Below are 72,089 nucleotides of genomic sequence, written 5' to 3'. Positions count from 1 at the left end.
TTTTAAAACAAAAAAAAATGTGAAAACCATAGAATTTCTTGAAACCATTTTCAGTAATCCTCTGATTTGGTTCGATCCATACTGTCTTATAGTCCAATTAGGAGTCTTGCTTCTAGAATTCCCATAAGGTCTTTTTTTTTTTTCCCCTAACAGAAATATGACTTTTGAGGATAAATTCATTTCAACTCAGTATTAAATAACCTAGAAAGACAAAACTGTAAAACTATGTGGTACAGTAGAGCCTCTCTCAGGCTGGGCAAAACAAGAATTGATATCATGATTTCTTAAATCATTCCAATTTATTCTAAGATGTGCTTAAAAGGACTGTAGATTCAGTAAAGGTTCATTTATAATCACAGTGATTTCAAATGTTTGCATAATTCTCCACTGATGTTCATACAAATGTGTCCATGAACTGTCAACACATGCCTAGCCTTGAGGACTACAGCTGTATGTCCAAAACCGTACATGGTGAACCACCTTGGACTATTGTGCATCAAAAAGATTATATCTGATTTGTGTGGGAAAAATGACATTCCCAGTTCTTAAATAAATGATCTTACTGAATTCATTTCCAAATAGGTAAATAAATCCACCCTGGAATATTTTTAAAAGCTCACATATTATCAAATACTTCTGTTTTCCTACTCTCTTCCTTTGATATTCCTCTCTCCATGGAATTATGTTATTCCATGTTAGTCTAGCCCTAGAATGTAGACTTTCAAATACTATAAATAAATGTGGGGAACTCAAGTTTATGGTATGTGCAATCAGCTGTTGTGTGGAGGACTTTGATACCACAATCTAATCGTTTGGTAAACTTTTCAGTCTCCTTCTTATTTAGCTGAGATCAGGTCACTTTTCTTGAAAATAAAGTTCACAGGACATTTGTGACAAATTTTAATAAAAACAAATACTATCAGGAAACACCACAATTTCCTATGAGAAGATTAGTATCCTGTGTGCAAGCATACCCAGCAAAATACTTAAGTAATAATGAATGTTCTGTTTAAACTCCTGAAAAAGTTTTATCCATTGACCCACTCAATAACTTATTAAATCATTCAGGAAAGACTTTTTGAGGACTTGCTAAATGTTGGTGATAAAAGGGTTAAGAGGAGGTAGCTGCTTTGATAATTCATCTTAAAATCTAGGCTTTTTTGTTGTTGTTGTTTCAAATTGGTATTTATTTTGTCTTCATTTTCAAGGGACATGATTAGTTTTTAAATGCCCACAAATTCTTTGAAATCTAGGCTTTCTATTCCAATGAATAGTCTGAGTATATATGCGTATAAGCAAGCATTTTTGTATGTCAGAATCTAAACCATACAGATCAAGGACAGCTCTGGTCCTAAGTGCAGCTCTGTCATTATGAGCTGCATGACTTCAAGTCTTGGACAACCCCCTAAGCTCAATTTATTCATTTGTAAAGTGCATACAGTAGTAGTACTCTCAGAATCCACTAAGAGAAGCTACTTCTCATGGCTTTCTCATTTATAGATTTCAAATAAATGAAAATTTTAGAGTCAATATATAAAAAATATTTCAAAATCTATTAGTGAATGTCTGGCTGCTCCTTCAGACGTAGAAAGCAAAAAGGAGTGTTGCTCCCAACCTATTAATGGGAAAAAGATATGTAATTTTCAAAATGATAAATTTTCTTGCACTCATCATACTGGTGAGATTGCAGGACAACCAATTAGCCTGTAATCTAAAAGAAGATGACTTCTAAGGAGATATAGCTCTTAAGCACTGATTCATCAGGAGCAGAGCAGGGGAGGAAGAAGGGGTAAGTAAGGGGAACTCAGCTAAAAATTTTAATTCACTGTTGAAGTGTAGGCTAACATGAGAGAGTATAAAGGCCCTGGGAACCAAAACCATAGAAGCGTCTACAGCCACTCAAAGATTCTTCTCCATGAATCTCTACTAGGACCCATGAGAATAACTGGAAACAGGGAGACCAGAGAAAGACTTCCTCACAATGCAAATGTGAGGAGGAGAGGGCCCTGTCAAAGACCATTCTGTCCATGGAATGTGAACCTAAAGTTGTGAGAAAGCCAAGAGCCCTTACTACTCCAGAGTACAGGTATAAACCCATAGAGCTGAAGAGAGAAAGGAAAAATCCCACTGGTACTGAGAGATCATTAGTCTCCTACCGAGGGAAGGGAAGAATCCCTGAAACAAGTTCAAGCCAGGGGCAAAGAGAATAATACTCTACAAAGATAAATAGAGAATGCACCTGTCTTTCACTGATAGACTGGCAATCAGAGTAACAAGCAACAGTGGTACACCTCTGGGGGAAGGGAAAGAGCATGGAGACAGAACCTCCCTGAGTGTAGGCACACCTCATAGTAACAGAAAACACTGAAAATACCCTCTGGCAAACCAGTCTCACCCCAAGAACAAGGTCATGCTAGAGAAACCTGGAGTCAGTGGTACCCTGAAGGTAGTCACAGGGTACCTGTGATGAAGGTAACATTTTGACCAGATTGACTCATACTCGGTAACACAAGCATCCAAGGAGAAGAAAGCACATGGCTATTTCTAGGCCTAAATACTATTTACAAATCATACAAACTATGAGCTCTGCTCATAAAAAATTTTAACTAGGAACTAGTGAAAGCATATGGGGTAAAAGCAGATGGAAAAAACTCAAATATCTGGAAATTAAGCAATATACTTCTATATAACTCATGGGATAAAGAGGAAGTCTCAAGGGAATTTAGAAAATAATTTAAATTGAATGGAAATAAAAACAAAGAATATGAAAACTCTTGGAATTCAGCTAACTCAGTACTTTTAAGAAATATATAATGTTAAATGTTTTCTTTAGAAAAGACAAGAGCCTGAAATCCTGTGAATAAACTAGAAAAAGAAAAGAAAAACAAAAACAAACAGGAAGAAGAAAATAATAAAGGGTATAAAACAATGAAGCCGAAGACAAAAAAAACACAATGGAACACTATGTACAATTTTAAGCCCACACATTTTGACAACAGATGAAATGGACAAATTCCGTGAAAGACACAAACCACCAAAGCTCACTCAAGAAAAACCAACAACTTGGAGAGTCTTATGTCACACAGTAATTGAATTTGTAGTTTAGAAGCTTCCAACAAAGAAAACCTTAGATAGGTTCACTAGATGACTTCTACCAAATATTTTATAAAGAAAAAAATATCCAATTCAGTGCAAAATATTCCATAAAATGGGAAACATTGCCTCCCAACCTCTTTTATGAGGCTGGCCTTACCCTGAAAGGAAAATCACATAGTGCCATTACAGTAAAAAAAACCCTACAGCCTAATATCCTTCATGAACATAGACACAAAAATATTTGAAAAATTGAATCTAGCAATATGTAAAAATAGTAATACATCATGATAGAGCAGAGCAATTATACCACAGCAACAGATTAAAGAAGAGTAAAAACAAATGATCATCTCAGTCAATGCAGAAGAATCATTTGACAAAATACAATACCTGTTCATGATAAAAACTCTCAGTAAGCTAGAAATAGAAGAGAATGTCCTCCATCCATTAAAAAGACAGCTAAACAAAACCTTACAGCCAGCTTCCTACTTAATATTAAAAGACAACTAAGTATGAAAAGAAACACGTGGTTGGGCAGCTCATATAATCTGACTTTAGGAAGTGCTTTAAAACTACAGCAATGAAATTAATATTATATTAAAGAAAGAAGAGAAATACAAATCAACTGTAAAGAAAAGAGAGTCCAGAAATAGATGCACACATATATGGTGAGTTGATTTTTTGGCACAGCTGCAAAGGCTGTGGAGAATAGATGTTCTTTTCAACAAGTGATTCTGGAATCCAGGCATCCATACCAAAATAATTAACTTCAAATTGTATCTTATGCCCTAAACAAAGTTAATAAAAACCAATAATAGACCTAAATGTGAAAACTAAAATTAGAAATCTTCAAGATAAAGCACAGGAGAAAAATCTATGTGGACTTGTTGGGCAAATGTTTCTTTGTACTAACTATAAGCATGAACCATAAAAATTATAAAATGGACTTCCCTGAAGTTAAAAACTTCCAAATTAAAAAAAAAGACTTCACTCTTGAAAAAATAATGTTAAGAGAATGAAAAGACAAGGCACAGATGGGAGAATATATTTGTAAAATACTTATCTGACAAAGGACTCATGTCTAAATGTACAAAGAACTCTCAAAACTCAATTATAAGAAAACAAACCAATAAAAAAATAGGCAAGATATTTCAAAAGACACTTCAGTGAAGAGATAAAGCTGGCTGTAAGTATACAACCACATGTTCAACACCATTAGTCACAAGGAAGTAGAAATTAAAACCCAAGTAAGCTAGATGGTGGGAAGGATCTAACATGACCCTCCAGTGACCAATGCCCTTGTATATCCACGTCTCCATAAGTATTGGCTGGGGCTTGTAACTGTGAGGGGATATCAGGCCCATGATTACATTATACAGCCAAGTTGAAAGGCTTTTATAGGTGTGATTAAGATCTCTCATCAGTTGATTTTGAGCTCAACCTAAAGGAGATTATGTTGCTGGGCCTTTTATAAGTAGATAAGCCCTTATAGAACAGTTTAGTGGTCAGAGACAAAGGAAATCAAAGAGACATATTTCTGTTGGCTGCAAGTCAGAATGAAGCTGCCCTGTTGTGAGAGGGTCCATGACCAAGAGACCACTAGGACTGAATGTGAATGCAGACCAAGAGCCAGCAAGAAAACAGGGACCTCATTCCCACAATGTGAAAAACTAAACTTTGCCAGTGACCTGAATGAGTCTGGAAGAAGATCCGGAGCCTCAGAGAGGTGCAGCCCTATGGATACGTTGTCTGCAGTCTAGAAAGACTGTACAGAGTAGCCAGATAGCCATGCCTAGCTTTCTGACCCATAGGAACTTGAAGGTAACAAATTTGGGCAGCACTGAGGTGCTAAGTATATGGTACTCTGTCACACAGCGATAGAAACTAACACAAAGGACCACCAAACATTTATGAGAATGGCCAAATAACACTAACAACCACAATGAAACTAGAATTCATACGTTACTGATAAGAATGAAAAATTATACAGATACTTCACAGAACAACGTGACACTTTCTTATAAAGATGTACATACACTCACCTTTTGACCCAGTGAGCCCATGCCTGGGTATTTATTCAAGAGATGTGAATATGTATGTTCACAAGTAAACTTGTAGGTGAATGTTTGCCGTGGCTTTATTCATATACGTCCTAAATTGGAAACAACCCATATGCCCACCAACATTTGAAAGGTTAAACTGTGATACACCCATATAATGGGATACTCACCAAGAGGCTTCAGCACTAGATACAAGCAGGAACATGGATGGATATCAAACGTTCATGCCAAATTACTCAAAATTCTACATGCTGTACAGTGTTGTTAATTTTACATTTCAAAAAAGATAAAACTAGAGGGAAATAAAACAGATCAGTGTTTTCTAGGGATGTCAGTAATGAGAGATACAGACTACGAAGGGGCATGAGTGCTTTTCGGGGGGGGCTGAAAGAACAGTTCTAGAGCTTGACTATGTGGTAGTGTCCATATACCTTTGCCAAAATGCATAAGCTACACACAAAAAGCATTAATTTTACCATATTTAAGTATGCTTTAGTTAAAACAGTAGTAAGAAAACTAAAATACAGCTGCTGGTTTAAAATCCCAGTGACCTAGGGGTGCCTGGTTGGCTCAGCCTTAAGTGGCTACCTTCGGCTTAAGTCATGATCCCAGGGACCTGGGATCGAGCCCCACATCAGGCTACCTGCTCGGCAAGAAGCATGCTTCTCCCTCTCCCATTTCCCCCCATTGTGTTCCCTCTCTTGCTGTGTCTCTCTGTCAAATAAATAAGTAAAATCTTTTAAAAAAAAACAAAAAACAAAACAAAAACCCAGTGACCTAATTTGTGAAATTTATCTCTTGCCCAAGAAAGTTCAAAATAATTGTCTGTATTCCATAAGCACTTTTCCTGTATATGTGATTCAGGGAACCACGCTCCCTCCATTTTCCTTCTGCTTGTGTATTTGTTGATATGTGGATCACAAGTTCTCCTGGTTGGTCTGCCTCAGGCTGGCAAAAAGGAAAGATCATGGGTTGGCTCCCCTGAGAGGGCCAGGCCTGAAAGGCGCATGCATCTCATCTTCTTACATCCACTGCCCCATACTCACAGCTACTGAAGGGAGTAGTCAAATTTAGATAAGTGGTTTTTATGGGAGATATAGAAAAAGTGTCTTAAGAAAAGATAATAAGTCCATTATCTTATAATAATGCAAAAACTGAGAGACACCTAGGTGGCTCAGTTGATGCAGCACAGGTCTTGATCCCAGGGTCCTAGGATCCGGTCCTGCACTGGCTCCCTCTGCCTGCTGCTCCCCCTGCTTATGCACACTCTCTCTCTGACCAGTAAACAAATAAAATCTTTAAAAAAAAACATAAACTATTTCCCACAGATAATAAAGTCTGGCCTAACAATCCAACAAAGCAAAAAAACAAAAATAAAAGCAGAACAAAGTAAAACAATACCCACAAGGAAGGCTGTTAATTTTTGTAGACTATTAAATTCTTGTGGAATATTCCTACTTGAATAATGTATTACTTAAAAGTGAACTCATAAAAACATTCTTGCATAAAGTGTTCACCTGTGATGTCATCTTTCCAAACTCTTCCAATGAGACCTATCTCCCACAATGCCACTTTGCTGCTACAAATTCAAATCAGAGAGGTGTGCACTAGAACAAAGATTCTGTCCTGAAGAAATCTGCACAAATCGCTTTCATTTAATATGGATAGCTTTAAGTGATGTTTTAGTCTATTTGTTCAGCATTAGCATTCTAATAAGATTTTTCTAAAAAATTACACTTTCCTGATAAAAAAACACATCGGAATAAAATATAATTTTGTTCCTGGGTTCAACTTTGGGAAAAACTTGAAAATTTATGGACTTTGCAAAATAATATTTAGTGACCTAGATCATAAAATCACTTGGAGAATGAAAAATAAACTTAATTTAGCTCATTTTAATATTTTGGTTGCTAGATGATATAATCGATCATATAATTGCACGTACGCAAAATGCTATTATTTGTTTTTCTCTATGTAAATCCTTCTTCTAGGGCTAGTGAATAGCATCACTACAGTTCACAAGCTACAAAGCAATATTGTTTTTACTCATATAATTTTAATGTTTACTCTTAATTTTAACATATAAATTTAACACATAATTTTAACATCTTTTTAAACCTGGATTGAATAACTCCACGCATCATTAGTGATAAATGAGAGACATTTTGTACACTCCAAGAATTAAAGAAAATTATTTTCCCATTCCATGAATATTACCCAACTATTGTTTTAATCAATTTCTAGAAGAAAAAATGTCTCTAAAAAGGGCATGCCAGTCCCCTGAGAAAAAACAAAATGGCCCAACTGCCTGCTGCCTCATATATGTAACAAATCACATAGGACATCACAGATTCTGGTGATCTGTGTAAGAGTGTAGATAGGGTTCTTCTGTATCCCTAAATTTCCTTACTCAAATTGTTTTCTGATCTATAAGAAATTTATAAAATCTTAAAATATGATTTTAAGTTGCAATCCTATGAACTTCTATCAGTCATCATCTAGGGTTATTAATGCAAGGGATGTGGCATGTTTGTGTTAAATTGGCACAGCATGAAGCGTGAATTTTATGATATATTTTAAACTCCATGTTCATGAATTGTTTTCTTCTGAGTGGGTGGATCACAGCTATATAAAGACACGTTATGTTTCAAGGTCTGTCTCAATTTGAAATATATATATATTTATTTACAGAGTATAAATAAGAAACAAAATGAAGAAAATTAAATTTGAAGAGCTCAATATTTCAAAAGCTTTGAGCATTATTTAAAAATTCGTTTTGAGAGAGGCTAATCAGTGGAACAAAGATTAGAGAAAACTACCAGCCTGATTCTAACGAAAAGTAACAGTGCCAAGGAAAAGTGTGGCCACACCAAGAGAAAACCAGGCAGTGTCAGGGAGATGGTGTGGCGTGGTCTTCTGTGTTCCCAGGGATGTCAGTTCTTCATAGGTTTTATGCTCCATGATATGCCTGGTTTTAAAAAGATTAGCTACTAATCAATTATTAACCAAGTGACTAATTTGCTGTTTGAATGGATTAATCTAATAATTCATCACATTTAGTCAAAAGAACCCAGAAATTTATTAATGCTCTATATTAATAATAAATTCTTACTCTGGCATGTATGAAATGTCATACAGCACAAAACTGGAAATAATATATACTAAGTAGGTTGAGAAAAACACATTTGATGTACAAATATGGCAAGCTTTCAAAATTTACTATCTGCCTTTGGTTTTCTCTGCTACGGTCATATTAAAGAAACACAAGGTTAGTTCTCCACTGAAGTCCTAGCCTAGTAGTAGCATACTCATTAAAACTGACAGTTGAGTCCTGTCTAGTTCATACACTTGTTCACAAATAGTTATTGTGAACCTACCACAGCCAGGCATTATGACAAACTGGTGAGAAAAAACACTCCATGGTGCCCACAGGGAAGAGACTGGAGATGTGCATTCTAATACTCCTACAAAAAGGTCTTGGTATTGTGATTAGGATACATGCAACGAAGCAGAGTTTTATAGCGAGATGTCAACATATATGAGGAGATCATAAAAGCACTGGAAGAACATCGGATTGAGCAGCTATCATCTGAGCGATGAATGTGCCTTAATCATCTACAGTATCCCTAGAAGAGGAAACAGGACGTGGAAACAGGTTATAGAAAAAGAGCGCACAGAGAGGGAGGGAGTTGAAGTGGCCAGACAGAAAGAGCAAGAAGAGTAGGAAGCAGCCGGGTGGAGAGGTATGCCCTGGCTGGACCTTGCAGGGCCTGGGAGGTACTGAAGAGGTCATCTACCATTTATCTGAGATCACTGAGAAGGTCTCAAAGTATTGTGTGTTTGTGTGTTGGGGGCGAGGGTGGGAGGTGGCAGTGGAATGAACAGATTTGCATTTGGGAAAGATTTTTCTGACTTGCAATGGGGTGAAGAGACTCGGGGTCAAGAAGACCAGTAAGGAAGCCACCAGTGTTGTCTGGTTGAGAAAGATGTGTAGCCAGCCCAGTGCCCTAAACAGAAAAGATTTTCTAAGACTTTGAGACCTATCCTACTAAGAAGGAAGATTGTTTTATGGTCCTTTTAGTAACCTATTCTTAATTACAGCGATAATCAAAATCTAGCTGCTTGTAAGAAATCAGAAATCTTCACCAAGCAGTCCTGGCCATTTAGGAGACAGAAGTGAAGGGAGGTGAAGCTAAAGTGAAAGACCTCTTATGAGAGGTTAAAAGGAGCTCTTGGATAAAATGAGGGCAAATGACGAGATATTAGGTCCACACAGCAACTGATAAATCCAGTCTTTTCCAAGCTGTATTTGTTATCTATTGCTGTTGAACAAATTATCCCAAGTGGCTCCAAAAAAAAAAAAGCAGCATTAATTATCTCACAATTTCTGTGGATCAAGAATCTGACTGTTGGCAGATTCAGTTGCTTCTGTGCTATTGGACACAACGCTTCAGTTTCTGGCTGACAGCTGGCTGAAAAGTGACCCTCAGTTTCTGGCCTTACAGGTCGTACTGTCGAGCCGCTCTCCACCTGGCACATCGCTTCACCAGAGCAAGGACACAAGACAAGCCCCAGAGAGAATGTGGAAGGTACTGCTGCCATGTTCTACTTGTTATAAGCAAGCCACTCAATCCAGTCCACACACTAGGGGAGGAGACTGTCCAAGAGCATGACTGACTACCCAGAGGCAGGGACAACTGGAAGCTATTTTAGGAGTAGCCTACCACAGAGGGAAGGCTTTAAAATGTACAACTAACATGAACTGGGAGACAAAATGAAGTCATGACTTAGAGGTTGCCTCTTCAAAAGGACAGACATTCTGGTACATTCCAGGAAACAAGCCTGCAAAATAGAATAGAAAGAGGGGAAGGGGAAAAGGAATAGATTTAAACCCCTAGAGATAATGGTGACACGGAAGTTAACAGGCTCCAGGCAAAATGGGGATAGAGATGGTACTTGACAGAACCGCCTCTTCACTCTTCTGCATTTCCCACTAGACTATGAGCTCCGAGAGGACAAGGGTTGCGTCATCACTTACCCTTAAAACCTCAAAACCTACTACACTATAAGAACTTTTTAGGTTCTCAATAAGTATTACATGAAGGACAAAGAACTTTGACCTCTTTACCTTGTTTTAGGAAGCTTTGCCTGCACAAGGGTGAGCAGTTATTCTCACAGTTCAGACATGAGAGGCCAATGCCTTCTAGTTTAGGAATATCTGTTTATCATTATGGTTTAGGAAAAATGGTTTAAGTTTAAAAATCTACTTGTACATTACCAGAGTAAGTTATATTTCTGATCTTTTAAATGGCACACAGTTGTGAGAAATTGGACAAGGGACAGGAGGAAGTGGGAGTCGGATAGCTACAGTTCTTAGGAGCTATCTTCTCTGTTCTTCAGAAGTTTATAAGTAGAATGTCTTGATACAAAATGGAATAACCAAAAATTCAAGACAATTTGTAACAAGTATCAACTAAATTATCACAGATTAAGAGCTATGGATATTTAAAGGAGAGCAAAGTTACCAGAATGACGGTGGTCAGGAAACCTTCGTGGATGGCTTAGGAATTTAAATGATGGAATTCTGGAAAGAAGAGAGGAAGGGACAGAAAAGCTACATAAACAAGAATACTCAGGGAATTGCTACAGTGAAAACAACCACAGTGTAATGACTGCTGGTATTCTTTTGACCAGTGTTAGCACTCACATGTGGCTTGTGGCCAATTTATAAAACTTAAAGTAAGAAGTTGGTTTTAAAAAATGCTTTGCACCTTGTTTTCAGCTTTAGTTCACCTACCTGAATATCAGTTTCTTCATTTATAAAATTGAGAACCTTAGTAGTCCAACGTCCTGGGATTTGTATGAGGATGAAGAGATTCCTGTGTTTAGGGGACATTATCATTGGTATGCTTACTTGGCAACCATTACTAATCATGTTCTCTATTTTCTCTCCTATCACTCGGGCTGGAGACACAGATTTTCTATTGTCTTAGCCATTTGCAGCCAGAGGAACCCCCCTTTCTAAACCTGAGATGTCAAAAAGTTGTCTGGAAAGGGCTTCTCTTTTCATAATTAAAAGAAAATCTTCTGAATGTCTAATATCTCTTCAAAACCTTAGCTAAGGCTGCAACACACACAGAGATGTTAGGTGGTAGTTTGTGGGTATGGAAAAAATGGAGCATAGAGATAATAGCACGGTAGGATGATGAAATGATCCATAAAGTGAAATAATAGAGCAGAAGTTTGGAGTTAGTGATTATAAATCCCTTAGAAATTCAAATTCCCTGGGGGCTCCTTGGTGGCTCAGGGGGTTAAGCCTCTGGCTTCGGCTCAGGTCATGATCTCAGGGGCCTGGGATTGACCCCTGCATCGGGCTCGCTGCTCAGCAGAGAGCCTGCTTCTCTTTCTCCTTCTGCTTGCTTCTCTGCCTACTTGTGATCTCTCTGTGTCAAATAAATACATAAAATCTTAAAAAAAAAATTAAAAAAATAAAAATCCATTAAAAAAAAAAGGAAATTCAAATTCCCTGGAAACACACTGCATCTTCTGTAGACACACAGTAGGGGCAGGCTCAGTGGGAGCACTAGGAGCATAGTAATGGGGACTGATACTGAAGTTATAGGCATAAATAAAAGACACTTCTCCTGGCTAGTGATCAGTTGCATAGAAATAGCTGTAATATGAAACTCCTTAATGTTTGTGTGACTTATACAAAGTTTCTCATATATTTACTAGTATCCAGTAAGAGTTTATCAATTCTTTAATAACTCTCAACTCCTAATCTAAAACATTAGAGGGCTACCTTAATTAGGGTCATATAATTAATTAGAAAAACACAGAGGACATTAGGGGAGGTTTTTGCAGACAACATTTTAGAGGAGAGGATCTGAGAGAAAAACTGGGATGACCAAGTGAGTGTTCCAGAAAATTGATCAAGGGAGGCTGTTTTGTGACCATATTTCTTAGGTTTATTGCAGATATTCCATTGGATGCACATGCACAAGTGCGTGCCTTTCAAGAGATTGTTTAGCATCTGATGCAGATGGCCATGCTATTAGATTTTTCTGATCTTCTTTTGCCTTTCCAGTTTCTTTTAAGAAGTTTTCTTCCTCTTTAAACTTTTTTTTTTTTTTTCCTAAAGGTCTCTCCCTGGCTTGCTCTTTCCTTTCCACACCCTACATTTCTCTGTCCACCCAACACACTTCCATACCTCTGACCCAAACTACTCCCCTAAGCTTTTCCTGGATCTTCAAGTCAGCAATTCCAAGGCACATCCATCATTACTGTCCCCCTCCAAATCTATACCCTCTCCTAAGCTCAATCTGGTGAATGATACTACCAATGTCAGACTTCCAACCAATTACCAAATCCACCTACACAAATCATCTGTTATCTATACCTCTCTAGCAAAATGTCCACAGCTCTCTGGGTCCTTAATATTGCTTACCTGAAGTCATGTTCTAAAAATCACCCTGCTTCTCATCTTAAGACACCACACCTGTCTTCTGCATTGTCACAAAAGTCATCTTTCTAAAATGCAAAGCTGTTTATTACTCCTCAGATTAAGAGCTTCTTTAACACATATACAGTAATGTATACATTAGATAGCACTGGGGCATTCAATGACTGTTTCTTCACTGGGCCGTCATGTTGCCTCACACACTGGGCTTGCCCTCCCAAAATGTTCGGAGGTGTGTTAGAGTTCTGTGCCTTTTCTCAGGCTGTCAGCCGACTGAAATACCCCTTTTCTACCTGGCAACAATCTCTGTAAAGACTTTTTTGATCCCTCATAATCAGAAACTAAATACATATATTTACACACACACACACATATGCATTCATTCTCAGTGTTGGTATATTATCTGAAGTATTCAATGACTATGTGTTAAATTAATACGTATATTAACGCATACATGGTGAAACCAAGAAATATTACAATGAGTGGATATTCTTGGACCTTTCACTTAATTCCGATTAGAAATCCACTCCGTTTTCTTTAGCCGCCATCTTGTCAGTTCCCATTGCCGGCTTCTACACACTAAGTGTTGCATAAGTCAGACGACTTTTAAAATCCATGAACCAATCCTTACTGGTGCTGACATTTTCATCCTTTGATCCTTCACCACTTTGCTATTTCTGCATCCAAGAGCTTCAAAGCTTTGAATGAGTGGTGGCTGAACTCAAAGTTAGTCAGTGTCCTCAAGGCCCAAAGCTCGCCCCCCACTGCAGGGCATACTCCACGCTCAGCTCACAAGAGCCCACACTCTCCAGTGTAGTCAGTACCACTTTTTTCATTCCTTTGCTTTTATTAGTCATTTTAAAAATGCTTTATGGATTGTTTATCACATATGTCTAAAACTACTGAGACCGTTTTAATAATTTATACCAAATATATATAAACTATTCTGTTTACAAATGCATTCTAACAGCTATGCCAACTTTTAAATAATTACTACGTGCCAGTTTAAAGCTCTACTTGTATAAACTCAATTACTTATTGAACAACTCCAAGGCAGATTCTATAAATATTTCCATTTAACAGATGTGAACCAGGCAGGACAGAGAAATCAAGGATTTTGACCAAAGTCAGAGGGGAAGTATGTGGCAGAGCCTTACTTTGAACTCTGAGAAATGGACTCCAAAGCCAGTGCTCTAATCACTTCTCTCTTCTAAACAAAGGCACCAAAAATAAGTTTTACTTTTCAGAGTAGTCCCCTAAGGAGGTAACACTTGTTCCAATGATTCTATATTCTTCCATAACATTAAGTGGACTTTTCTTGAGGAGTCATCTTGCAGAGGTGGTTTGTTGTTCTCAGAGGCATTATAATCTGTAGACTACTGTAACACCATTCTCCTCCTTTCCAATTCTTTCTTTCAGCTTGGCTCTGCCTCCTTTCCTCAATTCTGATATGTTGCCAACAGCCAATGGGTATGCCAAGAGTGTGAATGGGCTGTAACATGGCGCCAGTAAGCTCTCTCCCTCCCATCCCCCACAAAGGAAGTGAGGAAGGGCTACTCTGAGAGTATAATTTGGGATGCTTGAGCAGATCCCTCAGGAAGCAAGCCCAGAAAGCAAGGGTACATACTGCTTTGTCTCTTTCTATGTGTGACAAATTGGTAACACAGCAGCAATGGTCTCCAAGTCATTAAATCAAGCCACCTTAAATCAAAACACTCTTTTCTATAGTGTTGATAATAGTGGATGAGTGTCTATGGCATTAGCTGATCAGTATCTTCATTACAGTAATAACATATTAATTTTCTTTTGGAGAACAAATTTCACCCTCATTTTGCAATTTCATGTTGTGATGGCTTGACCTGCATAGTTCAGGGTTGCCCACGTGACCCCCAAAAAGCCCGTGAGTGTGAGGCCTGGAACTTGGAGTACAATTGTTGGGGAAAGAGCCTGCCAGAGAACAAAGCCAAACAGTGTCTAGAGAGAGAAAGAAACAGATTACTTGTATTATCATGTGAGCTCCTAGATCCGTATGTGCCTAAAGTCAATTAATTTCCCTGGATTTTTCAGTTAAATGTACTGACATATCTGTAATGCACAGTAAAACAATCTTTGCAAGCCAAAATAGTTATGACTAATATAAATAATTGATAGCACACATATGCCAATCAGGTAATGCTCATTCAAACTGATTATCAACTTGGATGGATAAACCTTAACTAACACACTTTCCCTGAACTATCTGCCAAGCACATATTAAGCCGCGTATACTCACGCATCATAAGGTCACTGGTCTTCCAGTTTTCAGAGGAAGTGACAAATTTCTCATTCATTTATTACAGATACTGATTATGCATCTACTAGGAGCCTGCCACTGAATTTGGCAGGAGGATGTAATAATAAACATAATAAAACCCATTTTCTGGCTTGAGGCCAAATACTTGTAGCAAGGTAGACATCAAGTACGTAATCACACAAACATGTGTACTATCAGAACAGCTCAGGGATTGCCACATAATGATCCGAGGGCCTATACAAACAACAGAGGCATTTGACCTTTCAGGAAGATTAGGAAAGACTTTCCCTGGTAAATGACCAGAGGCCTGTTCCTTTTATGGGCCAGACGTAAGTCCTATGAAAGCCCCTGGGAAGCCAGCCGCCACTCTTGTTTCCAACCCCAGACCACCATCTTCATGAACAGTTGACACAACCTTCACCTCCTTCTCTCCCTCTGGGAAAGCACACCGGTGTCCTCAGGAGAAGGAACCAGGAACATACTTCAGCACACGCCCTGAGGGTGATCTCGGGAATATTTGGACAGAAAATCTGGGGGTCCTCAGTACCTGAATGTTATCTAGTTGGGTGGGTTTTGGGCTCCTCCCTGGCCTGTCCCTCAAGCCAGCCTGGTGGATTCTGTCAAACTTAGGAATGGCCCAGTGCAGGGAGGGTCATAGTGGAGGGTCCTCCAAAGCACAGGGCTCAGAACCAAGAACCATGCCTGCTATGTGCAAAGCAGAACACAGGACACTTACATGAGCTCTGAAAGCAAAGCGTGTGAGACAGAAACACTGAGGAGGTAGGCAGGTGCAAGTGAGGAGAAAATGGCATGAGCTATCATTTTTGTGAGAGAACACAGTCTTCATCATTAGAAAGCCTCAAGTTACTTGTTTATGCTTTTAAATGTCTTAAATATGAATACGAACAATGCAAATAATAATAATAATAGCAAATAGCCACAGAATGTAGGTGGGCTAAAATTGCTGCACAGTGTAATTTTCGCACCAAGCTATTGTCTCAAAATAACCAAACCACACAATTATCCACAGAGAGATGTAAAACAAATAAAATACCTTCCCCTCCCCCCTCCAAAAAAAAGTCCTGCTGTGTTTCTCAAAGAAATGATATATTCTGTATAGCTTGCAGCTACCTAATCACTCTGAGACTAGTTTAGCTGAGTGACAGTCACTGAATGTGTCCAGAGCCTTTATAGTGACAAGAGCAATTTACCTGTACTTTCTTGTTTAATTAAATAGCAATCAGTGAGTGGTAATTTAGACCACCATATATATGGGTATATAAGAAAGTATGACAGCATGATTTGCTAAACTCTCGAGTGTTAATCATATTTAAGGCATTGGCTAAATTTCGAGGTTTCAGGACACTTAGTTAGGTCTGCTGTTGAACTTGAAAGAATTGATGGCTTTAAGGCATGCATAGATTTATTAAAGGGACACATTAAACCCACAGACATACAACTGATTTAGTATATAAAATACTTTCTAAGTACTGGGACATGATCTTTCCACAGTATTTTCTATTTTGGCTCTGAATGCTACAATAGTGGCAAGTTGGCTATGAAATGGTTTGCTGCTCTTAACCAATTTTATCGGTTACTATTATTAAGAATAAACATCTTTCTTTAAAAAAATGATTGAGAGTTCACAGTCTGCAGAACACTTTAAAAATAGCACCTTAAAATAAGTCCTTTTTTCACTATAAACTAGATAGAGCTTTAACTGGATGAGATTTTATCTGATTTTCTTTAGAAAATGTGTATATTCATCAGACATTATCATAGCATCAAGTTTAGCGAATTTTGTCATTTAAATAATTTCAGTTATAAATTCCAGTTTCCTTCTCTTATGTAAATAGCCTCAAAATTGCTTTGGAGCAGAAGCTCTCCAAATATGGTCTCAGCCTAGAGGTGATTTTTTTTTTTTTAACAGAAAGATTTTTTTTTCTTTAGTTATATTAACTCTCCAATGTAAAAATCCATGAAACCCAGTGAAAAAAGAATCTGAGAAATTCTTTCACTTTGATAAATCCGAAATGTTGGAACTTTCAAGTTTAAAATTTTCCCTGGGGCACTGTAAGAAAACTGACAGGAGATAAGTTTCAAAAGAATGTTATAACATTTAGAAGTTATAAATAAATTAAACAACATAGGTCATTGCATAAATGAGCATTAACTATTTCTATCAGGCTTGAAATTTTCATGACCTACATTTCTTTGTATCCTATTATGAGGTCTATATATTCATTCCCAGAGCTTTTTTTTTTTTTTTTCTTTCTCTTTTTTGAGAGCTATGAGAGCTGTGTGGAAAAGAGGTGCTACCTCTCATTTACGACCCATTTCATGGAAGGGCCTTCTCCTTCCAGGACTGACAGTCAGGCACCTTGCATCACTCAAAAATGAAGCCACGCTCAATTAAAGCAAGAATGAGACATTTCAGACATGGCAAAAGCAGGCCAAAGTCTTTGAGGTATAAAATACACTTCTCCATCCTAAGTAATGGTAACAGGGATGAGGCAGTTTTCAGCTACCAACTCACCAAGAACCACCCTTTTCCATCTCTTCTATCTCTTTTATATAACCTACTTAAAAAAAAAAAAAAAGCCTCTGCTCTGCAAAATTGGTCCTGGGCACTCTCCTTCAGATTGATCCTGAATTGATTTTTGTAAAAATTTCAAATGAAGAGCCAGGTAGCATCCAAATATCTCAAATTGCCACGTGTCTTAAACTTAACTACAACGTTCCAGGCAAAGTGTGTCTTTAAACCAGAAAGGCTACAAAAATAATGATCATCTTTATTTTATTCTCCAGGTCCTTCCTTGAGTGGAAAAGGGCTAGAACATTTTGGTACATATTTGTTGAGTGGATAAAGGAATAATTGCTGGCTAATTTCAAGGACCACAACTAATAAATCCTACGGCAAAGAACAAAGCCAGGCCAATGCATGCAGAGTATAAATGTTCAAAGTTGCAGAATGTCAACTTACTCAAACTTAAGTAAGTCATCTACTAACACTCACAGTCTGTCTTCCCCTCTGTTCCTGACAACTCCCAAGTTCATATCATTTGCAAATTCAATTAGCCTGCTCTTTACTCCTGTCACATAACCCATCTGACCTCCTCTGTCTTTCTGCTCCATTTCACCCTTCTATCCCCACAGACTCTCGCAGAAACAGAGGAATACATTTTTTAAGTCCTATCCATCTCTGCTTCCTATTTTCTCTGCTGTGCTCAAAGGAGAAGAATTATGAGAACTAACAGTTATGTACATTTTGGTAACTGAATAGAAAGTCTCCGGAATGATTATTCATCCTACTCATTTTTATCTAATCTATGCAATAATTCAATAAGTTCATACATGATTAATAATTTTTATGCAACATTTCTGTATGCATTTATTATCTACAAATGCCCTACCATTCATAATTGCCATGTGGAGAATTTGATGTTACATGCCTGTGACATCAAATTCATATTGTGTATCTCAGTGTGCACAGCAAAGATAAATTTACCTTGGATACTGAGCTAACTGTGTGGTTATAGGTACAAATATTAGCATTAAATTTTAAAAAGTATTTATGTGTCGGCATTGACCTTTTAATTAAATGGAAATGGCCAGAGTCAATCATCTATTGACAGGTATTTACATAGCAAGTAATTATAGGGTAAAGAGATTATTTCGGTTATGAAAATCAAAGGCAAGTCATACAAACTTTAGAAATAAAGTCGCCAAGTAATCTGTAAGAACATGTAATTGCTATGTTTTTAACTGCCATTTACCAAGCAAAACTAAATTCTTACAGTAAGCAATGTAATGAAGTGACTTATAATTGGGGGCATTAGTATGGTTTTATTTTCTTAGTGATTAGGAGTCTGAAATCTCTAATATTTATATACTTACTAATATGTGAAAGAATTTCAGAGCATCTCAGCATGGAATTTTTTGCACAACTACTCAGCTCTATTGTTAGGAAGCCAGGCATTTCCAAGTTGTCTGGGAGATCATCTCAGTTCACCCTGATTGTTGCCCCAGGGACAGTTCTTCATACCTTTAAATGCCCTAGAAATAATGTTTCTTGAGAAATATTTCTACGTCCGCTATTGACAAAGGACATGGAGAATCATCAGAACAGAATTTCTGATAATTTGAAGATTTGATGGATTTTTTTTTTAATACCATACTTTAGCATAAAGGTATCTGGATTCTGGCTCTAGAGATTAGATCAGAACTTGGAGGAGATTACTACCCCTTTTCCTCCCCTCTCTTCTTTTCTCCAGATTTCCTTTAACAGGTTACCAATCCCTACTCAGGGGGAACCTGGGTGGCTCAGTCAGCTAAGCACTGGACTCTGGATTTTTGCTCAGGTTGTGGTCTCAGCACTGTGAGATTGAGTCATGCATCTGGGTTGCCTCTGTGTTCAGCATGGGGTCTGCTTGTCCGTCTCCCTCTGCTCCTCCCTCTCTTCTGTCTTTCTATCTCTAAAACGAATAAATACAATTAAAAAAAAAAATCACTACTCAGTTTTCTTACTCTCTAAATTTGGAATCTCTTATGCTATAGAAGGTACAAATTAGGACCTATTGTGATGAATATGACAAATAAGCATTTTTCACATTATGCGTTCACTGAAATTATTTACCCAAGTCACCCCTCAGTTATTTATGTAATAATGGATGGCTGTTTCCAATGTCCTATTGTTAACTCACAGTATCAGTGGGCTGTGAATTCAGGCCACTGCGAGTCCACAATACAGATGGTTTATGTTTCTCACATGAAGACAAATGCTCCAGATGAACTCCCTGCTCCAGCACAGTAGTTTGTATGTCATTTTGGGGTGGGTATTGTTGAAATTTAAGGGGGAGCATCAGTGGGTCTGGGCATCAGATGAAGAAGTCCCACCCAACTGTATGAGTTGAATAAACCAGGAGACTGGACAGACGAGAACAGTAAGACAGAAATAAAAGGAGCCTTCAAACTCAAAACACACCTTTTTAAGCTATCACTAAACAATCGTTAAAGTAAGTGTATATGTAATTGTCTCAGCAACTTTTACTGGTCATCAGAGAAAGACAAGAAAAGTCTTTAGTTAACATAAGTAAAACAAATTCAAATAATTTTAGCTCCAGACAGAAGCATGGGCAATGAAAATTCTACGGAGAAAACTTCACAACGATCAGATTTCCTGTCTACTTGCACTTCCCAGGACTAAACAATAGCAGGCACGAGAGATGGAGCAAATCCTTTGGAGCCCCTGCTATGTGATAGGCAAATCCAGAGTGCTCAGTATCATCTGTTAACTCATTAACCACTGTATGCAAATGAAGACACTAAAGCATGGAGACCGGATTTGCAGTTCTGGGGACTTTTATCCTTATGCTAAACTTCAGCGTGTTCCTGTTTCTAGCTTCACAGAGACCAGGGACTTTGGCTCTTGCTGCATCTGTTTCTTTTTTCATTATGTATACTCTCTGAAGCCAATTTGCAGAAAATAAAATTGGGTATTAATCTGGCTTCATCCACTGAGGAAAGGCAGAGAGAAAATATGCATTTAGCTATAAAAATACACACACACACAATACATTGTTAAAAGTAACATTGCCCTCCCTTTTTTTCCATCTTCTTTGCTTAAGCACTCCTCATAAAAACGGTATTTCTTGGCAAGAGAAACCATTTTTCCTTTATGTCAGAGTCACTGTTAAGTTCACATTTGTGTTTGCAAGTTCTGTTTCCAACTTTCCACTCCAGTTCTATCCCCCACAGCAAGAGGAAAATCACGAAATTTGCATATTGTGCTTATAAAGTAGAGTAGCTGTCTCGGAGAGAAGCACCAAGGGGTTAGGAAGCATGAACACACACACACACACACACACACACACACGCGCACGCGCGCACACACATGCACACAATGCGCGCGCGCACGTTTTTGAAGAATCTTAATGTAACATATTTGTCCTCTACTTTTATATATTTCTCTGCTTTCAATTAAGACGCCTTATTAAATAGCATTCAAACATGTGAAAGCAAAGACAGAGCCTGACAGAATTTCAACAGGTTCTGTGCATTCATACTGTATGTCACCTCTTAATTAGCAACCAAAATGCAGTGAACAGATTGTACAGTTTACCATCCCAGCCCAGCTCCTACACTTGCTATTTGTGCGTCGGCAGCATATTTAAAAAGACCCCCATCCAGTGGGATTTTCATACTTGCTCCATCCCTTGGAACAGAACTACCATCAACTAAATGCCACTTCATGGATGCCTTAGCCTGCAGCAGCAGCTGGCATTACCAAGCAGTTGAAAGGACATTTTAATCTCCTGTTTAATGCATTTTTCTCCACCTGGGATAAGAAGCCAAAATTGCTGTTAGCAAAAAATGCCTTAGTCATTAACTGAAAGTGCCTTTTTTAAAAGTGTTCCATTACTCCCCTACTGGGAAATTTCAGACTTTATTAGCATTTTTTGAATTTGTATTAGTAGTACCTGAATGGTAAAATGCTAACGGATGAACACTTAGCTATTTTCCACAGGTTTCTCTTTTGGGCTCTCCTTGTACGGAGCGCACACACACACACACACACACACACACACACAAAAAGCGAGAGAAAAAGAGAAAGGGGTCAATATATTGCACTCCTCATCCAGCTCTCCAAAAGTGAGGTCCATAGTCAGAAGAATCATATTAATTGTCTATTACTCGATTCCAGCAGAAGCACAAAAGAATGGATTTAGGGATTCTCTTACCTAAGGGCAACTAAGAGGATATTAAATGTTCTTTAAATGGAAGTCTGTGTATTTAAATCACATGCATGCTGGGCTGGTATTACCTTGCTTTGGTGAACTCACTGCATTGCACTTAGGTTGTAAGGAAATAGAAATTCTCCCACTGAAACCCGCACAGTGAGTGAAAGGGCTGCTCTGTCATTTCGGCACAAGAGACCTAAGAATCATCCAAGCAAGGATTTGAATCAAACATAATTTAGATTGAGGGGGTCCTATTTTTAACCGTTTTATTCTGCGTCTGCTAAACAGACACCTCAATTTTAGAAATCTTCTGAAATAGCAGGTAAGCCTGATGCAGTTCTGGTTTGGTTTGGTTTGGTTTGGTTTCTATAAGGATGACACTCATCGGTTATGCGCTGAAATAAATAAAAGAAATGTAATACAGCCACTTAGGGGCCAGATTGCAGATACATTGAAATCTTCTACCAAAATACCTGTCTGTCTAGTAAGAACTGAGGAGGAAAAACAGAAGGTCGGACCATTTTTGAAAGTAATGTAGCCAGTATTTATTCCCTCCTTTATTATCATATTCAACCAACTGAGTAATAGATTGTCATCCTTATGACTGCCATAGAGACCCTCTTTGTGCCTGAAATTTTACTTCTGCTATTTCCCGGTTTGCTTATAGAGTAAGGAAGCCTCCTTTGAGATGCAGAAACTATGGTTTCCTTAAGGTATAAGTGAAATTGCAGTACTTTTCTAGTAAATGGTGGAGGCAGCAGGGATAAAGAAAGACTACTGGTTTTAACAGGGATTAAGGCTAACAAGGCACAAGTCCCCAGGGATGTGTTTTCTGGAAAAGTGTGAGACAGTAGGCTACGGGGTCGGAGTTAGAAAATATGTAGGTAATATAATAGGGAGAGAAATGATTAAGCACTTTCTAAAACTGTTCTTAATTATCTGAATATTCAGAAATCATAATTAAAATAACACTGAGAGTCACAAAATAGTGGCCTTCCCATGGCTTGGCATACATATTCCTTACCAATTAGCTGTATCTTTATTATATCCTGGCCTCTAAGTCCCACCAAAAATGCAAGCAAAAATGTAAGCAATTGCAAATGGCTAGTTTGGCTCAGTAATTAGAACACATAAGTATGCATGTGGATGGATGGATGGATGGATGGATGGATGGATTGCTGGGGGAGGAGAGACGGAGGAAGGTAGGTATTCAGATCTCACTGAGGAGGTGATCTTCCCAAAGCAGGATTTAATGACTGAATCATTAAAAAATTGGGACTGCATCTGTAATGCAATATGCATTGGGCATTACACAAAAATTTAATAGAGATGTTTAGAGCATCCGATTATGACTTTTTAAAAATAATCTAATTTAAAAGCCTCTATAGTTAGAAGATCATAAACACATCATGCTCTTGGACAAAGTCAATGGAATACTTTCGCATAGAATCCAAATGCACCCTCAAATTCTATACCCAACTATGTGGGTGTTTTCCAAGGTTTTAACTCATAAATTCCTTTCCCGGAAGCACATAATTTTGAGGAGCCCTCATACTATTTTTAAAAATTCCTTTATAATTTTAATATATGCATGGAATGGAATAAAAATATTGAGATCTTTTAAATTTGTATTACCATTTTAGAAAAGATAGTATTATAAAATTGGTTTTCATATTTTGATAAATTTTATAGCATGTAACGACAAAAGTCAACATTTCCCACTCGGGAAGTCATTCATAGTATTTAATTTCCTTTAACTTAAATGTTTATAAAAATCTTGATTTTGAACAAATTTATGAAAATGACATACCACATTTGGATTGGGATACTAATGTCCACTACCAAGGAGACGGAAAGAGAGCAGTCTTAACCAAAAAAGACAAAAATTCTTAGCTCAACTAATATTTTGAATTTTCGTATTTTTTCATTAGAACTTTTTAAAATACGAGTTTTGTGTTCTTTTTCTTCTAAATGATAATTTAAAAAGAGTTCAGGCTATTTACAAGCACATACACACAAAGGACCCATAATGGATATAGACTATCTTCATCTCAGTGGATAAAAATATAAATTAGATATATTCATCACAATACATTTTTTCTTTTAACAATGGCTTTTGCAGTAGTATAAACATGATGATTCTGGTCAAGATGAAAGCAATTTAGGACTATGACCATATGAAAGCTGCTTAGGTCTTCTTCAGACAATTCTGTAGAGTTAAATTTTCTTCACTCATCTTTGTATCATATGTTTGTTATGTTTGTCTTTTATCAACATTACATTACAGATTTAAAAAAAAATGAGAAAAAAATGTGAAATTGTATAATGGTCAACCATCATAGTCCCCAGGAATTTTCGCATTGTTGTCAAATTGAATAACTCTGTTGTGACATTACCCACCACTCAGTCGATATACCCTAATATTTGCTCAGACTACTTCATTTCAAAGAAAATATTTAAGTAAAAGTATTATCAACTTAAATGGAAACAGGTATTATTATCATTTTTAAAAATGTGACCCCTTATTTGTATCATGCTAACATTCCTAAAAATTTTGAGATCCTAAGTAAGGGATAATAGAACACGGCTAAGTGATAATAGAGACCACCATGCTCTATCATCACAGTTCAGGCAGAATCCAAGCCCAGGTGAACCACGGAATTGTCTCACAGAAGCACTATCTAAGTCATCAATTCAACATGCCCCTTTTGAGTTCTACTAGTATTAAACCAGGCAGGTGCTTGGGTTTGAGGACAGGAGATACAGAAAACAGAATCTTTGTTGCTGGGCAACTTACTAGCTCAACAGGGCATCAAACCCTAAGAAAGAGCATTGCCGTTCTGTTCCGTGCTATCACAAGTATAACTATTGGATAAAAGGGATAGCGGCAAAAGGTATTAAAAAATGATCAAGAGTGCAGCGTACAATTAAGGAAGTCTTCACAAAAGTTACCACTGAACTCTATCTTCAAGTATGAATGGAAGTTTGTTGGGCAACATCAGCTGAGAAAGGACATTGCAGCCTAGAGAATGACACACACAAGACCTGGGAAAGGGGATGGAAAATGTGGCCTACCAGGCAAAGAATTGGGATTTTATATACAGATATTTATATAGAGGTATGATACGGTAAGATATTGAAGGAATCTCAACCCTGGAATAAAACGACCAGAGGTGTTTTAGAAAGATGATTTTTGCCAACCAGGACTCCTGCTACCCTTGCCGTTCTCTTTGCCTCTGATCCTCCTGTCACCAACATGTGATGCGAGAAGAGGAAAACTACAGTATACTGATAAATTGATCTAGCTGTTTGGTGATTTGGAGAAAAAAAGAAGTTTAAATGAATTTGAAGGCACTAGTTTTTTGTTTGTTTTGTTTTGTTAACTTCTATGGGCATACATAGGACAAGTCGGAGTATTGCTGCTGATTATTTTGTGAAATCCTTAGCCAGTACTCTTTTCTACAAATTTATTTGCTTCTCATCTAATCACAGCTCGCATCTAGCCCCTAAATCTCAAGGAGAGTTTAACATTTGTTTAACATTTATAATGTTAAGGAATACTTGCCATTTTGAAGTTTTCTAAGAACTTGTTGACTTGAAATTATAGCCTAAGAAATAAATTTCTCTTATGAATTGACAACATCATAGATCTAACTTTACAAATAAAAAAGATATAGTGCATATATTCATTTATATATTTATATGTATGCATACACATACCATTTTTAAATTTTTAATCCATTCACATAAGCAAACATTGACATTTGCATCTACACATGCATGGGGACATGGGGAGCGATGACACACGAATGACTGTTTGCCCATACTCAGCAGAACACTTTAATGTTTGAGGAATACTGTTTCATGGAAAATCTTCAATTCCTGAGTCAAGGTCATAAGTCAATATTTAAAATACCAAAGTTTCCTTCTCTTGCAGTGGCCATTTACTGGGTGATAGCAGTATGTCGGGAACACTTAGATGCATTCCATGCAGTACGTCTAAACCTCTCAACTGAAGGAATCATACCTATATCTGAGAATGCAAAAGCTAAGGATCAGGCAAATTATACAACTTTTTCAAGAGCTCCCTCTCCCCTGCTATACCTTCTGGCGAGATCTGGACCTATAATACTGGCCCTTGTCTTGTTGTTTGTTACCCCTGGTTTTACTGATCTAGATTGCAACCTGACTCTGTCCTTCTAGGTCCCTGATTTTGACATGAGAGTCTGATTGATATTTTACATTCCCTTCTGGATCACACAACCTGATTCTCATCTCCCAAATCCTGATCTCAATGTCATCTTTGCTATTAGCAGAGCCTTAATCTCTCTGTTCAGCATAACAGAATAAATTGACTGCACTCTGAATCTCCTAACTCATAGAAGCTGATGTCTACTGAAGGTCACAGTGTAGTGAGAAGATGTGAGTCAAACATTCAACTTACAGTAGCGACACATTTTTTAGGGAGCCCAATACAGAGATTATTTAACATTGTTTTCAATTAAAATATGATTTAAAAATTAGAGAAAGAAATGGAAATACTTTCAAATCCATAGCATGATAGGAAAAGATGGAAGAGAAAGAGACAGAGATTGGGGGGGCGGTCAGAGAAAGAAAAAGAGGGAGAGAGAAGGGTAGAAGCAGAAAGAGAAGGAAGAGAAAGAGAGTTTTTATAGCAGAGGAAAGAGCAAAGGCATAGAATGACATAGACTTGGTTTGAGATTTGTTTCTTTCCTAATCACTGTGTGACTTTGGGAAAGTTACCCAACCTCTCAAAAACACAGTTTCCCATAAGACAAGATTAAAAATTATATGGTTGTTTTGAGGGTTAAATGAGCTAATGTCTAAAAAGTTCCTGGCCAAACTTAAGAGTCCAGTTAAAGTAAGGACATAAGGAATATAGTCAATAATACTGTAAAAATGTTGCATGGTGACAGATGGCAATTACAGTTATTGTGGAAAGAGGTAAGTTGGGGAACCTGGGTGGCTCAGATGGTTAAGCATCTGCCTTTGGCTCAGATGTCTCAAGGTCCTGGGATCAAGCCCTGCGTTGGGCTCCCGGCTCACTTGAGAGTCTGCTTCTCCCTGTCCCTCTCTCTCCCTTTCCCCCTTCTTGTGCACTCATTCTCTCCTTCTCTCTCTCTCTCTCTCTCTCTCTCAAATGAATACATAAAATCTTTTTTAAAAAGTGAGTAATGTATAGAAGTGTCAAATCGATATGATGTAAACCTGAAACTAATATAACACTGTATGTCAATTATACTTCAATAATAAGAAAAAGTAAAGGAACAGAGGAAGACAAAATAGGTTCTGAAGAATAAAGTAAGCTACTCTTGATTTCATGCTTTAGGTTTTTCATTTTAGAGTAACACTTCTCATCAGTAGAAATTCCAGTAAGTGCATCACTGTTCTTCTCCGCTCTTCATCCACCTTTTAGATTTAAACCTAAAACCTTTTAACAATCATAGACATAAGAGACCACCAAGGGAAAAAAAATTCTAATTTGAAGACAATGGCTAGAGCTGTGCAAAAGGAAGAAGTTGATTACATCTTCGAAACAAGTTTCCTACCAAGCGCTACATAGTAAGTAATAAGTCATTGTTGGAAACAAAAAACAAGATACCAGTCTGAAATGCCTGAAAGAACATTAGAGAAATAGCAAAATCATCCCCAAAGTGGCTCTGTAGAATTTCGTTACTGGAATCTGAACTCATAGAAAGCCAAATATTCTAGCAGTGAGATGGGAAAGTGGAGAATTGTGTAGCAGAATTTCAAGTGGCATAGATGTGCTTACTGAACATAGCATGAATACCACACGTAATCACTAGGCTTCACTTACTGTGCAAAAATGTTTACAAAATTAATTCATTTAACTTCATAAAACCTTGTAGATTATAACAACCAAGAAATTATTATTCCTTTGTTCCAGATAAAGAACCTGACACTTACGCAAGCAACTCGTCTACAGGCATACACAGCTAGTACGCAGGGGGAGTTCCTGACCCAACCGAGTCTGAACCCAAACATGCCATCGAACATCCTGCCTGTGACATTACGTTTCTTCAGCCAATTGGGCCAAGTAACTGCCATGCTTTTCTAAGATAAGCTTATTAGAAAAAAGTCTCAAATAAAATTTCCATCAGAAATATGTGATTTGAACATTAAGGCAATTTCTGTAGTCTTCTTTCTTTGGAAAAATAATCCTTTTCTATCCTATTAGCCTTTCAGCACTGATACGTGTTTCATCTATAGACAAATCAGAAATTGTTTCCACTGTAGGTTCTCCAAATGAGATTCATCCCAATGCCCTGTTGCAGGCTGCGGAATTTTAGATACACAAATGTAAGATGTATTTTTTGAAAAACAAATAATGATGGCTTTTTCATTAGTAAATTCTGTGAGAAAACACTTAATAGAAAAAATGCTGGTAACAAAAATCATCTGTACCAACATTAACAGATTTCCTATTCAATTTTATGTTCTTAAATTTCCAACCTTTTGAAAAGTTGGATGTTTTCTATTTAATTCTAATTAGAGATAAATTTAAAAAATGAAAAATTGGCTTAAATTCTTAAATTTAAGTTTACTTATCTAGTTTTATCTACTTAATCAAAATAAGCAAAATACTGATTTGAGAGAAAATAGCTACTCTTGGATAAACTTCCGTATACTCATAAAAGGTTAAAAAGAAATCAAAATTTAGATCAAAGTCTAATATAAATTGCTAGGTAAAACTGTGTAACAGCTACATTCTGGCACTAGAAATCATGGCTAATGTAAATACACAAACTTCAAAAATGTAAAGGGATAAACAAAAATCTTGTTTTTCTTTTACTCTCAGTAGAGAGAACATTGTTAAATTATATATGAAGCTGTTCCTTCTCATTTTCTATACACTTTTATTACAGCAGAAGTGTTTTGATTCACCATTCTAAATACTGCTTTCAGGGTAATAGTATGATTCGGGAGTTCTTCTCACTAGAGATTGCTTTGTTTTTGAAGATATCCCCTTTAAAGCTCCAGTCACAGAATTAAAAGGGACGGGAAATAGCCCAGTTAAATGAAGGGTTCAAAACAATGCCCCTGTACAGCCTCACAGAACCCATTACCACTACCCAAGATGACAGAGTATTTTTGCAGGTAGAGTAGGGAAGGACAAGTCCTGGCTGTCCTGCCTGTTGACAGAGAAAATAAATCACCCAACACACTGGAGGATACCTTTCCAGACTGCACGCTGGGAACTTCATTACACAAACTGTGCCACATATTACTATGCATATTGTGGCTGATTGGACATAGATGCATATCCACAGCCTATTTCTGTCATTGTCTTATGGGGAAGATATCCATTTTTCCTCCAGACAGATAGAGGCTTGAACAGGACATGAAGAAAATGATAATACGTGCCCCAAAAGATCTCAATCTTTAGCAAAATATACTCTTGACTAATGATTTGTCTAACTTGCCCTAAGCCTATCTCTTGGTGCATAAAATGTGATATTTATGACTTCAGATTCACACGATCTCATTTGATATGAATATTATTCTTATCAAACAAAAGTCTTGTTGCCTCTGGTCTCAGCCTCATTAAGAAGAAGGCAAAGTATTTTCACAGAGAAGAATGATCTGTACCTTGAATTTTGTTGTTGTTGTTGTTAATTGGTTATCTTTTTGGTTCATTCATAAAAGACTAACTTTGTTCAGGTTTGTGCATATGCCATGAAGGTAGTTTCATCTGATTTGGACCAGAGTGATCATGAAAAAGACTGCACAGGAAGACTTAGAATCTTCAGGGTGGAAACAATGTCATTTTTGCAGTCAACAACATAAAATTAATGAACCAAAGGAGATAAAATTAATGAACATAACTATTAGCAAGTTTCCTGTAGTTTCAGAAAACTAATGTAATTTTCGTTGTAGATGCCTCATAATTTAGCTTCTTCTTGCAGAATTTTCTATATCAAATACTTTGGCCACTTCTGTTTGGGTTGATAGTACGACCTACCAAAACACACAGTGTGGATATTGTTGCTATGTATGACAACTTAAGCATTGTAAAAGTATAAGGAAACAAATACTTCCTTCAAACTTAAGTCAAATTTGTTTTCTGAGTTAAACAAAATTATAGTCTCAATGCTTAAAACCCACCAATGGTTTGTTTTTATAAGAAACAAAAACAAGGGCTTGACACATCAACTGTCATTTCTTAAATGCTGTTTGTGGCAAGAGGTAAATAATTTAGAATCTACATTCCTTGGCTACTAGAATGGCCTAATGTGCCATTTTTGGTTGTATTTATGGCCTTAAGAGAGATGGTTATCTTTAAGATAGTGTTTCTACTTTGATTGGTATCAACACCTCACTCATCAAAGAAATGCTTCCAAATCTCTGTGAGACTACCGAGATTAGTATCTGAGGGGCAGCTGCTGTGTGATACACTCCCACAATCAAGAAACTCCTACTAGACTCAACGTTTTGAGTTAGAAATATATTTTTAATATCAGCATTATTTTCTGCTGATTGACATTTGAAGTCTGAATTTACTAGTTTTGGTCTGCTTTTAGTTATCAATTTGCCTTAATCCCCATAAGTAAGAAAACAGAATTCAATATGCCTTTCTTATTTTACCTCCAATGATTACCACAATAAGGTTAGTTAACACCCCTATCACCTTACATAATTATGATTTATTTTTTGTGATATGAACATTTTAGATCTACTCTCTTAGCAGTTTTCAAGTATATAATATTCTTAACCATAGTCACCATGCTGAATATTAAATTCCCAGAATTTCTTTGTCTTATAACTGGATGTTTGAACTCTTTGGCCATGGAATCTATAGATGGTTTTGGGCAGTGTGGATATTTTAATAAGATTAATTCTCCCAACTCATGAACATGGGATATCTTTTCATTTATGTGTGTCTTCTTCAATTGTTTTCATCAATATGTTACAGTTTTCAGTGTAAAGATCTTTCACCAGTTTGGTTAAAAATATTCCTAAGTACTTTATTGTCTTCTATTGCAAATGGGATTGTTTCCTTTTTTCTCTTTCAGCAGTCTTGTTAGTGTAGAAATGATTTCTACATGTTGATTTTATATCCTGCAGCTTTACAGAAATTGTTTATTAGTTCTAACATTTCCTTTTGGGGGAGGTGAAATCATTAGGGTTTTCTATGTATAAGATCATGTCACAAACTCCTACCTACATCCCAAAGTTTCCATGAAGGCACTTTAGCCCATAAAGTGGATGGATGCTAAATTATTGCTGTTGAAGGGAGCTACATGAAGAGGATTTTCTTTTTAGCCTTCTTGCTCATGTTATTGTTTCTTTCACTATCTTTCTTATTTCTTTTTTGGGATATAAAGGAGTGTTCTTAAATCACAATTATCATCAAGTCAACACTTTTAAGACACAGATATAAATAATATTATAATGTCTAGAACCCATGGATTTGAGCTCACCTTGTAATCCCAAATGTATTATCAAAAACCTTATTTTAGCTGAAGATGATTTTTCAGAGTTTAGTGTATAGGAGCAGAGTAAGAACAGACTAGAGAGGGTGAGGCAGAATGGAGAGGATATATTGCATCAAGACAAAGAATTTGGCCTTTTTGGGCCAGAGCAATATGGCAAGCATTATGGACTGAGAAGGTTAATCGGACAATACTGTTAAGGATAACTGGTTGATTAGAGAGACTGAATTAGATAGACTATTGCTGTGAAAAGAAAAGCATTAGAGATCTGACTAGAGTGGTGCCAATGGGAACAACAATTGTAACAACAAGAATAATTACAGCTATCATGTGCTGAGGTCTTCCAGAACAGGGCACTGCATCAAGCCTCCATGTATACTATAATATTCACATTTACAATTACTTATTGAGATCTATATTTTATCTTCATTTTGCAAATGAGGAACTGATCCAATAACAAATGGCAGAATTGGGGTTTATACACAGATCATTTAGAATACCACAATATATAGGAATATACAGAAATATCTTATTTTAGAGCTATTATAATGTCAAAGTGAGATGACTAATGACTTACTGGATACGATGGTCAAGGAAGAAATCAAGAATATCACTCAAAATCTGAGTATAGGCAACTGAGCTAACAGTGAAAAAATGGGAAAATTAAGAAAAGGGCAGTATTGGCAGGATACCCCACCCAGGAAGTGACATAAAAGATACAATGAAAATGCTATACAATTTGGAGAGAAATCAAAATATCAGCTACAGCAAATCTGACTGGTACCCTGACTAACTTCTGAGAATATGATTAAAGGTTGTTCTAAAGTTTTCTCTATTCTGTGCATCAAATAGCTGGAAAGGGAGAATAAAGTTTCATTAATATTTTTCAACTTTAACTTTAAGCACGTTTCTTCAAAAAGAAATGTTCTTCTATTTTATCCTTTAGGAAGAATTCCATTTCTGTTATTAGTAGGTTCACTGCTTTTTGTAACATTCTTTATACTTTACAATAGCAATTATACACTCTAGTCCCCTGCTTACCTTAATTAATGTCTAGTTTGTTAAAGAAAGAAGTGCCTTCAGCTTTACTCTAGGGGAAGGAACAGACTAGCTACAAACTACTGATGATGGATCAGCCTGGGGACTAATCATTAGGTGTATCTCAGCAGTGTGTAAGATTAATTTGTCTTAGATTATTTAAATGAAAATCATGTTTGTTCTTCTGTCTCTCTTTTAGTTCAAATTTAGTTCTAAATTTCCCTCGTATGCAGTCAAAAAATCATCCAGTTGAGAGTAAAGATGATGGTTACAGGTAGAGGAAGAGGGTTCAGCTTCAGGCTACTGGGGTGCTAATAAAAGCTAACATCTTCAATGTGCAAGGCAATGTTCTATGTACACTGTATACTTAATGTCTCTAATCCTTCCAAATGTTTGAAGCAAATTATTATTAACTGCATTATATACCTATGGAAAATCTGAAGCACCAGATCATTGTCCAGCCTGGAAGTGGTGTAGCTAAGTTTCAAATCAGTCATTATGATTGCAAGCCCCATGCTCTTTTACTGTCTCTTAGATTCAGTTCTGTTTAATAGCAGCACCCCACCTTAAAAAATATAAGCTTATTTACACAAAACAAATGGGAAAAAGGTGTAGTTATTTATAGAATTCAGGCTTAATGAGTAGGAAACTCCTACAGAAGGAAAATTATGATGAAAACTTATATACTAACAAATTGGACAACGTAGAAGAAATGGATAAATTCCTAGACCCATATAAACTACCAAATCTGAAATGGGAAGAAATGGAAAACTTGAACAAACCAATAACCAACAAAGAAATTGAATCAGTAATCAAAAAACTCCCAACATACAGAAGTCAGGGCCAGATGGCTTCATAAAGGAATTCTACCAAACATTTAAAGAAAAGTTACTACCTATTCTCAAACTATTCCAAAAAATACAAAAGAAAGAAAAACTTCCAAATTCATTCTATGAGGCCAGAATTACCCTCATACCAAAACCAGATAAAGATTCCACTAAAAAAGAGAACTACAGGCCCATGTGCCTGATGAACATGGATGCAAAAATTCTCAGCAAAATACTAACAAACAAAATCCAACACTACATTAAAAAAAAAAAAAAAAAGAAGAAGAAGATGTGGGGTGTGTGTGTGTGTGTGTGTGTGTGTGTCTACACACACACAAAATGGACTATTCCTTGGCCATAAAAAAAAAAAAAATGAAATCTTGCTATTTTCAACAACATGGATAGAGCCAGAGAGCATAAGGCTAAGCGAAATAAGTCAGTCAGAGAAAGACAGATACCATATGATTTCACTCATATGTGGAATTTAAACAAAACAGACAAACAAAGGGGGAAAAGTGAGAGAGGGAAGCAAACCAAGAAACATACTCTTAACTACAGAGAACAAAAAGGTGGTTACCAGAGAAAGTAACGGGGTAATAGGTAAAACAGGTGATGGGGATTAGGGAGCACGCTTGTCCTGATGAGCACTGGTGATTAAAATAAAGTTTAAAAATACAAAGTAAAATTTGCACATATTTGTTTTCATTCTTGTGATGTGGAAAGTTCAGGTGGCAATCAACAGCAACCACTAACTCACTAATTTTCATAACATTAATAACAGACAACCTTGATCTATAGCCTTGAGAAATGAGTTTTGATAACCAGTTATTTCCCTCCCAGACTTTGATGGTCTGTGTTGAGCTTGGCTGGAAGGGAGAGGCAGCTGGCACCACACATCAGGAGTCATTCAACATCTCTAGAAATCCACTATATATTTAAGTATTCTTATCTCCTGAGTGGTAAGTTTCTACCTGTTGAAACCCTAAGATGACGCCTTTCACTGATAGAAGCAGGTACAAAAGCTGTTCTGAGAAAAAAAAGAAAAAAAAAGATGCGCTCCTTACCTCTCTCATCCTTCAGGAAGTGTGCTCTGTGTATTTTGGTTCCAGGGAACTATATTTCTTCCTTCTCTTATAATCTTCTCTGACTTTCATCTGCTTCATCTTAACTTTGAACAGCTAAACATCAAAGAATATGTCCTGAGATAAAAAGAAAACAAGGTTGATGCAAACAAATGCACATTTTCAATGAATCTCAAAGAATTCTGTCCTTCTTAAAGTTAGACTGTGATCCCAAAGCTACTAGCCCTTACCACCGCTTTCCACCTACCCTCAATGTAATAACCATACCAAAAAATGTTTTGGTGGACTGAAAAATGGACAACTCCAATGGAAGACTATTTAGCTTATGAATGGCATTGCCCTAACCAGGAGGACAAAATATGTCATTAGCAGCTGTTGAAATAAGGTTCTTGTCCACCTAGGACATAAAGAAGGCTAGGAAGACCTCTTCAAAAGGTTTAAAGTAATTCTTACAGTGTTCAATCTCTAAACTTTCATTTGGCTGACTGTTTTGCCCGAGTTTATTGCTTGTCTTCTGTGTTGACAGCATGCAGTCTGACCTGAACATTATATCTCTTTTGGCTATTAGCTACTCTTTGGACTAGATGAAATTTCACATGGCATAATGTGTATGTTTGTACTTTTACCACTTTCACTTCCTAACTGGGACAGGCGTATTAAATTGCCATGTGTTATTAAGTAGATTTTTATCCTTGATTTCCTGTGCTTCAGTAATGGATGAAAGCTTGGGAAATTGGAGAAGGTTTTGACAATTGTTAATTTGACAATGAGAAGATTTGTATTAACAAATATATTACAATTACACAAAGACAGCTACTGGTTACTTCTCAGAAGTTTCATAAATAACATGGATTGGTGTATGTACACTCTGGAATTTTCCAGATATATTATTAAACTAATGATACTTTCAAGGTGAGTTTTTTGTTCTCAGAAAAGAAGAAAAAGCTCAGTATCATTCAAACTGAATTCAATATATCAAATAGTCATTTCCAATCTTTTTTTTTTTTTTAAAGATCCACTTAAACACCTTAAGTACTGCTGTGAAGTGTAGAATAGAATCTCAAAAAAAGGGGTGCCTGGTGGCTCAGTCAGTTAAGTGTCTGTCTTCAGCTTGGGTCATGATTCCAGAATCTTGAGATCATGCCCTGAGCCCTGCGTTGGGCTCCCTGGTCAGCAGGGAGAGTCTGCATCTCTCCCTCTCTCTCCTTCCCACCCCCAACTTGCTCTCTCTCTCTCCCTCTTACTTGCTCTCTCTCAAAATAATTAAACAAAGTCTTAAGAAAACAAAAAAGAATCTCAAAAGAAAATAAAATCAATTTAACTCAACTTAATTTTACAATAAATTTTTGTACAGAGAATGAAGCAATAAAACAATTGGCAATGGAAATTCTGAGAGATGAGTAAACTTTTCAAAGTCTGATCTACCCAGATGGTAAATAAATGTTCTCTTACATCTTCCTATTGTTTGTTTTGCATTCATTACTTAAAAAATATTTTTCACATATTGCATTGAGCACTGGGTGTGGTGCATAAACAATGAATCTTAGAACACTGGAAAAATAAAATTAAATTTAAAAAATAAAATATTTTTTAAGTAATCTCTACAGTCAGCTTAGTGTTTGAACTCACAGCCCTGAGATCATAAATTGCATGCTTTACCAACTAAGCTGGCCAGGTTCCCCTGTATTCATTATTTTTATGAAATGTTGATATTAATGAATACATATGGAAATTAAGTCCATATTACCAAACCCAAAATAAAGCCAAGAGTTACGCTAACAAAAGCAACTAACCATAAGACTCTGTGGCGAGGTGAATTTTGTCCCTTCAAAATTTGTATGCTGAAGCTCTATCTCCTAGTACCTCAGAATGGGACTGTATTTAAAGATAGGGTCTTTCAAGAGGTAATTAAGTTAGAATGTGGTCCTTATCATTAAGACCTCACCCAATCTGACTGTTGTCCTTATAAGAAGAGGTAATAAAGGCACATACACAGCCAGAGGAAAGGCCATGTGAGGACACATGGAGAAGGTAGCAAGCCAAGGAGAGGAATCTCAGAAGAAACTCAACTCGCCGACACCTTGATCTCAAACTTCATCTTCAGAACTGTGAGAAAATAAATTTCTGTTGTTTAAATCATGCCATTCTGTGGTATTTTGTTATGGCAGCCCTAGCATACTAATGCAGCCATCAATTAGCAGCACCAAGTCCTTTCAATCTGGAACCATATCCAAAATAACTATATTTTAGATTTCCATTCAACTGTTATTTTACTTCACTGTAAACTAATCAGTTAGCTGGTTAGCAATCTGAGTAATGGCTTGATGACAGATATTTTATATAGTCTCTCACCAAACTCCAACCAAAAATGTCAGTGCACTGGAATGATTCTGAACATACATCTTTGTCATAAAACACCACTTAATCCAAAACAAATAACTGAGATTCTAAAATGACCTTTCATAAATGCTGGTGACTCATTCTTATATACAGACATCATCCCACGAGTTAAAGCAACAATTGCTAGCACCCTTGTAGTATCATTGTGAAAATACAGCAAAGATAAACAATATTCAATGGAAATAGATGCTCTTTTTTTCCCTCCTTGTTAACAAGTACGTTCTTTGTTCCAAAATTTGTTTGCTCAGATTATTCATATGAGAAGAAGAGAAGTCATTGGGGGAAAAAAACGTTTTGTCACCGTTTGCAAGGCAGATGGAAAAGTAGGGAGTAGCAATGCCAGCAAATCTCACATTTGTTACAACTAACTTGAAAAGTAGCAGTTAGGGGGTTTACAATAGTCTTAATCATCCTGTTTGCATCATCAACATATCAGGGCTTCTTTTACATTGAAATTGCTCTTGCTTAAGCATCCTACCCAAGTGAAAGTGTTCAAAGACGACAGCAATAAACGCAATCTTATCATCAATATCGGCCCTTCTTATGACTAGCAATGACTTTTTATGGAAACTTGTCAAAATAATTGTGTGTTGGACTGTGATGGCTCTTCATTTTTAAGGGAGGCTTAGTGCATATATTTCTTGCATTATTATCATTTCCCCGACATAATCAATTTGGTGGACATTGGCTACCAGAGCTTGTTACTTTAGACAGAGTTGCTGAAGTTGTTATGACTCATACTACAATGGAGCAGGAGGTGGCTCACCCTGCATGTGAAATAACAGTTAGACACTTTTATTACAAACAACTTAAACACACATATAGATGCACCACATTTCTAACTGTGGAAAGGTACAAAACTCCATGTCTCTAGAGGAAGAGTTACAGAGCGAATCCCGTAAGAGTCATGCTTAATTTGGGGTTGTACAGCAGGCTTTGCCCCATGCAATTTCTGTGTAGCCTATCAGAGCTAAGTCCTTATTTCTAGTTCTCTATCTCTGTATAAGTTCATTTTTTTTAAGAGTTTTTATTTATCTGAGAGAACACAAGCTGGGTAGGAAGGGGAGAAGGTGAGAGAGAAAGGGAGAAGAAGGCTTCCTGCTGAACAGGGAGCCCAGCAGAGAGTCCAGTGACTCAGGGCTTGGCTTGAGGCTCTATCTCAGGACTCCAGGATCACAACCTCCAAGCCAAAGGCAGATGCTTAACTGACTGAGCCACATAAGCAGCCCTGTAAAAGTTAACTATTTATTTTCATCTTCTTACCATGTTAGAATAGTAGCCTAAAATCACACTTCTCTACTTGGAATAAAAGGAAAAAAATCTTACATTAACGATAAGCTAAAATTACTTGAACTGTAAACTGTATATAAAGATGGACTAGCAGATTCATTTTTTAGATAATGATGCTCAGTCAGTATTAAATGTACCATAGTAACTAGCCCAAACTGATCGTCTCATTGTATAAAGCTATTTTTTCTTTCAGACAAATATTTCAGGTATATTTATAGATATCAATATATATCAATATATGTCTATATCTATATCTATATATAAAGCATATCAATACAGTACTATTGTATATCAATACAGTATTACCTTTCCAAAAACATCTATGAAAATAATTACTGATACCACTATTTGTTCTAAATGTGGAAGACACACTGTATTACCCTCATTTAAAAATACCTGCAGTATCTTCTTGGAAAATACTCTACATACTGTCAAGAATAAGCAGCAAATATCTATGTTCAAGGAAAGAAAAAAAAATGATGATGACTGGAATCTATTTGAGTGAAGCAAAAGTTGTCCTCCAAGTATGAATAATTAATCTACTTGATTATTCCCCAAACACCAGGGAGTATCATTCCAAGGCCCAGAGAAGAGTATCTGCTTTGAATCTCCCTCTTATTTTGCTCATTTATCTGGGCATCCTGCTTAAACATCAAGAAGGATTTGGGAAGTTGAGGAGCAGAACAAATAAAAAGCAAAAGATTCTCAAAATGACACGTTGCAAAGAACTGGAATAAAGTGCTCCATGGCACGCACTTACTTGTTTATGTCTGACACACTAGTCTTTTGCATTCCAGGGGCTGTGTTAGCTCTGTGGGGTACGTGTGTGTGCCTGCATGGGTGCACACATACACGTTTATTAGCGTACACTAAAGAAAGGACAAGTAGAGGAAGACAATCTTACAACTGGTGAGTACAGCATCCAGGCCTGTGGGTTTGTAACATCACATATGTCTGTGAAATTGAAATTTTCCACACGTAAGTACACTTGCCCTATATAAAATGCTGGTACATAAGAGTAAGCTCGCAGGTTTGCCTTTTGATGCAAGGGAAAGGCAAACACTGAATATTCTGGCAAGACTGAGGCAAACCAGCCCCCTTACTTTGTCTTCAAAGATCTTTCTTTAGATCCCCCTTTGATGGTTAAAGGGTTGTTCAGCATTTTACAATTAACCATTTGGCAGTGCTAGTCCAGGTGTACAGGGAATATCTGTTAGCCAATTAGAGTTAAGCTGAGGCACATACTTCAGAGACTTATAGATTTCAGGAACTAGGTCCTTCACCAATGTTCTCTTGCCTTTCCATTCTCCAAGCTGTTTTTGCTTTTGGGTGGCTTTGATGGGCACAGAGAGCCAAAATCATATAACGGGTAGATAAATGAAAGCATTCTGGTTATAATCTGAGGAGTTCTCTGATCTGGAAAAGAATCTTGACTATTTTCAGGAGAAAATAGAGATAAAGATTTAGACTAAAAACTACAAAAAGAAGATTATTGCTCTATGCTGATAATCAAGGATTGCTAATTCATCCCCTTGGCCATATTAGTTTTAGTGACAGATGGCTACTCGTCAGCCAGTGTGACACAGGTAGTCAAGACTGAAGGTGGTGTCGGTAGGAATAAATGAGCGGATGAGGCAATTATTGATTGGATAGTGTGGGCTGAGTGGTATGTACCTCACAGCATGCTGAGATTCAGTATGGAGTCAGAGGTATAGGACACAGACCTCTTGCCTCCTGTGCATAACCTCTAAACAATATAGATTTTTTTTTTTTTTTTTTTTTGCCTCTTTTGGATACTGTGGTATTTCTGGCTTCTCTCTGTATGTGTCTCTCTTGCCAAGTCTCAAGGACACTGAGATCAGGGAAGTCTGTGTCCTTTTACTATTTAGTTGTGTGAGATGAAAAATCATGGCCATGTGCTTCACTAGCAAGCACCATTCTTCCTTCTGTTGCTCATGAGAAGGGCCCATCCCAGATGCGGTTGAGAGGAGGAGGGCCCTTGCATTCATTCAGAAATTCAGTAAAAATGGTGAACAGTTAGTAGTTTCTGGTACCATGAAACCAGAAGAAAAAGTTGTGGCTCTTACCCAGGAAACTGGTTTGGCCAGACAGAGTATTTATTAGTGTTACCGCTGAAGACAGGGAGTGTCTACTTCTGACTCCCTTTCCTACTCTCATTACCTTAGGCTTTCCACCATATGGGTGCCTGTCGGTCTGCCTCCAGTACAGGAATAAAAGTCTCTTCTTTTTTTCCCAATTCATTGGAATACTGAGGAATACTGCACTGAAGGGCTTACTATTTTTGTCCTCCTAATAGTTTCCCTGGTAAAACCTGACTGTTTTCCCATGGAGAGAGGCCATGAACCCAATGTTAGTATACAAAAAAGCATTTCAGGTTGGACCTAAGGGATCTGAGACTGAATCCAGACCTCAGGCTTCCACGGATTTAGGAAACCTATGATACTTTCATTATATAACTCCACTACCAAGTAAAATAGAGCCCATCACCCGGGAAATTCTAGGCCGATCCATTCTTCACTGAATATTAGAATACTCTGTACATACTTCGATCATTGCTTTTGCAGTGTTGGATTGTAACTGTCCTTTACCTGTTATTCCTCTTTAATCTCCCTGAAAACAGGAACTGAGACTTTTTATACCTTTGTAGCTGCATGCAAACAGTCAATATTCCTTAGTTGAAAAATTGGGAGGTAGAAAGCAGACGTTGGCCTGGGGCATTGTTGTGCTGGTAATGCAAAATACCTCCTAAATGATGGGTTAAACCATTCTAATAAAATTTCTATTGACCTTCTATTTCTACTTTGTTCTGAACAGATCATTCATAAATGATATATTTTAATCATTGAGTAGGATCCCTGCATCTTACTATCCTTCATTTTTGCTTTCCACTTAATTCATAAAAATAATAATTAAAAAAGAAACAGTAACAGCCAATATTTATGCAATACTTGTGATATCCCAGGTGATGTTTTAAGTGTTTTACACATATAAATTTCTTTAAGTCATACAAGAAACACTATGGAGTAAATTCATATATTTTTGTTTTATATAATGAAAATTAAGTCTTGGGAGGGATCTCCCTGCATTGACAATTTTGGTATTTTTTGAATAATACAGTGGCATTAGAGTTGCCTTCAACTTGATTAAACCTTATCTTCCTGATTATAGGCCCCTGACCTCCGTTTTCCTAGAAAACTTACAATTGTTAATTCTTTCTCTGTCCCCCTAAGATGTAAATCTTCTACCAGCCTCTTGCCAGTTTTATATCCCGAGTGTTTTTTTTCAGGACCTGGATCTATTCTTCAAAGATGTAATCATCAAGAGAGATAGCACCCCATCTCCAAGTCTCTGTGAGAAGACAGCGGCCTACCTTCATAAGCAACAATTCGCCAAGACAATGTGCCTAATCACACTGACCAACATCCTTCCTCCCCATCCTTCCCCCAACATCCTTCAGTATTTCTACTACTAGCTCACCCCAACCTTTAAAAACCTCTCACATTTTATTTCAGCAGAGTTGAGCCCAATCTCTCTCTCCTATTGCAAAAGGGGAGAGTCTTCCTGCATGGTGTTGAATAAAGTCTTCCTTGCCTGTTGAGCTCTGTACAGAGCAATTTTTATTCGACACTTTCAAATTTATTTTCAGCTTCCCACAAACATTTTACACAATCTTTCTTTTCCTCTTTGATTCTCATACCCAAGTATTTGCCTTACTGTCAGCTATATCTTTCTAGAAATTATATATTCTTACCATCTTCTTTTCTGTCCATTCCAAGAAGGCAGTCCTAACGGTCCTTGATTTATTCTTATGTCCCCAGCGGTCTTTTCTGCATTTTCTTTACAAAATCACTTCGATCAACTTCACAGAATGTAATTTTGCTCACTGTACTGTTCTTCGGTCTGCTTTTTTTTTCCTTCTAGCATTTTCCTCCCACCATGACCACTTAATCTTTCCCCACCCTCCATAAATGTATCTCCCATATTCTCAGCCACAGGAACCCAGTTTTTGTTCTGAAATTATCAAAGTGAAATAGACGAAAGGAACAGAAAAGAGACTATTTCAAAGCAGAAGTTTCCTAAAGCTTTAGATTGCACAAAAATCCAAGCTCTAGACTGCATTTATTTTTACCATTTTTGAGAATAATTTTTGAGGAGAAAATCTTCAGAAATGTTCACAGAGAAAGGAAATAAAGAGAATTAATCTGTGTTCAACAAGTGGGAGAGAGGGACGGGCAAAGGTTCACGCAGCTGCCCTACTGCTCCAACAGAAGCAGCCTTTCTTACAATAACATGGGGTAGACAGGCTGCTTACCCTTTTCTCCTGTGACGGATGTATCCTGTAAACACCTTGTATTCCTAAGAGGATTCTTGGTATTCACGACATTGTTAATAATCATAATAGATTTAAGAAACCGACGAGTCCCCTGCCTCTTCCACATGAGAACAAAGCAGTCCTAATTATCTACCACTAGGAAGTCAGTGCCAGGGTGGATTTATTTCCTTTCCAAACTAGCATATAGCATCACAATTGATTTTCTTTTTCCAATTCTAATTTTCCAGACCTATTAAAATGACTCTAAACCAAACTGCTTTGAAAGAAATAATATTGGCTTTCTCCCATTATTCCTTTCTTTTCTCCCTTGTCTCCTTTCTACTAAAGCATATTAATCTGCTTTAAAAATAGAAAAGATAAGTGATTATATAATCTTCCAAGGGAGGCAGGAAGCTGTGGGACATAAGGCACAAATGAAATGCTCACACATCGGGCATATTTAGACAATACGCATGTCAATCCAAGCCTTTTGTGGCCCAGTACTGTGGGGATGCAGCAAATGGAGGTGGGAAGACCCTCCCCATCGGAGGCCCTCGGTGATGGAAAGTGCCTTCCGAGGGAAAAGAAATGCTTGCACAAGCCCAGAGAAAATGTTACGATGCACTCTGAGCTCATGTCGTTCAGAATTACAGCCTGGAGGCAGTAAGAGCCCCTGTGACTTAGTCCTGACACAGGAGAGAAAAAGGGACTTTTTATCAGCCCAGCTGGCACTGTCACCATGGCTTTAAAAATCTTATTTGAGTCTGGCTTTTCATTTACATGGGGCGGGGGTGGGGGTGGGGGGAACAAATACAACTCAATGAGAAAGCAATAGAATCACTTCAGGTAAACAGTGAAGCTTTACTGTAATGGAAACAGCGGCCACTCAGCCCCTAAGTCCATTCCCGAAAACCCAGGCTACACTCCTGCCCATCCTGAAAGGACCACGCTTTGCCCGAAGAAAAGTCAGTTGAGGGGAAGGATGATATTCTGGGTGAACAGAGTTATTTTAAGAAGCTACTAGCATTTGCATTTCTAAACTATTAGGAGATAAAATGAAGGGAAATTTTTAAAATGCATATACATATATACATGTTTTAAAATCTAATTTGGGGTCACAGCTGTAATTGCAAAAGCTTCGGGTTGTGTGTCATGCTGGAATAATGTCGTGTTAGTGAATGTAAAGCATTCAGCATTACTTTATGCCTCATTGCATCCTAAGTGCGATGCTATTTCAATACAACACCTACCACTTTTAGGTCTTTATGCTTAAGTGTGTCTTGCTGGATGAAATCAAGCTACAAATTGGATGAAATTGGGTCCTCCCAGTTGATTCTACTGCTACAAGCTCCAAAACCCAATTGTTTTCTAAGTTCAATTCCATGAATTCAGAATTCAAATTATCATGTTTTCTTGCACTGAAAAATAAATACAAAAGCTCAACTTGCTACAGAGATGAAAAGCAGTTTTTTTGGCCACAAAAATAAAGTTAACTTTTGTTCACATGGGCTCAGAAATGGAGCAAGAAATGCTGGAAAATAATATAACTCACTGAAATCTGAGACAGAGTGTATCCATCACTTAGGCAAAGAGGTCTTTCGTTCAAACAATTTCATCCAAAATACTTCACAGAAAAACTGCTCTGTGTTCAGTTTCCTTTCATCCTTGCATGATAGATCAAGTCATTTCACTGCCACCTACACTTCTGGTTGCAACAAACTTACTGTTTTTTAAAGATCACAATGTCCGTCCACTTGGCAGGTGAAGATGCATTTGGGAAGATGACCATGTCTGTTAGGTCTGTCCACTCCACACTCAGGGGATTCATGTTTCACTAAATTGTACAGAGCATGGTGAAATGGGAAAATACAGATTTTTAGTGCAGCAGAGAAAATTAAAATTAAACCTAACGGGATCTGGGTCTAGCTTTCAAACAGCAATTATTACTACTGCTGATTTTGAAGATCCTTAAATTAATTCTCATGAATCCGTTTCACTGTAGAAACAAAAGCATCTTCAAAACAGTAGTGTTTTGGCTGGCAATCCTTGTGGGGTAACTCCAATAAAACGAATTGCTAAAAACCGTCAGAAGTTTTTATTCTACATACACATTTTAATTATGCTAAGTGATGGCTATATTTTTAAGAGAAAAAAACAGCTAACTAAAGAAAACTAGTGTACTATCCGTGAGTGAATATTTTAATAACTTATACAAACTCATGCTTGATCTTAGTTATCAAAAATAATTAAACTTGCCAATAGCTACCGTAAGGGAAAAAAACAGACTAAAATATGGAATTATAAGTGGATGCATTTGTTTTCCTTTTTTTTTTTTAAAGATTTTATTTACTTATTTCAGAGAAGAGAGAAGGAGCAGGGGCAGGGGAGGGTGGAGAGGAGCAGAGGGGAGGGGAGAAGGGGGAATGAATCTCAAGTGGACTCTGCGCGCAGCCCCACTGGGGGCTCTAACCCACAACCCTGAGATCAAGACATTAGCCAAAATCAAGAGTCAGACAGTCAACCAAATGAGAGGTCCAGGGTCTGCATCTGCTTTTTTCTTTTCAATGAAAGAGAGAGTGTACTGATAATGTAGTAGGTAAAGGCATTCTGGTGAATGACAGGAGCATTATGTAAATATTATCCCATCTCAGATCACACATTAGGGTTCTCTGACATAGGCCTCAACCCCCTCAGGAGAACCTAATAGTTCAGACCATGGGATCTTGGGAAAACTAGATTGACAAACTAGAGGAAGACACAATGTCATCAACACCAGATAAAATAACTTATAAACAATAATACCATCCATCATTCTGAAGCACTGAAGAGGTAAAATGGTAAGGAAAGTCACAGGCACAAATATTTCAGATGGCTGGAAGGAGGCACTTACAAGATTCAGTTCTCCCCCCAACCACACCCCAAAAACAATCCCAGTTGGTGTTTGGGATCATGGGGGTAGTTTATGATTCTTCCTTTATGTGGTTCTGATTTTTGTTCACAGACTATGACTACCTGTTTAGCTTTTGTCCTTGATGATCTCTAGTCAGTAATCTAGAGTCTAGTTGTAGACCTATCTTCCCTGTCTTCTACTTAACCTATCTCAGTCAATGCTGCCAAGCCCTTTACCTAGGATCCTCCACACCTAAATATGATCATTGGTCTTGATGACTTTCTTTACAGATATAATTTACTCGTCCAGACAACTAACATGGTCTGGTGACCTCTCACACCCAACTCTCAAACACCCAAAAAATAACTTTGGAAAATTAGAGGTGTGAAAGGGAATCACAATTCTGAGAGTCAGGGGAAAGAGAAATGTATATATTTCTATATACACTTCATACATACAGTCAGTGCTCATTATTAATTCATGGACTCTGTATTTGCAAATTTCCTGACTTGTTAAATTTATTTGTAATCTCCCAAATCAATTCTTGCAGCATGTTCACAGTGATTTGTGGTCATGGATAGAGCGGTAAAAAATGTGAGTCCCCAGTGGGCTGAAGTCCAGCAAGGCAAAACTCCGCCTTCCTGTTTGGGTTCTCGTGCTGCAAACAAGTGTCCCTTCTGTGGACTTTTAGTGTCATCATTTCCATATTTTTCACCTTTGTTGGTGATTTTGCTGTTTAATATGGCCACTGAGTGTAGTGCTCAAACACTGGCTGCCCAGGGTTCCTAAATGTGGGCGGCCGGTAAGCTGCCTTACAGGGGTAAGCTTGATTCAGGCATGATGTACAGCACTATTCATAATTAAATGTGATGAAAACCATGCATGCCAAACTTCATGAAGTACAACCAAAAGGAAAAAAGAACACTGATTAAAAGGTATAGCTTTAAATATATACATCTAGAAATTAGATTGAAATTAGTATTCCATAACTATAACGAAGGGAACTATAAAACCAACAACAAAAATGTGGTCTGAATAAATGGAAAGGAATTTTATTTTTTGAATAGGACAACTTAATATTATAAAAAGGTCAGTTCTCCTAATACATAAATTCAGTGCACTCCCACTCACTTTCAGCTAGATGGTTTGATAAATATTTTTAAATTTACACAGAAAATAAAGACCATGAATCTGTTAGATAAATACCAAAAAAAAAAAAAAAAAGAAGGGACACTTTTCTAACAAGATATGGCATTAGCACAAGAACAGACAAATGGATTAAGAGAGAGTACACAGAGATAAATGTGTATCTGGGAACTTAATATATAATGTAACTCAAAACAGAAAGGACAGTTTGTTCTTAAATGGTATGAACATGATGGTGGCTCATTTTGTGGAGTACAATAAAACCGGCTCACAGCATTGCATACAAAGTTGAACTCTAAGTCAATTAAAAACCTATCAGTTTAATGGGAAAAACACAGAAAAATATCATTGTGAATGAGACAGATAAAGAGGTACATCTTAAACACAATATTAAAAATATAAATCATAAGCCAAATAATTATGAATGGGCAAAAGTAAAAGACATACAATAGACTGAGGGAAGATATTTGCAATGTTTAAAAAACAGTACATATTTAATTTTTTAAAAAATTCCTTTGAGCCAACAAGAAAAAGATAGGAAACACCAATGGAAAAACACAAAGGAAATGAATAAGTAGTCTAGAGAAGAGGAAATTAAAAGCAAAAAGCACTAACAAACATAGAAAAATGCTTGAATTAATTAGTAACTAGAAAACGAAAATTAAAACAAGCCACATCTCTAAACTGATAGAAATTAGAAACATAGAAAACACCAAATGTTGGTGAGAATGTGAAGGTGGAGTCATTCTGAAGAGCATTCTGGCATAATTTGTCAAATTCAGTATATTCACACCCCCGGGTACAGAAATCTCCAAATTCTTATCCAGGCTTGAGGAAGTTCCTCACACTATAATTTGCTATGTCACGGCTTTGGAGACAGTCAGCATATGCATCACTGGGAGAGCAGATAGCTTAATATGGATAAATGCACGCCCCAGAGTTCCATGTGGCAGTTAGGAGCAACAGACTAAATATCCACTTAACTGCGTAGATCTCTTAAAGAACAGTACTGAGCAAGGTGAAAACAAAACAAAACCAAAAAACGCATACAGGATACCACACCCCTACATTAAAAATGCATGCAGGACAAAACAATACACACTTGGAAAGGCCAATGATGACAAAGTCCTATGACCTGGAGGACATAATTCATTTGATATTCTCCAACTGATTTATACATAATTAAATAATTTAAAAATTATATTAGAAACAATGATATCATGATAGACCTCTGTCTGCCAAAGATGTGGCATTTGAGTGAGCCAGATAGATAGTTCTTGATAAAAAGAACATCTGGTCAGAGAAAATCCCTCATTATGTTTCCCACAGATTAGACTCCAAGGGAAGTACTTAGTCCAGATTTGAGGCTCTCCATTTATGCAGAACCCTGATGAATGGAAACACATCTTGTTTAAAGAGCTTGGTGGCTGAGAGGACTGCAAATTACCCAAGATGAAGAACAGGGAGGTAAAGCAGAACCATTTTACCTTGAAGTACAGAGCATATATGTATTTCTTTTCAATTAATTTATGAGCTCTCATGTAGAAGAGACACAAGACATTGCCTATTGCTTGAGTGTGGGGGTGGTAGGTGTTCCCTACAAACAAGCAGATTTAGGGGAAGAATAAAAAGGACACGTCTGCCAGTGAGCCAAGTCCAAAATGGGCATTGTGACAGAATAAGTTCCTTGCCTGGTATTTTTCAAGCAAAAGGTAGAGATCATTTGTCGGCAATGCCGTTTCCTGGCTTTGAAGGAGTGCAAAAGAGCCTGTAACTGCCCCTTCTACCTTTTAAAATTTTGCAAATCTGAAGACCTTTTTAAAAGGCTCAAATTTGGAACAAGCAATGACTGTCAGCTAAATGCGCTACTTAATTTTTAAAACCGGAGAATAACTGGAAGTTTTCTTTTTCCCTGGACTATTTGTAATGACGGTGTGTCATCCTTCTTCAACAGTTCCCAATGAAGCTAGTAAAGAGACGCTTTGACGGCTCCCAGTATTTACTCATAGAGGGATCTGTTTTCATACCTATGATTAGAAGGTCTCCACAGCCATGACCATGTACCACAGGCATCTGTTTTTCACCACTGGGTTGGGAAGAACAAACCTACGGTGTGAAATATTCACAGGTGGAAACTCCCCATATTATCATATGATTCAGGTTTCCATAAAATTAACCACCAAGCTTGCAGCAAGAGTTCCCTCAGGAACTCGATCACTGCTTGCATCCCTGGCATTTGAACTACTCCAATGGTGCCTGAAAGACAAGATACGCTCATTTTTTTTCCTCCTTTGTAAGTCTTACTCCTATTTTCTTTTCCCTTCCCTCAATCAAACTCAAACTGTACCTTCAGGTATTGAAGGCACTGTTGGAAGTAATTACAACAGGACTGAAATGGCTAAAGTTTAAAATTTGATTTTCTAAATGAAGTAAGTAATGGTGAACTTCGTGTCTCCATCCCGTACACTCCCTAGAAAGTATACACATCAGTTCTTATTTAGTATTAATGTGATTCCATAGTGAAAACAACTCAAGACTGGAGATACTGTTCTTTCTTCATTTACAGTCATTCAAAAACACTGCATTACACTTAGTTCCTTTTCACTGCAAGTATAACATTCTTACTCACACAACACCACTTCTCAGTTTCCAAACTTAATGAAAGGATCAGAAACCTATCTGCTAAGGATTATGAGAGTAAGAAAATGATGATATCACTAAAACTAGATTTATGACATTAGATGCCTAAGCTATGTATACATTCACGAACTCTGAGCTGTTCTAGCAAGTAACCAGCACAAAACTTTGCTGAGGGTCAATGGTCAGAGGTCAGCAAACAATAGATCTCAAGCCAAAACCAACCTACCACCTATTTTACTAAATATTATGGGAACATATCATGCCCCTTTGTTTACATATTTTCTAAGGCTGTTTTTGCACTACAAAGTTGTTGACTAGCTATGCCTGTGACCATACGGCCTATAATCTGGCCCTTGCAGAAAAACACTGTCAACTTCTGAGTTCTAGATCCTCCAAAGTTCTCAGAAGCGGGACTTTGAGATCCTGAGTTAATCCTCAAATAATAAGCCTGAGTAAACACAGGTAAATAAAAGGTGCTACAAAGCTTGATGGAGAGAAAAGATACCACAGCAGAACAGGGAACTCATTCAGAGGAAATGTCTTAATTGGGATTTTATGAATTTAGTCATTAAACATACATATTTCAAACGTCTACTCTATGCTAGTCACCTTGCCAGGCCCTGGGATACAAAAAAGAAAAAAAGAAGATGTAATTCCTATCCTCCTAGAAGGTAGAACAGAATTTCCATATTAAATCAACTTTGAAACACATCTAAGACTGCAAACTATAATGAGTGCCATTGCTTACCACAGGGTGTTGTGAGAAATAAAAGCTAACAAGTTTAAAGTGGACATCTGCTTTATTTTTCCTGAATTTATTTCTCCCTTCTGGTAATGGTAATCCTCTCTCTTTGGGGACTATGTCTCCTCAGTTTAATGTGGGATTTCAGGAGAGGCTTGCAAGACCACCCTTCCCCTACGCACAGGGTTGGAAACACAATACCAGCTTGATTAAATGGAGTAGCCCATGTTTCCAGTTACTATGACTGGTGAGGAATAGTTCCATGACTCAAGTCTAGCCAATCACAAGCCCTCCTCAGCATTTATTTTTAACAGAAAAGTGAAGTTATCCTTCTTCTTTCCTTTTGGGTCATAAAGCAGTAAAGATGTCAGCCCAAAGCTGCCAAAGGCCTTATCCTCCTTCATGTGAACTTGTTAAGAGACATGGATGACAGAAAATATAATATATATATATATAGATAGATAGATAGATAGATAGAGAGAGAGAGACTGAGACAAAGAGGCAGACAGAAGGTAAACTCATAGCATTTGAGATCCTGGATTCAATTGACCCCGAAACCAAAGATAAACTTCAAATTATCAGAAAAGTGGATTTTCCATGTAAGATCTCAGGATAAGCTTCTCTAGATGGTCATAAAAAGGGAATAGTTGTTCTGAGATTGATGATATTTTGAAAGCAGAAAAAGGACAAAGAACTGTTGGTGGTATTTGCCAAGTGTGACTAAAAACAAGGACAGTGCGTATGTGTTTGTGTAAAAATTCAAATAGTAGGTAAGTGGAGCTGCCTTCTGACAGGACAATGTCAGATATCACTTAGAAACTAACGATTACATGAATACAAATGTAAACATGGGCATTTTTATTGCTGTGTACCCTTGGATTCTGGGATCTCTCACTGTTCTTGTTTTCCTTAAACTTTTTCAATACTTCTCCCAACTTCTTTGTAGACTAAGTCCCTTAATGTCAGAGTTTCTCAGACTGACTTCCAAGTCCAGTTGCTCCCACTCAGTAAACATGCCCCTATCTACAATGTTAATAACATTCAGTATATGAAGAACTCAAAAATTCCTAACTTTTTTTCAGAGTACTCTTCCAAATACCAGGCACATATCCATCACCCTATTGACATTTTTCTCTTGTGGGTCTAGAATGAATTTCAAGCTCATCAGATCAATCAAGGACTCACAAATGCCTCTTTTAAAATCTCAGTTCCTCGTAGCCTAGTAAAGGACACCAACATGGTTCAAGCCAGAAATCTAGAAATCAGATTTTTTTTTTCTTTTTACTATTTTCTCCTTCATTCCCAACAATCAAGCTACTAGAAATCCCATGAATTTAAAACAGTGGTTCCTGACATATAAACCCCTGAACAGTAGTATAAACATCACCTTGAAACTTGTCAGAAATGTAAATTTTCAGGGTTCACTCTAGACTTTCTACATCAGAAACTGACTTTAAGGCCCAGCAATACATAAGTCATGCTGCAGTTTAAGAATTCCTTAATTAACCTTGTAAATAACTCTGGAATTCCTTAACTTTTCTTCATCTCATTACCATCTACCTAGTCAAAATGTCACTATCCTGTCAGGGACAGACTTTGGAGTCAGGACTTCAGAGTAGAGTACTAACTGATGTCTATAAACATTACTTCTTCTGCCTTTTGTTTTTTCACAGAGAAAATTATCTATGCTGCCTCCATTTTAATTAATGACCTGATCCATCCTCTGTCATCTGGCGTATATGAAGTTCCATTCGAAAATGCTGTGCCCTACTCAGCCTGAAGCTCTCCACAATGTTCAGAATCCCCTCCAAACACTAGCACAAGTTTATCAAGACCATTCTCTGGCTTGCTTAGTCTGTTTTAGCTGTTACTGGTTAGGTTAGAAGGCAGCACAACTTCATCCATTCATTCATTCAATAAATATTTAGCACATACTACATGGCACACGTGCTGTTCAGTTCTTGGAGTCCAGAGGTAATAGATATGAGACTTGCCTACCCTAAGTTTCTGGTCTCATTGAAGGAGATGGAAAACTGATGCTAAGAGCTAAGTGGATCAGTGATATGTGAATAAGTCTTCTGAGGGAAACAAACCATCAACGGTATAACATAGAGCAATGAGGAAAGGCCTCAAAAAGATGGGACCAACTATGAGAACTGCAAGGGAAGAAAGGTAGGAAAATAGGTCAAATGTCCTGAGGCACTTTAAAACCTGAGGCAATGAACCACTCAAGGCCAGTGAGGCTGGTAAGAAACAAAGCAGGAGAAAGAGAAGAGATGAGGCTGGAGAGTGTGGTAGGGCCAGGTCATGAGGGCCTCCTCAAAAGGTACAGGCAGTTCAGATTTTATTCTAAAAGCAATAGCTACATTACACTAAGTGTTCTTCAAGAGAACAGGCACGAAGGAGGCAAGGTGGTAATGGATAACCCGACTGAAATTCACGATCAGAAGTCAGAGAACACAGCTTTGTTTTATCGAGTCAGTACATCAGTGCAGGCATATTAACAATCCAGGAGGCTTTTGTGAGTTAACCTGCTGAAGTTATCACAGTTTCTCATCTTCTTTCTAGAGGAGAACACATTCCAAAATTTTAAAAAATTCAGAAAAAAACTTCAGAAACACAATGCATAAAGTTGGGGACCATCCCGGCAATTCTAAGCATATTTACATTTAAGTTACTTGGTATCAGTACGTTACTGCTGAAGTTAAAAGTTAAACATTTAAGTGTTTTTTAAGCCTGTGATGATCTATCATTCAAAGAATCAGTTGCTCATGGTTTTCAATCCCACTGTTGGTTACAGCATGTCAGCCACATATTGTTTTTATTTCTCTTTTATTATAAGCTTTATTTAGCTCTTCTCTTGTTCTCTTTATTTAAATGTGAATATGCTCAGTAGGCAGGTGGTCGTATTTGTCAAGCCTTCCCCTGGTTTGCTAGAAATAAATAAATAAAATAGCTCTTACGTGATGGAAAAATAAATTGTATAAATTATTTAATGCAGTATTTTCTTTCTACAAAAGCGTCCTTTCCCCGATTTTCTACCTACTTGTTGGGTACTTTTTTTGTTGCCTGGAAGGGGAACCGAGAGGTATAAACGATATGGACACCTGGTGACTGGTCCAATTTACAGGTCACTAGGTTAATCTGCAGCACAGGGTTCCATTTCCTTTTCCCCTGTACGGACTAACGGAACCAGAGAAGATGCTTCACGATCTGTCTGTACATGGGCAGAGGTCCGGCTTCAACTTGCTGCAAGTCACTGGCTAGGCCATGATAGAGTACCAAACTCCACAAAGAAGCATGTTCAATAGGCATTTTCTAACTCACTCACAGCTATTTCAGTTGTTCCATTGTTTCCAATTCAGGAAATGTTTTCCAATGCAAGAGAAGGAAAAAAAAAAAAAAAAGATATTTTTAACAACTCTGCAGAGAGAAAACCTTCCTTTTAAACTCTGTTCTGCTCCTGATGGCAAAGCAGATTGCCCAACTAATGAGGGCCCTAAATTCTCAGTTCAGAGCCCTAAGCTTTCCTGAAGACTTTGGCTTGACCTTCTTCACAATCAGCTCAGTCTACGAAGATCTTCTAATTATCGGCTAGGGTAATTCTCAGTTAAATTTCTTCACTCTGGCCCAAATAGTCAGTCTCTTTTTAAAATCATATGTAATCAGCAAATCACAGAGCTTAAGATTTGGGTCTCTGTGGGTCATGCACAGGGTTTGAAACCTGGCTTCGGTGTCATTTTAGGTAAGTTACTTAGCCTCTCTGGGCTGCATTGACATATAACATACAGCATGTCCAGTTAAGTGAATTTCAAATAAACAGTTAACATTTTTAGTCTAAGTATATTCTGTGCCACATTTGGCAAAGCTCAGTGTGGCAACCCTACTTGAGGCCTCAGTTTTCCCAAGTGTACAATTAATATAATAATGGGGGAGTTGTGATTACATAAATTAATCCAGTTAAAGCATTTATTATGGTTCCTGGCACACGGTAAGTCCGCACTAATCCCTTAGCTGCTGTGTTGCTGTTGTTATCTCGTTCTCGAGGAAATAAACGAAAGCAACACTATAATGTCTAGATAGAATTTCCTACATTCTGGGCAAAGAGGGACCTAAATATGAGGAGGATACAAACTCACCCAACAGAGACCTTATTAGATGCAAACATGGGCCAGGGATTACATGTTCTCATTTAGCGATACAATCTTATGTGCTCTAGCTGCTCCCATACCCGTTTGCAGATAAAGAAACTGGGCTCTGAGAAGTCCCATAATTTGCAATCAGATACATGTGTAGTTGCTGGACTTTGTTTTCTGAGACTCCAATACACAGGCTCTTTTCTCTTTTGTGACCATTGTCCCAGAATAAAATAAAAGTCTTATTACAAAAAAAAAAAAAAAGAGAAACTCAAAAAAATCTTTGAATTTAAATCTAAAACATCAGACCAATTTCTATTTAGCAAACATCATTATGAGAAAGGTAAGTAGAAGTTAAGTATGTAACTCTTTAAGAGGGTACAATGCACCATCACATAATTTGTGACCTTACAATGACCGCTTAGGGTGGTACATTTAGTCACCTTCTTTTCACAAATTAGGCAGTGAAATTCAGAAAGCAGAAGTCTCCCATCTCAGCACGCAGCTTTAAGTGTTAAAATCAGGACTAAAACCCAGGTCTACCAGGGCGGCCACAACATACCAGACTGGAGGCTTCAACAACAGAAACTTATTTTCCTACTGTTCTTGAGACTAAAACTCAAGATCCGAGTGACAGCTGGTTAGGTTTCTTCTGAGGCCTCTACTTGGGGTGCAGGTGGCTGCCCTTTAGCTGTGTTTTCACAGCCTTTTCTCCGTGTGTACAGCCCTAGTGTCTCTTCCTCTTAAGGACATCAGTCACATTCAATTAAGACCTCCCCCTTGCGACCTAATTTAACCTATATTACTTCTTTGAAGACCCCCGTTCCCAAATACACTCACGGTGTGGATATGAATTCGACATAAGAATTCAGTTCACTGATACTAGGTTTTCTCGGTATTGTCAGTCATGCTGCTCTCCTGGGAGTACTTTAACAATTCTGTTATTTTTGATGGTGGAAGAAATATGCAAAGTGTGATAACAGATACACTGAAAAAGATCAATAACGAATCTTTGAATAAGTGTAAGAATTTTCAAAATTCAGTAACTTTCACATAGACACTTGGGATTTGGCCCACTCTAATACTCTATCAGGATTATGGACTCAGAGAAAAACTATCTGAGGGGAAAATCCGATCACAGCAGACGTAATAACTAACCTCAAGTGTTAGTCGGTATCAGGAATTTAAAATCCCTTCTATACATGTACAAAGAAAGAGAAGACGATAGGGGTACTCTCTTATCCTAATACTTTAAATTTGAAATTTTTAAAAGCGTGGGAATACTCTATGGGTTAAAGCAACGTGTTCCTGCAAATACCAGGTTAGATTAATAGCTGCTTATGCTGAATGACTCAATGAATGAGTCACTGGACTACCGCTTACTCCTGGAATCAGGTGGAGTCTGTGACAGTCCGATTTGTTTGCATTTAGCAATAGTGTGAACCAAGTAAAGGAAGCGATTATGGTAGCAGCTGGAGAAAAAATCTGTAGAAGAGACGCCAAAAAAAAAAAAAAAATCCTTCAACACTTAGTGAACGTAGGTAGAGAGCATTTAATATGGACATCACTATAAATGATCTGAGCTTCAATATTGGTTTTTAAAAACACAGTCTGCACAGTGGTATTTTTATAGTCAGTGTCAAGCACAGTCGTTTTTAGTTACAGCTTGCATAACAGTTCGAGATAAATCAAAGTGAACTGTTTTGAAGAAAAAAAAAATAGCACAGATTTGCTAATACTGTAATCAGTGCTCTGGCCAAAGGCTACTTTGCACTGTGTCTACATAACACTCATTCAACAAATATTTATTAAGTGTTGGTTATTTGCCAAATACTGTCCTAGGTGCTGGGAATATATCAATGAATAAAACACAGTCCCAACACTCAATATGCCTATAGCAACTCCTCGGGAGAAAAGCAATGGCAATGCAGGGTGTGAAGAGCTCCATGACATCAGAACTGCAGGCTCCATGTTCCAGAGAAGAGGGCAGCATCTACACTCCTCTTGGCTAAGGAATTAAGGGTAAGTTTCCTGGAGGAGGGGATACTTAAAGCTCAAATCAAGGGCCAAGAAAGAGACAAGGAGTTGGCAGAAGGAGCCTTCTGAGACAAGGGCTAAGTGTGTTCAGTGTACTGAAGGGCAAAGGAAGCACAGCATGGGAAACCATTTAGCATGACTGGGGCGGGGGGGGGAGAGAAAGAGTGGAAAGCAGGGAGTGTTAAGAGATGAAGCCGAAAAAACTCTCCAGAGGACGCACACACAAGGAAGAGGAGTTTGGATTTCACTCCGACTCACTCCGGGTGTACTATGCAAAAATGGATGTAGTGGGAAGACCAGATGGGGCTGATGCAGTAATGGAAACATAAGACTATGGGAGCCTTAGCAAAAATAGAAAGTGGACCAATTTCATGTGTTTGAAAGAAGTAATCCTGACAAAACCAGTGACTGGAAGTGGAAAGTGAGAAAGAGAACTAAATATGCTCCCAGGTGACTAGATTAGGCAATTTGAGAATCAGAGTGTCATTATTTAAGAGCAAGGAACAAGTGGGAAGACAAATGGTCAGTGGTATGTGGGAACTATTCTTTCCTTTGTTTTTCTTCTTTACTGGGCACCCACTCTGTGCTTGGCATTGTGAACACTGTAGTAGTCAACAATACAAGGGAAACCCTATAGATCATGTTCTAATAATTTCCTTAACTAGGTAGAAAGATCTAGGAGGCAAGAGGCTCACTACAGAGGTTTGGTGGGTTTTAGTACACGGGTGGTATCCATAAAAGAGGACAGATCACCCACAGAAAATGTTGAGCGAAAGAAGAGGAGATTAAAAATTTTTGAGGGATACCACGTGTGATGGACAAACAGATGATATGCAGCCTTGAGGAAAAACTGAGAAGCAGTCAGGGATATATGAAGAAGAACAGAACAGAATATTGGTTACATGGCAGACTAGTCTTTACCTGATCTCTGTAGAGAGTCAATCCAGGTTACTATGGCACAAAAGCATATTGTTTCTCCCTAAATTATTTGATGCCTATCCTCTTTTGATACCTATCCTAAGTAAAGCTACTTTATAATACTAAGAGGCAGGAGGGAGATATGGACAGATAATGCAAGAGAGATAAAGAGAAACCTGAAAGGAATGATTTCTTCTTCTTATGGTATAAAAAGAATGTTTCCCCTCCCCCCCCGAAGGAAACTAAATTCTAGTTTTAAATGTGATAACTGAATAAATGAATAATTGCAAGAATAAATTCTTGGAACTAATAGTTCCTTTAAAATGTTATTATATTTTAGGTTTTTTCTTTTGTTTCTGCCTCAAATGTTTCTGAATAGAAATTTTTCACCTACTTATAATATTTATAAGATAAAATTTTATTAGTGCTATATGTCAAACACTAAGTGCCCCACATGCATTTATTTAATTCAATCATCACAACAATCTTTTGAGATTATAGTTTAAGAAACTAAGGTCCAGAAAAGTGGAGTTACTTGCCTAAGGTGCAATGACAATTATTTAAGTGGCAGCTGGGTTTGAACCAAGATATGCCTGACTCCAAATATGTATTACAAGTAGATTTGTTCTGTGGCAATACCTTCATGGAGATAAAAAAGCTTTGGGGTTTGCTTTTCAATGGGGAAGGGCTGTATTATGTTCAAAATCAATTTTAATCTTGTTATAAAACCAAAGAATATATTATTACATTCCATTCATTAAAATTACATAATGCCCTCATCCCGATAAACAGATAACCTCCATAAATGTGAAAACAACTTCATATGGCATTTTTCTCCTATGAATTTTTTAAAGAGCTAATTTATTCATGAGCAAAAATGAATAAAAGCACCTCCTCACCAGTAATGTCGTGTTGTTAACATGAATCATTGTTTGCCTGACGGAGCTAGATAGTGTCCACTGGGATGATGTTTTATTTCATACGCAAGTGCCAATCATGGAGGAAAAGTTACATGTTTTAAAAAAATGGTCATTGATCACTGGGTGTCAATTCTATTTAGGAGCAATACCAGGACTTTCTATGCTTCCCTTAAATCATTTAGATTTCTCCCTCAGAATCTTTATTATCCTATTCTTCTCTGTATAGCAAGGAGCCCTAATAAAGATTTCTCCTAGAGATATTTGTGTCTCTCCCCACCAACCTCTTCCAGGTCCCTGTCAAAAATATGAAGTCCTAATCCTACTACCTCAAAATGTGACCTTACTTGGAAACAAGGTAATTGCAGGTGTAAATAGTGAAGTTACAATAAGGTCATACTGGAGTAGGGCGAGCCCCTGATCCAATATGCCTGGTGTACTTATAAGAAGAGAGCCATGTAAGAAGGCATGGGGAACTATGCCAACTGTAAGCCAAGCAATGCTGAAAACTGCCAGCCCACTATCAGAAGCTAAGAGAAAGGCATGGATCCGCTTCCTCCCTAGATCCTTCAGAGGTAGCACTGTCACGGTGCACCTTGATTTTAGAATTTTATCCTCCAGAATTCTAAGATAATACATTTCCATGGTTTTAACCCAACTAATTTGTGGTACTTGGTTACGACGGTTCCAGGAAACCAAAACATCATTTTTTCTCCAGTGGGTTTGCCATCACTGTCAACTTTGCAGAGTGGAATACTTTTGCAACATTTACAATTAATATCGTCATTAAAAAAACCCCAAAAACCTGCTGAGAGATTGAAGGGGAACTTCAGGTCATGTAGTCTAATCTCCTATACCTAAAGCATTCCTTGCGGAAGCCTTCTTGACAGATGATTATATGGTCCCTGCTTAAACTACTGATAGCCCAATATGCCAGGATAGACACAGTAAGAGATACAGGAGATATAAACCATTCCCTGTACTCACAGAATTCATAATTTATCTGGAGAAAATATTTGTAAGCAAATACTTATTAAACATCCAAATAAGTAGTGACAGGATTTGAGGGTATGTATGTATCAGAAAACCCCACTGTGACTGGTTTAAGTAAAGGGGAAAGTAATTAACTCACATAACACAAGAGTCCATGAATGGGGCCAATTTTGGAAGTAACTGGATAAAGAAATCAAAATACATTACTAAAATGAATCTCTCATCTCTCCTTCCTCAATATGGGCTCTAACCACCATAGGCTTGATCCTCTCATGGTAGAACATACAGATAAAGCAATATCAGGCATTATGGCACCAACCAAGTAAGAAAAAAAAATTTTTTTGCCTTGGCAAAATATCTGAATTTAAAGAAGAGTAGATTATCTTGAATTACATACTCACTTTTTAAATAATCACGGTGATTTCAAGGAACAAAAAACCCACTCCAGGAGCACATGAAAATGTTAATGCCCCTAAACTGAGACAAGAGGGAGAACATGCAAGAAAGATCTGGGTGCTCCTGACATGTTAAGGGGGACATCACTGGGAAGGTAGCCAACCGATATCTACTAGATAAAAATAAAGTCAAATTATATAGATACATATATGTTGGAGAACAATCTTTATTCCTCCTGGGCTACTTGAGAAAGCTTCACAGGCATGTTTTTTCCTAGGTCTGAAATGATAGAGAAGGCAGAAAGAATTTATACAGCTATACAAAATGACTGGGGTATCATAGGTAAGTGTCAAGAAACCTAAATGAGGTGATAGTTTTAAGGTATAGTAAGTAGGAATTAGTAGGAAGCAAGGATGGAAAGAGAGGTAGGCATCAAGTTGGAAAGGGCCAGAAATGCCATTGGAAGCAGTGCTGTCTTTATACTGAGAACCATTAAGGTTCAACCCAAGACTGCTAAGATTGGTTCTCTAAGAGCAACTTAAGGATCAACTGAAGAAGAAACCCACTGAAGATTACAACAATCATTTAAAGTAAAATATGAAGACCTGGATTAGGACTAAGGAGGTGCCAATGGAGCATGAACTTGGCACTCTACAGGATTTGTTGGCAGGTGAGGGAGAAGAATAGTGAGATACCTCTGAAATGTCTTGAATAATCAATGGGATAAGACAGTGCCTTCAACCACAGCAAGAGCTGACTTACAGAACAAGGAAACAGTGAGAAGAAGATAATGAGTTCATTTTTGGATACATTGATTTTATGGTATTTAAATATACTCATGTTTAAGTATATAAAAAAATGCAGTTATAGAAATATAGGTCTGAAATTCCTGAGAAATCAAGAGATTCAAATGTTGGCGTTCTTTCCCAGGGCAGCACGTAACTTGTAGGGAGAGCAGTCCAAAAGGCAAACTCTATGGATCTTTAATTCCTCCTTTGCCACAAACCATAAAAATCCTTCACTGAATTCGTTTCACTGAAAATTTCCCCCAACTCAGGGTGTTCTACATTTTTGTCTTTTGTGTCATTCTTTGTTTTTAGACCCCCAAGCTCCTTGGGGTAAGGACTTTGTCATTAATTTAGCACAGCTGAATATATTACATGGTGCCATGTGTATTTATAGAAGTTTGCTAAGTAATGATGATTCAGATTTGGTAATCAGCACTTGAGATGATCATATGGTTATGCAGATCAACACTTACTATGCAAAAATCATTTCCTATAGGGGCAGATGTGCTGGTCTCCCTCTTGGTAAATTTTTAGATCTGTAAATTTCTTGCACTCTGAAAGTCAATTTAGGATTAAGCCTTTGATTGTCCTCTTGTTGCCTAAGAGAACCAGGAGCGCAGTATCTTTCTATGACGCTAAGCTGCCGAAGGTAAATAATGCTGATGGATTTAGCAGCAGTTAATTCTAATAATTTAAATGATATAAAGTGCCTTTATTGATCTAACAGCACAGTGATTTCACTTCTCCAAGTCAAAGAAAGTGGTTGAAACACTTTAAAATATTTAGTATAGAGCCATACAAATGCAGTTCCTATGTTAAGGCATATTGCGATTCCATTCGGAATTGGAAAAAAGAATTTTTGTTACATTTTTTGGAAGATGACAAATGCTTCCAGATTTCAGATTTTAACTTCTCTCTAAAAATAAGAGGGGGAGTGTTTCATAATCTCTTTGATTTCTTTTAAAATTCCAGAAACATCTGAACTGTTATTTTAAAAATATTGGTAAAGACTATGCATTATTTTACTCATACTCTATGAAGCAGTGATTCTATCAACCTAAGATAGGTGAAAACCAATCCAAATTAGTAAAAATGCAATAGTGGGATATGGTAGTAAAGGCAGGGGAGGGAAAAAAGGAAGAGAGAGAGAGAGAAGTTTGGAGAATTGGAATTTTTATTCTAGAATATTGGAATGCAATTGTGACCAAGTATGTTAAAAGGCTCGTGTTGTAGGGCAACTGTCGTGCTTAAATCTTTCAATATGCTTTGAAGTGAAAGTTCACTGTAATTTCCTACCTGACCTCTCAGTTCCTCACCATCCCTCCTTATTATCATAAACATCAGTACCTGCTAGCTGAAATCTTAGTGATAGCTACTGATTTGAAGTTGATAGACAACTCAAAGCCTGATTTTTAAAATCTAGTTATTACATGACATTATATCACTCATCCCCCCAAAACAACCTCAATAACAACAAAAATATGTTCAAGTATCCAGTTATATTCTGGGGTGAATATAAAAATAAACACAATAGATAGTGAGCAGCAATGAGGATGGTTGAGGGCAACAGCTGTCACAGGTACCAAACACAATGAAATCTGAACTTTAATGGTCCTCCTCCTCCCGCTCCAATATGGCAAATGGCTGGTGGGGAGGAAATCAGTAAAACACATTTTTTGCTTGTGTATGTGTTTATTTAAGTTTCTCTTTTTAATGTTTATCTTTGGAATCAACTAGAGTAAAAACTGTAAAAAAAAAAAAATCCCTTAATACTAGAGTGGTTTTCTTCTTTCCTTTGTTGTTGTTGATATTGTTTTTTACAGATTCATGTGAGGGAACAGCTTGCTATTTATGTGTTTTTGGAGAGCTTAGTTGAAAAATGTGGGTCTACCCATTCTTGATGGGGATAAGTGACTAAAAAGCAATATGAAAATTCAGAGTACCTGCTCCTGTGTGCCAAGGTGATAGAGACTATACAGACAGATACTCAGAAAATGAAGTCTGCTGGCACTCAGTGCCTTTCTTCTCAACTTCCCCCAAATGGATCAGATGGAAGATTATAAAAAAGGGACACATTTGAGATCAAAAGACAAAATCAGGCAACTTGTCCGTGGGTGGCCCCACAGGGTAGAGTGAAATAATAGAGGTAGACCACACAACACCAGAAAAGCTAGATTATGATGCCAGAGCAAAGAGAAGAAATCTGGCAACTTTCTGATTCTCTCTCCTGAGTATTCCATTCTGTTCATGAAACTATTTCTACAGTATGGGTGAGGGGAGAGTAGGACACATTTCTCATGTGTGTGAGTGTTTTTCTGAAGACAACTATGTAGGCAGCATCCATTGTGTCTGAGTGCATTTATATGTGTCATGGCATGGAACATTTTTTTTTTTAAATTTCAAAAGCATTATATAAATAAAAGCAGGAAAATCCCAGTCTATTCCTTCTAGTGGCTAGAATGTTGGCATGGGAAAGAAGACCTCTGAGGGCTTTAGAAGTAAAAATTTTGAAACACAGTGAGAAAGCATTAATGACTTATTCAAGCTCTTAGATGAACAGTTTCAGGGAATTGTTCAAAAGTCTTATAATAATAGTTGTAAATTTACACACATCAAGGTCATTCATTACCTTCCTTGTTTAAAAAAATATGATCCAAGACTCTGTAACAGACTTACTTTGGAGTACTCTAAAGTATTATTATATGAAAATGTACTTATTTTCTCAGATTGTCAGAAATGTGAATCTGCAATAGTCATTTGTATCGGTTGGCCTGCTGGGAATTAGATAATCTCAGATTTTATACATCATATTCTTTGCTTGTTATCACAGAGAAAAGATAAGAAGAGGTGAAACTATTCTAATTCAAAAATATCTTTGTATTTATTCTGGTACCCCCCACTCAAGTTCCATTCATGGATTACAATTGTTGGGTAAAATGCCCTTGAATTCCTAAGCACACTAAAGCCAGATCTGGTTGTTTACTAGCAACTTGCCTTCTATGCTACAGGTTTCATTAAATAAACATGTGTCATTCCTCCTTTACAACTATGAAGCTAATTAATTAATAAATAAGTAGAGAATCATGTCCACTTATATAATCTCTGCTTATTCATTTATTATTATTATCCCATATATATATACACATATATGTATATACATATGTGTATGTGTATATATATATACACATTATATATACATACACATACATTATATGTGTATATATATATACATACATATGGGAGATGTAAGAAATGAGGCAAACGATAAGGGAGATCCTGTTTCTAAAACGGCCAAGTAACCTGTAGCCCTCAGTATTTGCTGCTGCCTCCATGCAGGCTCAGGATTGCTAAGTGTATTGACTTTCAGAGGAGTCATTTTTTGGACTGTTTTGATTAACTCGCAGAGTATCTCAGCAAAATACATATCTGGTTCAAACTTCTACTTGTTATCTCTTGTACACAGGTTCATTAGCAAACAGCAGCTTATCAAGTTTACAGACCTGGACTGAATGATCACACTTAAATGCCATGTGAGGAAAAGACAGTTCTCTTTATGTATTAAAGAGATTATAATTAATGTTATCTTCGGCTCTTGGTTCATCTAGTCTCACCTTATAACTTCTTCCCTCCCTATCTCTTGCCATACCTTTCCTTCTGCTTTTCTTGGTTTCTCTACCTATCACTCAATCTTTCTCCTCTGCTTTCTGACATTGCTTTCTTGCTTACAAATTGATACCACACTTCTATTCCAGTCCATAACCCATTACACACCCTTCTCTTACAACTTTTTCATCAATTACTCTCTTTTTCCTGCATTCTCAGTATTTTCCCAATGACTCCTTTTTTTCCAAAAATGTTCCTCTGCATTATAAGAATCTTTCTTCTACCTCTATTTTTCCTTTGAACTCTGATTCTCTCATCACCAAAATTCTTGAGAGTCATGTTCATTGCTTTTATCTGCATATGCTTCATATACTTATCATTAAATGAAACAAATGCAGCCTTTCAGTTTCCCTTCCCAAGAGTGTGTCTCTCCTTTCTCTCTTTAAGTTCTTTGACTTTTATTTTGCATATGATAGCATAGTGTTCCCATTTTTCCTTCAGTTTCCTGGTTTCAATTTCTGTGACATACCATTATCCTTCTACATATATTTAAATTTAATTTTGAAAAGTGTTTGGCATAATTTTTATGATACTTAGTGTTTTCTATCACAAAACAAATACATTGTAATTAAAAGCTGAAGAATGCATGACATTTCAGCAAACAGTGCTGGGATACCTGGGAGGGTGGACCCCTTTATCATACCACATACTAAAACTAAGCCAAAATTGACAACAGGCTTAAAAGTAAGAGCTATAACTATGTAACTTTTAGAAGAAAGAATAGATGTAAATCTCCATGATTTGGGATGATAAAATGGATTCTTGAATATGACACCAAAAACAAAAGAAAAAAATAGATAAATTGATCTGCATCAAATAAAACAAATTTTTGATGCAAAGGACACCATTGCAAAGCAATACAAAACAAAGTATTCTGGAGCACCTAGGTGGCTCAGTTGATTAAATTTTGTCTTCAACTCAGGTCATGATCTCAGGGTCCTGGGATCAAGCCCCATGTTGGGCACCTGGCTTAGTGGGGAGTCTGCTTCTTCCTCTGCCTCTCTCTCTCAAATAAATACTCTTTAAAAAGGTAAGAACAAACAAACAAAAACACAGCAGCAACAACAACAAAAACCCCCAAATCCTACAGGATCAAAGAAAATATTTTCAAATCATTTACCTGATAAGGGACTTGTATCCAGAATATATAAGGAACACTTAAAAATCAACATAAGATCCGTAACTCAAATTTAAAATTGGCAATGAATTTGAACAGACATTTCTCTAACGATGATATACAAACAGTCAATAAGCAAATGAAAAGATCCACAACATCATTAGTCATTAGAGAAATACAAATCAATATCCCTTTGGCTATTCGAGGTCTTTTCTGGTTCCATATAAATTTTAAAATTATTTGTTCCATTTCTTTGAAAAAGATGGATGGTACTTTGACACGTGCAGAAAAATGAAATGTAAGGACCATTTCCTTACACCACACACAAAAATAGATTCAAAATGGATTAAAGACCTCAATGTGAGAAAGGAATCCATCAAAATCCTTGAGGAGAACACAGGCAGCAACCTCTTCGACCTCAGCCGCAGCAACATCTTCCTAGGAACATCGCCAAAGGCAAGGGAAGCAAAGGCAAAAATGAACTTTTGGGATTTCATCAAAATCAAAAGCTTTTGCACAGCAAAGGAAACAGTTAACAAAACCAAAAGACAACTGACAGAATGGGAGAAGATATTTGCAAACGACACATCAGATAAAGGACTAGTGTCCAAAATCTATAAAGAACTTAACAAACTCAACACCCAAAGAACAAATAATCCAATCAAGAAATGGGCAGAGGACATGAACAGACGTTTCTGCAAAGAAGACATCCAGATGGCCAACAGACACATGAAAAAGTGCTCCATATCACTCGGCATCAGGGAAATACAAATCAAAACCACAATGAGATATCACCTCACACCAGTCAGAATGGCTAAAATCAACAAGTCAGGAAATGACAGATGCTGGCGAGGATGCGGAGAAAGGGGAACCCTCCTACACTGTTGGTGGGAATGCAAGCTGGTGCAACCACTCTGGAAAACAGCATGGAGGTTCCTCAAAATGTTGAAAATAGAACTGCCCTATGACCCAGCAATTGCACTACTGGGTATTTACCCTAAAGATACAAACGTAGTGATCCAAAGGGGCTCGTGCACCCGAATGTTTATAGCAGCAATGTCCACAATAGCCAAACTATGGAAAGAACCTAGATGTCCATCAACAGATGAATGGATAAAGAAGATGTGGTATATATACACAATGGAATACTATGCAGCCATCAAAAGAAACGAAATCTTGCCATTTACGACAACATGGATGGAACTAGAGTGTATCATGCTTAGCGAAATAAGTCAAGTGGAGAAAGACAAATATCATATGATCTCCCTGATATGAGGAAGTGGTGATGCAACATGGGGGCTTAAGTGGGTAGGAGAAGAATCCATGAAACAAGATGGGATAGGGAGGGAGACAAACCATAAGTGACTCTTAATCTCACGAAACAAACTGTGGCTTGCTGGGGGGAGGGGGGTTGGGAGAAGGGGGGTAGGGTTATGGACATTGGGGAGGGTATGTGCTTTTGGGTAAATTGGAAGGGGAGATGAACCATGAGAGACTATGGACTCTGAAAAACAATCTGAGGGGTTTGAAGTGGCGGGGGGGGTGGGAGGTTGGGGTACCAGGTGGTGGGTATTATAGAGGGCACAGCTTGCATGGAGCACTGGGTGTGGTGAAAAAATAATGAATACTGTTTTTCTGAAAATAAATAAATTGGAAAAAAAATGCAAATCAAAACCACAATGAGATACCACTATGTACTCACAAAGATGGCTAAAATAAAGAAGACGAAAATAAGTATTGACAAGAACGTAGAGAAATGGAATCCTTATACACTGCTGGTAGGATATAAAATGGTGCAGCTACTTTGAAAAACAGTTTAGCAATTATTTTAAATGTTAAAGATAGAGTTACCATGGAATCAAGCAATTCCACTCCTAGGTGTATATACCCAAGACAATCAAAGTGTATGTTCACACAAAAATTAGTACACAAATGTTCATAATAACATTATTCCTAAGCTAAAAAGTACAAACAACCCAAATGATTAATGGATAAACAAAATGTGATATATGCATAGAGCAGAATATTATTATTCATCAATGAAAAAGAACAGAGTACTTATATATGCCACACCATATATAAATCCTGAAAATGTTATACTAAGTTAAAGAAACTAGTCACAAAGTCCACATATTCTATTATTGCATTTCTATAAGATATCCACAATGGGTAAACTCATCCCTGTTCTGTTATTAACAGGACTGAGAATTAGTAGTCCCTAGGTGATAAGAGGACTAGAAAATCGGAAGTCACTGCTAATGGGATTTTTTGGATTACTGAAAATGCTCTAAAATCAGATAATGGTGATGGCTATTCATCTTTGTGAGTATATCAAAAAACATTAAAATATCTACTAAAAGTAGATATTTAAAGTGTGAATGTGTTTATATGTGAACTGTATCTCAATAAAGCGATAAAGCTATTAGAAAAAAACATGCACAAGAACACAAAGAAGAAAATCAAATCCCCATAAATTCAGTATCTGGAGATGATTGCTCTGAAGTTAGAGAAATAGGAGAGACTTTAGAGTCACCCAGACCTGCATTCAAATCCTGTCCTTTTCACTTACTAATGTATTAGTAGCTAAGTGGTTTAACTTCTCTGAAATATTTTTTTTTAATCTGTAAATGGATGCATTAGTAAGGGTAGGATAAATCTGTCACAAGTAAACTGTGAAATTTAATGAACATAATAGGTTTTTGGGGTTTTTTCTTCCCCTGGGCTCACATAATGATCTAAAAAGTTTGGGCTCATGATAATGGCAGCTCTTGTTAGTGCTCTAGGGACCCAGACTCCTTCAAGTATTTGACTACCATCTTCCAGGGCAGGAGTTGGAAATTTTGGGGGGTAAAGGGCCAGAAAATAAATATTTTAGCCTTTGCAAGCCATAATGTCTCTGTTTAAGCTCAACTCCACTGCTGTAGCACAGAGTAGTCAAAAACAATATGAAAAAACATCTTTATAAAATATCTAGGAGGGCAGGTTTGGTCAATGGGCCATCATATCCAGCTAGCAAAACACGAAAGTTGTGGAGGAACCTTCCTCTTCAATGCTTAGTATCTAAGCTATACATACTAGTCTGCCCACATTCTCAGTGAAAACTAGTCAAAATCATAAAAGATCATACATACCTCAAGAGGGTCTAGAAAATGCTAATGATTAAGTATTGACTTTCTACTTCAACTCTTACTATACGAAGGAGATGGTCTGGTGGAAAGTTACTTATCTTTAACACATCTTAGGGTGCTGTTGTGAGGATTAGTAATAGCAACTATAAAGTAACTTGGATGTAAGAGCATTCAGTATATACTATGGTTTTTATCATTCTGGTCATGTACATTTTTAACAAAATTCTAATCTCTTTTGGGCACAATTTCTCTGTCTTAATTGTACTTGAATCATTATTCTCTTTCCTTAAAATGTGTTCTACTTTCATTATCCACACAGATCCCTTCTCCACTCTGTTCTTCACTCCATTCAAAAAAAACCTCTTATCTCCTCATTTGTAAAGAGCACTAGTTTCTATATTCTACGGCCTCCCACGTTCAAGACTTCTGAATTACTTTTGGCTCACCTTTGCACACATATTGACTTCCTGCATATATTTCCACCATTTTCCCCCCCATCTAACTTGTATGCCTTCCTCTCTTTTCTAGTTTCCATTTTCTATTGTCATGTGTACTTGTTTCTCAGGGGCTTTGGTAATGAAGTACCACAAACTGTGGCTTAAACTAACAGAAATGTAGGTCTCACAGTTCTGGAGGCTGAAGGTCCAAAATCAGGGTGTTGGCAGGACCGCATTCACCCAGAAGCCTGCAGGAGAATCCTTCTGTGACTCTTCCTAGCTTCTGGTAGTTTGCAGACAATCTTTAGGGTTCCTTTGCTCATTGGTACAATACTAACCTCTGCTTCTATAGCCCCATGTTGTTCTCCCTGCAGGTTACAGTTCACATGACCATCTTCTGATAAGGACATCACTTATATTGAATTAGGGGCCCACTGTACTCCAGTATGACTTCATTTTAATTAATTACATCTGCAGTGACCCTATTTCCTACAAATAAGGCGACATTTTGAGGTACTGTGGGTTAGAGCTTCAATATGTATCTTTTTGGATGGTGTACAATTCAACTCATAATGCCATGACTCAAGCCTGCATTACCTATTTGCAGGACCACTACTGTAGCCTTTTACTTGTTTTGTTTTCTTCTTAATACTCCATCATTGTCTTATTTCAACATACCTTTCAAGGTCAGAAAAACTTTTTTTTTTTTTTTTAAGATTTATTTCCAAGAAAGAGAGATGGCATGTACATACATGAGGGGAGGGGCAAAGGGACAGAACTTTCAAGCAGACTCCCCACTGAGCGCAGAGCTTGACACAGGGCCCCATCTCATGACCTGCGAAATCATGACCTGAGCCAAAACCAAGAGCTGGACGCTTAACTGACTGAGCCACCCAGGTACCTTTAGAAAACCTTTTCTAACATAGCATGAGTATGATATACTAAGTTTTCAATTAGACGTTCAGTAACCTTGGGTAAATAACTTAATTCCCTAAATCTCAGCTATTTCCTCTGTTAAACAGAAGTAATAGTACTTACTTTATAGCACTGTCAAGAGGATTAACTAAGTATATCTAAGTATAACTAAGATATCTAGTATACACAGTGCCTGGTAGTCAAGTGCTACCACAATAAATAGTGTGCCTGAATTTATGATGACCTTAATTATATAATTGCTACTCAAAAATGTTAACATCATGGACTTATTTTATTTCTTTAAATTTCTCATGAAGATAAGCATTGCTTTGTCCCTAAGAGACACTCAATAATCACTTACCTTATGAATTTTTGAAGGCAAGCCCTTGAATAGGAAGCTTCTAGTCTTCAAAATAACACAACTCTAAGCAAGAGAAAAATGTGTGAGGAAATTAGGTCAAAGACAGAAATAAGAAAATAAGTATACAGGGCAAGGTTGAATTCATTAGGATTCTTCTTTATGAGTCATACCAACAATGTTTAGCTTACATAAGAAATATGTACAGTATTTCAAAGTTGGCTGTTGAAGGTAAAAAATCTGTTTTGTATTTTAAAGTAAGCAAAAAGATCCTTTAAATAACAGCACGGCATTGAGGCATCTCAGCATTTTCTTATTTTTACCCCAACAACAATCTGCTTTCATGCCTACTCCACACACAGCACCAACTCAACATTCTCATCATCTCTGAAAAACCACACGGAAGGTTATGTAGTATTAGTCTCCTATATTCTATCTTCTGATGTATGATAATCTGAAATCAAATTATTAAGTTTCAGAGCTAAAAGAAGACTCAGTGATCATTCAATACCATGTTATTGAAAAGAAAATACTACCTGGAATAATTACGTGATTGAGATCATGCTGCTATTTAGTGCACCAACAGAGATCAGAAACCAGGATGCCTGTCAAGTGCTCATTCTTCTTTCCCATACATTCTTGCAGTCAAACTGAAGATAAGGAAGAGGAAGTCCATGGGTGATTCCTGGGAATGAGAACTCTGTACGGAAGCCCTCCTACTCTGACACAGTGGTTGTAGAGTGCCCATCTTGGCAGAGTCATCCTGCACAAAGAACATTAATACTGATTGTAAAATAAATAAGAAATCTGTGTATATATTAAGCCTGACATTAAAGACTGACAGCCAGCCAATTCATGAAAAAAAACTGGGAAAAGAATGATTGAAATCTTTCTTTCCTTCATACTCTGCATACAGTGTTTCTCAAACTTCACCATGTATATAAATCACCTGGGGATTTGTTAACAAAGACTGATAGAGTGGATTCAGGACAGGGCATGAGAGTCTGCATTTCTAAGAAGCTCCAAGATGATGCCATTGTCTATGATCCATAGACTTATCTGGAATAATAAACTCAGGAATGCTGGTAGATTATAATCTTTCTGGTGTCTGGGTAGTGTGAGTCTGGTCTGTAGGAACCACAATGATTCTAGTACCTGCTATCTCTAGCCCTGGTTTGGTCCTTAGCTCTATTCTACCTTAAGGCTCTATACAGTTCTTTCTTTGTTTTTTTCTATACAACTAGAAAAAACTTTCTATTGGGAGGTATCATGACTCATATTTCTTTGACTTCACAGTGCCTACCAAATGTTGGCCACTTAGAAATGTTTATCACTGATTATAATGCTAAAGAAAAAGAACGTTTGGAGGAAAACATATTCTGAAAGAAGGAAGCCCTTTTTGAACACTTTTCTTGGCCGTAATGGGAATCATTTTGTAAGCTAGCTGTGGTATATGTGCTATGACATTAGAATCAATGTCATTTTGTAAATTATATGATTTGTCTTATCATATGCATTAATTTATGGTATAATACTATTTTACTTATTTTGAAAGAGAGATATTTAATAATTCCATTTATAATTTCATTTCTACCTTAAACTGGAAATAGTAAATCATGACTGATTATACACAAAAAGTGTTTTGCATGTGATAATTGTTACAGGAAAGGATCAACTGAAATTCAATCCATTTCAAATAATTAACAATATTTTAGAAATTTATATTTAAAGAAACAAATTTTTAAATAATCCATTCAATTATTAATGACTTAATATTCACTGATAATATGTACTAATTTTGGAATAAACAAGTTCTTTTTTGGAAGGAGGCAAATTTTTCCAGTGAAATTCTTTAAGGCTGATAGAACACCTTGATATTTCTCAGACCCAGCTTGATCATAAAATAATACATACTTGAAAAAATATTCTAGTAACCTATCAAGTTTCCGAAGTCTTCTCTTGATTTTCTGGTATCTCAATATTCTCTTTGGGGTGCATAAAATATCTTTATACTTGGAAATTTTCTTTTGCAATTGGTAACTGGTCTCAGTCTTCAATATACCCAATGGTCATTGTTCTGGCTTGTCATTCTAATAATTCTTCCCTGTAACTTTCAGTTATGAAACTATATAATGTTGCATAAATATCTAACATTCTTAACTCAAGAGTTTATTAATTTCAAGGAAATGTTTTCAGTTAAGGCTTTCTCTTTCCAATAAAGTCAAGATATACTGTATTCATGTACCACACAGTGATTCAACAGTTCTATACATTACTTAGCTCCTATCATGATAAGTGTATTCTTTTTCAAGGAAATTTATTAGTAGACGCAACTGGAGCTAGAGTGTGTTCAATGACACTATCAAAACTCTTGTTTGTTTTCTCAAGCTACCTTCCATATCTTAAGCTTCATCCGAAGGGTGGTTCCCTTGTAGTAGCACAGTGGGAGCCCGAGGCATCTGCAAGTTATTTATCTACTTCCACAAGAAGAGAACATGTGAAAGCTAAAACTCCATTCCTCTCAAAATCTACGAGAGAGGTCATTTCCATCTACTCAATAGTCGACTTGAGTCATAGGCTTATCCTGGTTCAATGATAGTTAAGAGGGAGATGCCAGGCATTAGAATAGCCTAATTAGAATTCCCTCTGGAAATGAAGATTTATGTAGGTCCCTGGAGGGGGAAAAAAAAAATTCAGAGCTCAGTTTGGAACAAAGACAACAATGTGGGATTATTCCAAGACACACTGATTTCATAACTCTACCTTTTTTTTTTTTT

This window comes from Neovison vison, chromosome 1, assembly GCF_020171115.1.
Source record: "Neovison vison isolate M4711 chromosome 1, ASM_NN_V1, whole genome shotgun sequence".
Taxonomy (NCBI): Eukaryota; Metazoa; Chordata; class Mammalia; order Carnivora; family Mustelidae; genus Neogale; species Neogale vison.
Note: the sequence above shows the minus strand (reverse complement) of the source record.